General features: G+C 42.2%; 8 protein-coding genes across 11 annotated transcripts; 2 read left to right on the plus strand and 6 right to left on the minus strand.

Moving 5' to 3' along the window:
- Positions 1-11,324: 11,324 nt before the first annotated feature.
- On the minus strand, positions 11,325-17,088 carry LOC108938721 (eukaryotic translation initiation factor 4E-1A). The gene is made up of 7 exons (XM_018759567.2): positions 17,018-17,088; positions 15,684-15,787; positions 15,059-15,154; positions 14,159-14,222; positions 13,387-13,500; positions 13,160-13,299; positions 11,325-12,491 (listed from the first exon to the last, which is right to left on the minus strand). Exons 1-7 carry the CDS (start codon positions 17,033-17,035, stop codon positions 12,377-12,379), a joined length of 651 nt encoding a protein of 216 aa, XP_018615083.1. The 5' UTR covers positions 17,036-17,088; the 3' UTR covers positions 11,325-12,376.
- A 365-nt stretch (positions 17,089-17,453) lies between these two features.
- metap1 (methionyl aminopeptidase 1) lies at positions 17,454-25,618 on the plus strand. Its single transcript, XM_018759501.2, has 11 exons — positions 17,454-17,691; positions 20,965-21,016; positions 21,443-21,552; positions 21,989-22,049; positions 22,352-22,443; positions 22,637-22,720; positions 22,836-22,974; positions 23,091-23,222; positions 23,611-23,754; positions 23,851-23,916; positions 24,191-25,618. Exons 1-11 carry the CDS (start codon positions 17,578-17,580, stop codon positions 24,355-24,357), a joined length of 1,161 nt encoding a protein of 386 aa, XP_018615017.1. The 5' UTR covers positions 17,454-17,577; the 3' UTR covers positions 24,358-25,618.
- Positions 25,619-26,198: 580 nt separating this feature from the next.
- LOC108938679 (alcohol dehydrogenase class-3) lies at positions 26,199-31,280 on the minus strand. Its single transcript, XM_018759502.2, has 9 exons — positions 31,137-31,280; positions 30,090-30,191; positions 28,494-28,635; positions 28,186-28,273; positions 27,723-27,942; positions 27,317-27,577; positions 26,985-27,120; positions 26,712-26,850; positions 26,199-26,607 (listed from the first exon to the last, which is right to left on the minus strand). The coding sequence occupies exons 1-9, from the start codon at positions 31,152-31,154 to the stop codon at positions 26,583-26,585; spliced, it is 1,131 nt and encodes a 376-aa protein (XP_018615018.2). The 5' UTR covers positions 31,155-31,280; the 3' UTR covers positions 26,199-26,582.
- Positions 31,281-32,287: 1,007 nt separating this feature from the next.
- On the minus strand, positions 32,288-37,132 carry LOC108938823 (alcohol dehydrogenase 1-like). The gene is made up of 10 exons (XM_018759766.2): positions 36,923-37,132; positions 35,846-35,947; positions 35,616-35,757; positions 35,433-35,520; positions 34,595-34,606; positions 33,985-34,204; positions 33,414-33,674; positions 33,162-33,294; positions 32,623-32,761; positions 32,288-32,424 (listed from the first exon to the last, which is right to left on the minus strand). Exons 1-10 carry the CDS (start codon positions 36,938-36,940, stop codon positions 32,388-32,390), a joined length of 1,152 nt encoding a protein of 383 aa, XP_018615282.2. The 5' UTR covers positions 36,941-37,132; the 3' UTR covers positions 32,288-32,387.
- A 2,480-nt stretch (positions 37,133-39,612) lies between these two features.
- Positions 39,613-46,993, minus strand: LOC108938824 (alcohol dehydrogenase 1-like). Its single transcript, XM_018759767.2, has 9 exons — positions 46,972-46,993; positions 43,500-43,601; positions 43,244-43,385; positions 42,819-42,906; positions 42,498-42,717; positions 40,771-41,031; positions 40,519-40,651; positions 39,977-40,115; positions 39,613-39,800 (listed from the first exon to the last, which is right to left on the minus strand). Exons 1-9 carry the CDS (start codon positions 46,987-46,989, stop codon positions 39,764-39,766), a joined length of 1,140 nt encoding a protein of 379 aa, XP_018615283.1. The 5' UTR covers positions 46,990-46,993; the 3' UTR covers positions 39,613-39,763.
- A 1,235-nt stretch (positions 46,994-48,228) lies between these two features.
- On the minus strand, positions 48,229-53,549 carry LOC108938817 (alcohol dehydrogenase class-3-like). Of its 2 annotated transcripts, XM_018759752.2 has the most exons (10): positions 53,445-53,549; positions 52,090-52,154; positions 51,673-51,774; positions 51,122-51,272; positions 50,686-50,773; positions 49,959-50,178; positions 49,435-49,695; positions 48,913-49,045; positions 48,593-48,731; positions 48,229-48,465 (listed from the first exon to the last, which is right to left on the minus strand). In XM_018759752.2, exons 2-10 carry the CDS (start codon positions 52,105-52,107, stop codon positions 48,435-48,437), a joined length of 1,143 nt encoding a protein of 380 aa, XP_018615268.2. In that variant the 5' UTR covers positions 52,108-52,154; positions 53,445-53,549; the 3' UTR covers positions 48,229-48,434. The 2 variants fall into 2 exon arrangements, with proteins under 2 accessions (XP_018615268.2, XP_018615269.2); XM_018759753.2 differs by lacking the exon at positions 48,229-48,465 and having other exon boundaries at positions 48,621-48,731; positions 48,899-49,045.
- Positions 53,550-53,557: 8 nt separating this feature from the next.
- On the plus strand, positions 53,558-60,556 carry LOC108938818 (AP-1 complex-associated regulatory protein-like). Of its 3 annotated transcripts, none has more exons than XM_018759754.2 (10): positions 53,558-53,750; positions 54,066-54,114; positions 54,288-54,314; positions 54,455-54,480; positions 55,109-55,205; positions 56,064-56,162; positions 57,178-57,239; positions 57,735-57,808; positions 58,277-58,393; positions 59,239-60,556. In XM_018759754.2, exons 1-10 carry the CDS (start codon positions 53,680-53,682, stop codon positions 59,487-59,489), a joined length of 873 nt encoding a protein of 290 aa, XP_018615270.1. In that variant the 5' UTR covers positions 53,558-53,679; the 3' UTR covers positions 59,490-60,556. The 3 variants fall into 3 exon arrangements, with proteins under 3 accessions (XP_018615270.1, XP_018615271.1, XP_018615272.1); XM_018759755.2 differs by having other exon boundaries at positions 57,181-57,239; XM_018759756.2 differs by lacking the exon at positions 58,277-58,393.
- Positions 60,557-64,703: 4,147 nt separating this feature from the next.
- On the minus strand, positions 64,704-66,999 carry LOC108938742 (uncharacterized protein FAM241A-like). The gene is made up of 2 exons (XM_018759590.2): positions 66,711-66,999; positions 64,704-66,024 (listed from the first exon to the last, which is right to left on the minus strand). The coding sequence occupies exons 1-2, from the start codon at positions 66,840-66,842 to the stop codon at positions 65,785-65,787; spliced, it is 372 nt and encodes a 123-aa protein (XP_018615106.2). The 5' UTR covers positions 66,843-66,999; the 3' UTR covers positions 64,704-65,784.
- Between the last annotated feature and the right edge of the window lie 1,887 nt (positions 67,000-68,886).

Below are 68,886 nucleotides of genomic sequence, written 5' to 3' on the forward strand. Positions count from 1 at the left end.
CCCCACCACCTCTGCACCTTCACTTTCCCTCCCTTGGAAATCTGAAACTGCTGTTTTCTTCCTTGAGCCGTCCACGAAAACTCCCATGCTGAGAGAGACCCCCTCCCCCCCAAGCCCAGGCTAGGAGAGCTGAGGCACATTTACACACAAGTGGCCCGGCACTGCTGTAAACGCTGCCTGAAAAATGCATGAAGAAAAGAGGTGTCCTCAGAGGGCCAGCGAGAGTGGAGATCGGGACCCAGACTGGGACGCAGCTGGCCTCTGGCCACGCTGAACATCCCATTTCCCTGGTTTACTCTGTGTTGTAGTGATGCAGTTGGGCTTGGAATCTCTTAGCCTTGACCAGCGGCCTGAGGATCAAGCTGTGCCTGTAGGCCAGAGGTTCTTATCCTGGGGCCCATACACCCCTTTGGGATAGAGTTTGGGCTGGTGTTACAGAGTTAGCACTGTAACTACATACACATTAAAAACAAAATTAAATTATTTCTATACCCATTTAGCCCAAGATCTCTCCAGCTCATGTACTGTGCAAATGTTCATGCACCGTAACTTCATGAGCAGCCCCAGAAAAAGCCTTTATTCAGCCACTGCTCCCGCATTGTATTTCCTTGTTTGTGTATCTTACAATATTTAAAAAAAAAAAAAAAAAAAAATTGGTAGGAGGGTATCAGGATTTGTCTATCCTTTGTTTTATGCACCTTCTTGAACGATGAATATCGATGCAGCAAGTGGTAGGTAACAAACTAGGTTTACTTGAGTTACATGTCTGCAGCTATGTCTCTTTCTCTTAATGTAATGTATAAATTGTACTTTTGCTGAGATGTACAACGTTTTGGACAAAAGCGTCTGCTAAATGAATAAATGTAAATGTATACTATTACTGTCTTAGATGACTTTGTGTGAAGGGTAATCAGTTTTAATTGCAATAAACTGAGTGAATTATTTTGTCTCAACACATTTTTCTAGTACTCCTAAGCTTTCATCTTAAAGAGGTCCTCGGTCTAGAACAAGAGTCAAGGCCCAAGACACAATACCTTTTATTTCACTGTTCTGACCTTCATATCTATACAACCCACAGATCGATCCTCAAGCTGGGCTACCGATGATTTTCTCGTAGATGGCAGAAGTGGCGGGATTGAATTATTTATGGCCCCCAACAGAGCGTTGCATTTTGTATGCACACACATTATTGCAGAGTTGGCCAAATCCATAAATTAATCCAGAGCTAAAGCAAAGTTCAGAGGCCCCTGTGGAGATTTGTTTTCTTTCATTGTTTGCTCATGATCTTCCCGCATGTTTATGCTAAAAAGCTCCTGGGAAATTTCTGTGTGGATCTCTAGGTACAACCTATATAAATACATTTGCTTTTAAAAGACATGTTATGGGATTAACTTTGTGTTCTGCATGGTTCATGCATGGTCAGTTTTAAACTTTTTATTCCCCACTTAGAGACTTTGAAAACATCCTACTGGGCAGTAGGGAATGTCCTACTAAAGCAGGTACCTTGCCGTCTGAAGGCTTGGGGGGCTTCAATCCCTGATCTTGCTGTAATGCCCATGAGAACAGCAATTACCCTGAATTGATGAGTAAGAACACCCTGCTTGCTACATAAATGGGTAAATCATAGTGCTTTGCTTTTGAAACACTGTAAAGCACCTTGGGAAAAGGTGTCAACTAAATAAAAAATGAATAAGTAGTTATAAGCCACAAAGGAAATATCAAGAAGTGGTGGATACCTTTTGCTTTTCCTAACGAGACACAATCATAACTAAATTAACCCCATCCACTCGAAAACAAAATTAGCTAAATAAAAGCTTCCGGACTCATAGCAGTGCAGGATTATCACGGTTAATTATATAAACGTAAAGCCAGGAAACAGAAGCACACAGCTGTTTTACAGGTCCAAAGATCACAACGCGACGACAAGGTGCTGCATGCAAATTTACACCGAGCATCTCGTGTTTCTTCCCTCTGCTTCTAACAAAGACCCATGACTCCTTGACAAGTGTTTTTTTTTTTTTTATTTCTTTTATTTATATAGATGAGGAAACTGGTGATGAGAATAAATATCTGTTACTGCTCTCCCACAAATTACCATGCGCTGTACACCTATAAATAACTGACAGTGCACTTTTGGCATTATTATGTACATGCTTTATATTTCCTTTATTTTATAGCATTCATTCATTCATGCAAGCTCTTTTGCTCAGGAGCACAAACAAAGCCTCGGCATCCACATCCACACGTCCTGAACAGGAGTAGATAGCCTTAAGTGTCACACACGAGTCGAACCCACTGTGCGTGTATGTGTCGTGTGTGTATGTGTTGAGCTCAGATATGGACGGCCCCCCGGGGCTTACTGGAGACAAGCGGGGCGAGTGATAAGAAACACGCGCGATGTGTAATAGAAAAGCAGCGGGGAGAGAAACGATCACCTCCATGAAAGTTAGCGCACTGGAGAAGCTGAAAAAGGTGTTCGGTCAGGGAGAGACACATGTGGGCTAACAGCTGGAAGAGGCTGGGCCAGCGGAGAGGCAAAGTGCGATGGTGGAAGGCTGAGGATTGTCTGAGAAACGGGGGTCTGGAAGTCGTCCCTCGTGCATTCCAAGCGACGTGTGATGACGGGGCACTCAGTGGGGCGCTTGGGTGTCCGTGGCAGTGGTGCAGCTCTTTACTCATGAAGGGTCACTGACCTTTTACCCCGAGGGCGTGATATTTAACCCAGCCAACCTCACCGAGGCCACGAAGCAGAGCGGAAAGCCTGCCCACGAATGGACTCGTATCTCGAATTGACATCTAAAAATAATAGAGCACTGGATGGCAGAAGGATCAGAGAGGAGGACCAGAGCGAAGTGAGTGAAAAAGCGGGTTAGGAAGCAAGCCAGGTCAAAGGCTACTTAAAAGAGGGCTTTTCCAGGTGGGAGTGGGGTCTGATATCGACCTTGCGTTTATTGATGAACTCAGCTGGGGCCAGCAGGTGGCGAGTGGGTTCAAATCCCACATCCTGCTGCAGCAGCCCTAGTCAAGGTGCCTACCCTGGTTTGAAATTTTTCCCAGGGAGGTGTCAAAAGCCAGCTGGCCTAGCTTATTTATGGCTGGTTAGTGTTCCAGTTTACTAGCCCACCCCTCACAAAAAGAGTTTATTTCCTGTAGTTTGAGGTCAGTGCAGAGATTTTGTTTTCCTCTCCTCTGTTGGTTGCTGGCCACTTCATCATCACATTATTATCATTAATGTACACTTTTGATGATGGTACTTCTGGTATTCATTTATGTTCTTCTTACCTTAACTCTACTTCTGTAATACATTATCTATTTATAACATTATGTATTATACAATTTTATAAATATGTATCATACGGAAAGGTCTGCAGTTTTTTTATACTTGTAACCTTGTGAACAGGCTCAGAGTCTGTCCTTGAAATAGAGCTCTATGTAAGAATAAACTATATTTTACTGTATAGATTAAAAGTTACCCAGCTGTATTAAGGGATGAAACACTGTAAGTAGCTCAACATCAGTCAAGTCTCAAGTCAGTCTGAAGAAAAGGATCAGCAAAATGAAAAGATAACTAAATAAATAGGGATCAATTAGAGGATGAGGCCTCAGAATGGCATTGTTCGGAAACTGACTAGATGAAGGTGTTCAGGGAGTCATGTACAGCTAAATGAAACAAATGCTTTTCTGGGGAGCATTTACAAGGAGAATTTTGTCATTTTCACATCGAAACTGGAATGAAGGCATGCATACAGGGACCTTGGAACACAGGTGATCAGATGAATGCTCTGAGATCAAAGTGCCCATTTTTTGGCGGGGCTATTTCAGCACATCATCGCATTAGGCTGGATGGAAATGCTGAGAGGCGGCGATTCTATTATACCGCAATCTAGGCAGGCAAAAGTGTCTTTTGTTTGGCAAAACAGAAACAGGGCTTGCAAGGGCGCCGTTACGACCGAGAGTCGTTCCGTTTGGGCGCCGGGGACACTTTTTATGTGTTCTTGCGGTGTAATAAGAAGACATCACCGCTGATGAAGGCAAAGCACCATGGAAGCACATACTAGAAGCATTAATTGACAAAATTCACAGTGATTTTAAGATAAATACGAAATAAAAGCGTGACGTGATGAGCGCTGATCTAGAATGACAGGAGCACCAAGGTATATATGTGTAAGAGCTAAGTTAACAGATGACATATGACAGCATCCCAACTTACCGCAGCAGCATGGAGACTTGGCATCTACGGCTTTCTATAAACTCGGTAACATAAGGGCTAACGCTTTATTGATTATTATGCTCCCAACCTGGGGAGAAGAGCAATCTTTCAACAGCCTCGGCACGCACTTATACGCGAGCATATATACGTGGCAATATGTGTGCTTGTGTGTGTGAAATTGTTATTTTCAGCCACCCGAGGTTCCATTTATTACCTCTTTTTTGCTCCCTTCAAATGTCGCTCTGAATAAATGCAGACAGGGACTGTAAAAGAGTAGTCCGCTATGTGTAAGCACACTGGTCTCTGAGTCTAAATGAAATGTCAAGTTTTTTTTCGTTTGTTTTGTTTTTGAGAGGCATGTGATTTGTATATTTTCGCACCGTTGTTTCTCGCTATTTCTGTTTCAGGATTTCTCTTGATCGGGTGCGGCTCATGATCAGTCTGGTAGTACCACATCGCCGTGCCTTTCTCTCCCTCCGCTTGCTTTCTCTCACATAGATTGATAGTCCTGGGGAGCGATGTGAACGTCCATTCACATGAGAGATTTGTTCCAATCTGAGGTTACGGCAATTACTTATTCACTCTCGTACTCCTTGTCTCCAGGTAGACGCCTATCGGCCGAAATTGCAAGTGAACGTCTGAAGTAAACCGACAGCGGTGAGCTCGCGGGTGTCACCCGTACAACGTATATAGCGGAAAACGTTTGTATAGTAGCATAGCTAAGCATAAAATGTGTGGCTGAAATAAGAAAATGAAAGCTGCACTTGAAATGGATTAAGTTGTATAAATGCACACCTTCTCCTCCTCAAATTGTAATGGTGATAAATTTAGAGAAATTTAGAAAACATACCCAACTTCAAAGTACTGACTGAACAGTCATGTACAGCAAGACTCAGCTACATATAATCGAATTTTTATATATATATATATATATATATATACACAGTATATATTTATATATACACACACATACAGTAGATATAATAGAACTGTATATACACACACAGTATATAAAAAATTCCCTTTCAATGTCTTCCGTATCTCTATTTATTTTGTTACCACTATCTAAAGACAATGTTTTTTCCTCATATAATACAGGCCTCCTCTGACAGGATCGTAATTGGTCTTCCTGTATAAAAAAAAGTACACTTTCCCTGCTTTTAAGAGGAATCTAAGAAGTATGCAAAGACTCGCTATCCAGCGAAGCTTAATAGATAGCCAGTACTATTGTGTTGTACTTTGTTTATACCTTATTTCAAATACAAGCCAACTTTCTGTAGGAGGAAGGGAAAAAAATCAATAGGCGGCATAATGATGTGGATTCTTCCGCCACGGTGTCTGTTCTGTTCTTGGCATCATTTTTTTTAACGATATCTTTTTACCGGCAATTTTATTTACTTGTTCTCTTATTGCTGTTGACAACCGCTAAATAATGAGGGGTATGGGTGAGACAGAGGGCGAGCGAAGAAACGTACACGGAGCGGCGCAGCGGCACAGCAGGTAGCGCTGGTGCCTCACGGTGCTTGGATTGGATCTGGCTCTGCTTATGTGGAGTTTGCATGTTCTCCCCGTGTTCCTGTGGGTTTCCTCCCGCGGTCCAAAGTCGTCTTTCAGGTGAGCGGCGACTCTAAATTGCCCACGGTGTGCGTATGTTACGTTGCTCTATAAAATATGGCCTATTGCTCTGTAACATACATATATAAACACACTTGTTTCTTAGTTCAGTTCATGTACTGCATGTTCATGTATTACACAGGGGAGGGAAAATAAAGCTTCGACCACCTTTAAAGTCTCTCTATGGTCTAGGAATTTGTTAAGCTTTCAAGATTGATAAACTGCACATATGATGAAGTGTACACACTTGACTCTTGAAATTTATAGAATTAATATGTCAATATTTACGTTACGCTTCCCTTTTCTGCATATTACATTCCTCTCTTTCAAGCTCTCAAAAAGCATTACCATGAAAAAAGCAGTGATGGCAGCAATACGCATCAGTTATTGTTTTAGGCAACCAAATATGTATCTGTCCAGGACACGCCTTCGGCACGACTCGCTGCTGAGAGGAAATGTTCTTGCAGGGAGAAGATAAAACGATTTGTAAGGTTATGTAAGTACAGGAGAGGAGTAGAAAAGCGATCAATAATTAATTTACTTTGAGCAGTCAGGGACAATTAACATCCTTTTCTCATTACCACCCTAAAAGGCCAGATGCTGCACTTACCCCTAATTTATACCGACCTCTGTCACAAATAAGGACTACAAAACAGGGCCGTACCAACACCCTTACCGCCCTCTGCTAGAGATACATGATCTGCATATGTGTGTGTGAGTGTGTGTATGTTTTGTAAGATCATGAATATCATGAATGGGCCTGAACTCAATTTATACCCAATCCAAATCCATTCTATACTTCAGTTCCTTTGCGTCACAGTCATAAAGTGAGCAGATTGCGGTTTTCAATCACAGGAATGGAATATTTAAAGATCACAGCGGTCCACCACAGCTCTGCCTACTGTTTCTCCTTTACAGGAGGAAGAAGCACCATGTTCTACATGTCAAATGGGGAGAAGGAGCAGGGTAATGCATTTTTATTGCTTTGCGTTTTTACTTAATGAAAGGTTATGGAAAGCAGTCGTATATGTACCTCCAAATATCTGCAAATATTTTGCAGGCATCTTGCATTATAGAGTCTTGTTTAGGAAATACTGTTGGCATGACATCAATTTCGGAATATAAAATTAGCTTTTAAATTGGAGAGAATGTGACTTGTGAACACATACGAGAACAGGTCTGCAATTCATACCCAGCTGCACCGAAACGGTATCTTTTATCCATTTAATTTAACCAACGTGTGAAAAGCTGCAGGAACTGCTTGCTGAGAAGCTTCAGCCTGAGACATCTTAAACGTAATAATAAACAGAAATTATTATTAATTAGTTTGTTCATCTGAGACATCATTGTATGTCATTAGTACATGTCCACATAGCTCTCAGGTCTCGCCGGAATCAGTACATTTTGAGCACCTACGGTTTCCTGTTTTAATTTGGCAAACAAAAAGTTTATATTTCAACATCAGAAAGAGATGCAAAAGCCTGATTGTGTCACTTTTTTTCAATCTTGTGTAACAAGACATGATAGGAGAATTTGTCGGCTAATTTTACACTATACTTCTGTTGAACATAAGCATGAATATTTTCCAGCGGTTTTCAAGTATGATGTTTTTATGATTATTCCCACTTATCAGCTGCTGAAATTAATATTATTTTTTTTATTTATTTATTTTTTTTTAACTATATGGGTACATTTACATTTATTTATTCAGCAGACGCTTTTATCCAAAGTGACTTCCAATGAACTCTATGTAGTGTTATGAGCCCACACACCTTATTCACCGTGGTGACTTACACTGCTAGATACACTACTTACAATGGGTCACTCATCCCTACATCGGTGAAACACACTCTGTCACTCACACACTATAGCTGAACCTGCACAGCATGTCTTTGGACTGTGGGAGGAAACCAGAGCACCCGGAGGAAACCCATGCAGATACAGAGTGAACTTGCAAACTCCACACAGACTGAGTGGGGATCGAACCCACATCTTCTCGCACCACCCAGGTGCTGTGAGATAGCAGCTCTACTGTACCTGATATCCGGTACCGTGATAGGGAATCTGATATCTTTTTCATCATCGCAACATTACATGATTTTTATCTTCAGAAATTTCCTTTTTCCGAGCCAGGTTGCAGAGAGTTTGAGCAGGAAGCACTTGGGCCTCACAACTCCTGGGCTGCGGGTTTGGCTGGTGGTTTGAATCAACCTCAGCATGTTCTCCCTGTCTTCTTGTGGGTGTCCTCCAAATGCTCTGGTTTCCACAGTGCAAAGACTCATGTGTCAAGTGGATGAGTGACTCTAAATTGCCTGTACTGCATTTGTCTGTGTGTGTGTGTTATATTGCTCAGTAACATAGGTGAAACCTTGTTAGGTATTGCAGCATCTGGAAATATTAGCAATATTTCCCAGCAAGGTTGTACACAAATATTGTGGGGATACAACAGGTTTGTACAAACATTGGCGAGACCTCCTATCAAGCCTATGGTTTGCGATTACAGCACCGCAGCAGATCCATACAGTATGTCATTGTTTCTTAATTGTGTCAATTAATATCCTGTTGTTTAAATTTTCTTTTACTAGAGCTCATATCAATGCATGGTGCAATTTTAATAAGCATCAAATTGCCCGATTATTAGTTTTATTTAGTTATTAGTTCTTAAAAAGTTTTTAAGAAGTTATAAGAAGAATTAATAAATTATTATCCTTTGTTTTATTTAGTTACTAACTACTAGTTAATAACTATATTTATTATTAATTATTGTTATTAGTTTTATTAGCCTTATGACTTTTGAATGTACTTTACATGTTTCCTTTGTCCTTCTAGCAATCATGACAAAGACTAAGACGCAACTGAAATCTGTTATCAAAGTTTTGCCACCAATCAAGCTGTAAAGGATCATCAAATATCTCCAGATATGAATATAGAAATACATAGACGGAGAGGAATTATTGAAAAGTGGGCCATTAATGGAGAAAGTCAAATGTAGGTTTCCTCCAACTCTCGGGTGGTGAAGGAAGAGGGACAGCTGCAGTTTTCAGATGTAACGACAGATCATACAAACGGTCCCGAAACGCTTCGTTCAGGTGCGCCGAGCACCTAACGAATGCAAAACTCATCATTGATGACTGTCATGAACTTCCAGCACAAAGTAAATGTACAGTTTAGTACAGTGAGCTCTGCATGAGGACACGTGCAACAATGAGATGCAAACTCGGTGCTTGGCTCATCAGGCAACAAGAAACTGTTTAATTGCCATTGTTTTATAGGACTGGAATCCCATCTACGGTTACTCTGCCTTGTGCCCCGTGCTTCCTTCATAGACTCTGGACCACCATGACCCTGCCTTTGAATAAGCAGTGATGGCGAGTGAGTGAGTGAGAGTTTTATTGTCCTTTACTGACCATCTATCCTGCTTTCATTTTCATGAACATTTTTCAACTAAATTTGCATAATATAAAGAATACAAAGAGTTATTTATTATTGTTGCTGCTGTTATTTATTTAGCAGTCTTTTTCCAAGTCAGCTTACAGTTTTATATTTGTACAGTATATTAAATTGCGCAATCATGCAGAAGGGTTATTTTTACCGTGACAGTTGAGAGAGGGTACCTCGATCAAGGGTACAACGGCTGGAGAAGGGATTCAAATGCATGTTGTTTTATTGCGAGGTGAGGACTTTAACCGCTACACCACCTGCTGCCCCAGTTGCTGCCGCCGCTGCTGTCCTCGCTGCCCCAGACCCCGGCCCCAGCTGACGAAATGCTGGTTTAACTAAAGAAATGGACTCAAATCACCATCTCCTCACATTTAAGAGGTCAAGGATGTGCACGCTGAGGCTCGCCGTGTGCTGGGGGGTTTCACTCTCACTAACAACAGGACCAGGTAAATCAGGGTTACACCAGTGGCAGGCAGCCTTTGCGAACGATCCCAAAAGCGATCCTCCCTGCTCCACCCCACTGTTATTCATATTCCTTCCTGCAGATGCAGGTCATATCATCTGGCTCTCCTAACTATTAAGTGTTAGCAGAGTAATAAACAGAATCTGTCAGTGGTAGCTCAGCAGGAATAATACATGCTTTGCTCTGATTATCTCTCTCCCTTCTCGAAGGAGTCTGGAGAGGAAACTGGGGTAGCGCAGATTACTTTCATACCCGTCCAGAACATCTCTCTACTGTGTGCATCCATCTGCGCTTTGAGACTCTTCTGGCCTCCAGTTGTAGTAAAGTGAAACACTCCAGAAATATCAGCTATTTACAGATGTCATCCATAGAAAAAGAAAAAATAATAAAATATATATATATATAAAAACTGAACGGCTCTTACAACCTGATCTCAATTCTCATCTTCTTTTCTGGTGCTTTCATCTGCGCTTCTCCTGCAGTCAATAACAGCATCGCTCTGTTCCGTGGAGTTTAAATGGGCTCACGGTGCCATCTAGCGCAGGGCCTGCATTCGGCAGGGAGCCACACACCCAGCCACGGAAAAACACACTGGCATATCTCCACGTCCTCTTCTTTCCACACTTTTGCTCGTACTGATAACACCAAAAAGAAATGTGATATTACCCATTATTCAGATAACCTAAGGTCAGAAATGGAATAGGCTGCTAGTCTTAAATAATTGCATTCTTTTAAGACAAGCTGTTAAAGAGCTGTAAAATTAATAAAGTATTATTTGAAATTATTGAAGTGGGGCCCAAAAGCACAATCCTGGTTTTATAACTCCCAGTTTAATTTTCATATCGTTCCTGTTTAAATTAGGATGTGTCACCATTACGATAACGGCATCAGAACAATAGCTGTCATCTCTCTCACACTGATAACGGCTGGCAGGTCGACTTGGAGCGTATCGAACGCATACCGCCATATGCAATACCCAATTATAACAGGAATGAAATCTGTCAGGTGTCAACAAAGGAGCATATTGCTGCCATTGTTTGTGACCCTGGGAGGTGTCAGATATGGAAACCTGCTAATCCTCACCAGCCGCCGTGTTGTGGCACACTAGCAGACAAACCTCAGCTTCTGAGATTGGCTGCCGTCACATGATCAGATGGCTCGTTCAGGAAGCAAGTCGTCACCAGAGGACCATAGCAAGAAACACAGAATACATTTTGTGAATATGCAAGAATTACATTTACATTTATTCATTTAGCTGATGCCTTTCTCCAAATCGACTTACAATGTTAAGGTTACAATTATTTACCCATTTATACAGCGGGGTAATTTTTTCTTGAACAATTTAAGATCAGTACTTCGCTCAAGAGTACTACAGCCATAGGTGGGATTCAAACCTGCGACCCCTGGTTTGCAAAGGGAGCAGCTCTAACCACTATGCTACCAGCTGTCCCCTATTATTTATCTTTTGTCCAAAGCAACTTCCAACATTAGGGTTGTACATTAAGCCACTTACAATTACTTGTATGTAATTTAGACATGGCAGTCACTTTTACTGGAATAATTCAGGGTAAGTACCTTCATCAATAAGACTACAGCAACAGAAAGAATTGTAATTTGGGGCCTTCGAAAGATGACAGCTGTGAATACTATGCTATGTGCTCCTGCAGTACCCCTTTGATGAAAACAAAGATATGACTATCATACATTTGTATGTATGTGATTACTTTGAGAAATAAGATGCTGGACTACACAATAAGGACAATTCACTGTACACGTTTATTTACAGTCTTTTTTACAATATGCTGAATTATTGAGAAGGACTGCAACAAGTCATTTCATGAAAGTAAAGCTGGATCTATTGAATACACCTCATAACAGAAGAGCACAAAACAAAAGGTTTTGTGGATACATCTCCTCATGTCAAGCAGGGAATGTAACAAAACATTACATAAAAAATAAACTGTTTAAACACTTTATGCTGAAAAGCAAAACTAATGATTTAATCGTTTTAATTGTAACCAAAGTATTACTTGAGGAAAAAGAAAAATGACACTGACTACCCCTACAAACTCCAAGCCCCCATAAAATACACAAACAAAAACAAAGAAAAATATCCTATTAGCTTTTGTAGCTATGAAAATTAAGGATATTTCAACAGTGTGGGCAAATCAAAATAAAATAAATTAGAGCGTGAAACATCAGGGATTACACCAGAAGAGCTCTGCTGTATACCATAAAAAAAAAAGACCAAACTAATTAGAAAAGCTTCAGAACAAACAATTGTCATCTGGCACTAAATGAATAAACATCAAAAAAAGAACATGGTTCTTAAACTGAATACTGTTGCACCAACATTTCATTTGAATTTGACACAAGTTTGGTTGCACAAGTCATGAAATGCAAATTGAGTGTGTGTGGGATAAAGGTTTGCCCCTCTGCGCTGGAGGAAAGGGGATACCGCAGAGCAACGGGAACGGAGGCCTGTCTAATGCCACACTGTATACAACACACATTCTTGGCGGTAACTTTGGTATAAACTGAGATGCGGATTGCTTGACGCAGTCATAGTGGAAAGCGCAACGAATGACAAAAAAACTGAACGTAAAAATGAAACGGGTGCAAATCCTTGAAATGTTTTCTGAGGCCTCTCAAACGACAAACTTGTTCTTGGTGGTAGAGCCACTTTTCGTAGCCGTGTCAGCGTGGGACTGGTAGCCGATGATCATTTTCTGTGGCACTCCAAGTCTCTCCTTGTACACTCGCCTGCATAACCAAATGCATGTCATTATCAACACAACTTAAGGCTACAGTTTGACAGATTTTAATAAGATCTTAAGCCATTGACATACAATGGGTCCCTTTCACCTGACAGCCCTTTCTCAATTTTAAAAATATCCAACGGATTCACTTTTCAGCCAATGGAAAAATCACGAGCACAATCGAAAGTGGTTTAAAGCAGCTGAAAGTGTACGACTACTGGGGAGGCAGCATCGAGCAGCATGAGCGACAGCAGCAGTACCTTAGCTCTCTTTGCAAACACGACTTTGAAATTGTTCAGCATGTTCGCTCACGTTTGGAGTATAGAACCCATATCATTACTACAGAGTTACACCAACAAATGACCAAAGTAGGCCATGTTATTGAGTTCAGTATGGTGCATTTTTTGGCAGAATAGTTCACAGTGAGGTCATAAGTTTTACTGTATTGTGTTACTAATGCAATTTAAAAAAAAAAAAAAAAAACTATAATACCACCATGCTATACTGACCATAATGGTATATGGTACCTTTAGGACCCCATCATCAGTCAGATGCGTTGCATATGTTGTCCAACTTCGTCACAGGAATAGGTGCTTGTTTTATAAATCTACGCATTTTTAAAACCATTTATTTTACACTTTACACCTGTGACGATATCATTTTGGAACTCACCCTATATGTGTCACAGCCTCTTTGTTTTCATAGTTGGTCGTCCATATTGATATTTTGTCTCCTTTTGCTCTGACGTTGACCACAGCACCACACACGTCATCACTGTGATCGTCAAAGGCCTCACCGACCAGACAAAGGAGCTGCAAGGAAGGTGGCGACCCCAGTTAGGCTCCCCTACTCACAGTCAACACGAGGAAAGAAGCCATTCGCACATGTGCTCAACTTACCGTCTCCAGCCAGAAGCGGTCCAGATCAACCCTGCGCTGCTGCTTCGACAGGGTGATGAGCCAGCGCCCTCCTCGTTTGTTCCTCTCATCCTCCCACATGGGTTCAATGCCGTCCTGGAGAGGGGTAATGCATGCGTAAATCAGTGCTCTGTGTTACAGTTCGACACTGATAAACAGTTTGTGAATAGCACTTTCAAATGCAGAGAGATGGAGGAGGGAATTTCTGCTGACAGATATATAACAAGTTGAGTATTGCATTTTTAGACGTTCTTCAATCTGAGATTAGACTCACATTTTGAAAACAAAAAATTTCTTTATGACTAAGCCCAAACAGTTTCAAACAGGTAATGACTAGAACAGGCTCATTCTTTTCGAAGGGCACAGATCTGTGTGTGGAAGTAGCCACAACAGGTCACTGCGAGACCTTGGGGAGATACATTGACCTGGTACTTATTCAAGACACACTGCAGCAGAAATGAAACAGGAAAGTACTGGACCAGGAGAGGGCATCGCCTGAATAAAACATCACTGCTTCCTCCCGGGCATGTAATGAAGGACCTTGTAATTATAATAATTATTAAAAATTATTTTTCCAAAATCATGGTAAGCTCTTCCCTGAATACATAAAGTACAGGAACATTAACCACAACAACTTGACCAGTTCAGTCTCGCTCTGTTAGACCATGCTTTTAGCTCACACATAAAATGAGCTCTGGGGTGTCCAGTCTTTTTTATACTTGAATTGAAAGCTTTGCAGCAATCTGCTTCCTACCTTGAAGAGGCAGTAGTCACAGCCAGACATCAAGTTGCTTGATAGCTGAATGTGATTATAGAGACTGAGGGGGGAGAAGCGTGTTAGTGAAGTACACTGACCATTTTAGGTTACAATTGCAAATAATTTCTATTTAAACGAAGGGGGCCGGATGTCTCACATTAAGCCGTTGTCAAGATTTTCATCAATAAGGTACCAAACAAGTTACCTGTCTTTAACATCACAACCACATTCTTAAATCCAACATAGGAAAAGAGAAATGAAAAATGACACCACTTCAGCAAAATCTTTTTGCACTATGCAATGGCTTGACAGCAACTATAGGGAATGGGAGAGTGAGAAAGGCATTTTCCATTAAATTCCTGTCCCACCTGTTCCCCCGGTGATGCACCCACTCAAATCGTTTATACCTCTGTGTTGACAAACTGATAGCCAAGTAGGAATGTTGTAATAGTTTGTTATTTACTTTGTTACACTTAGACAAATGGTCAGAAGCAGATGCTTTGCAGAGGGTTCAGTGTAAAATCACATTTGGCATTTCAACTATTTATACAATAAGACCTGGTGGTCCAATTTAAAAGCAACATTGCATTTTTGCCTTGATTTGGTTTAAAAGTTCCTTTGTGTGTTCATTGTAATACAGCCATTTTGAACATTTTAAACATACTGGAATAATTACTGGTCATACAAAAAGCAATTGACGTTAGTGACAATTTCCAGGTGTACTTACACAGGACAAAAAAAAATGGCACCTCTTCACCATTTTTGTTCTGAACATTGTTCATACCTCCAGCTGGTACCATGACATGAACACACATTTTTTTTTTCCCCCCCACACACAAATTGTCTGAAATCGCATATAATAAAATATTATATATCGAAATATGATCAAATACTTACGCCCAGAAATCCTCAACTGTGTCAAATTTGGAGATGAGACGTAGGTTGGCTTGCCAAGTTTTGCTTTTGTCATTTTTAAAAAACCAAAGAGCCCATCTGTTTCAAAGGAAAAACAATTGGCATAAATTGTGCGGTCACTCCACAGATAATCAGCGATGGCTTGGTATTACAAATACACACGTTATAAAAGCACTTTTTATCAAAAACATAGAAAACAGGGCACCGTTTTGTGCGTAACCATGACGGCATCTTCACAAATTGCTTCACCCCCACTCAAACGTTTGAATAAATTTATTTTGTACAAAAATACAGTCATAAATACACTGAGCTCAAACAAAAAATTTACAAACAAACTGAACAAGTCTCAAGAATTAATGCAGGCTTGTTTGATTCAAATCAACTGAATTGGATACCGTCTGACCAGTCTAACAAAAAGAGCACGTGATACCATTTTATAATAACTTGTGTTACAGTACATGCTGTGTCAGCGCTCTGTCACTTAAGAGAACAGTGCTTTATAAAATAAATTGAACTTTGACAACGCCCACCACCTTACGGCACAAAGTACGTACGTAGACTATATGACTGAAAAGGCTATTGGATGTAAGAGGCAGGACCACTTCACCTGTTCTGCAGTGGATGCTTAATGTATTCTTCGGGACTCACAACCTCCTGACCAGACCCTTCTTGCTTTTCTTCTTCAGAATTTGGGGAATTTGAAGAGATTTCCTTTCACAAAAAAGGCAGAGGAGTCTATTAAAGTTTGTACACTTTAAATGGATACCATGACTTTGACTTGTCATGGCACTGATACTGCTGTCAAATTATCGAAGGCAAAACTAGACTTGTGGCAAAACACCAACATTAATGAGCTGTTGTTTCGCTTTCAAATGTGAATTTATACAGACACTATTAAACTGGAAATTAAACTCTGAACATTTAATACCACGTGAAAAGTCAGTATTTTATTTGTTTTTTTTTTTTTTTTTTTTTTTTAAGAAATGTGTGTTTTGCTGTGACAGTAATTTGTGTTTGGGCTTTCTTGCCACCACTGCAATAAAAAGCCAAATTAAGCACAGAAAAAAAAAAAACTGGCATCCAGTTGCAACAATAAATAACATGAGAACTACTGTACTGTATACATCCCCATTATCAACAGGTGAGCTTAAACAAGGGTTCTTTCTCCCAAACTTTAAACACTGTCCCGGTTCAAGTAAGCCTTACAACACCATAGTACAAATGTAAAAAAGAGGAATGTGCATTTCCTACATTTTTTAAATCCTTCCCTGAAAAACCAAAGCAGCCTACACATCAGGCTGTACATTAAACTTAAAATGCAATCACAATGAGTTCAGAAAGTAGCTGTTCGTGGAATTAGTGGACAAAACAAGATTTTTCAGAAAGTAAATTTTAAAAAGCCAGCATTAGCCCTTCACACAGAAAAGTGTAGGTCCAAGTCTTAAGTAGCACATAAAACTACTCATTTACAGTATTGTATGGGAATATTAAAAAAAAAAAAAAAATAGCTGAGAACAGACAGAAATTGAATCAATTGGTCGACGTGGGCAGTAACAGTCATGCCATGGGTTAACAGTTATGCACAACTGCGTGTATCTTCTCGTGTAACTCACCACGGTTGTGTTTATTTACATTACATCTTTGTTGACATGTTCTTGTGTTTTGCTGTACTGTGTTTTATTCAGTACGGCCAAGGCCCCCAACCCAGCCGGCGACGCTCCAGCGCAGCGACCCGCTCGTCAGACAGTCACACACACACACACACGCCCCTCTCCCTCCCGCAGTAGCTCGGTATCCCCCAAAAACACACTTCTAGCTCCAATTTCCACCCGAAAACCACTTCAAACCCTCGCTCGTGTACCCCCATTCACAAAAGAGATGCCTGCGCTGGAAAAGGCGACACAAAGTTAACTCATTCCAGATACTGACACGAACACTCACCGGCTCCGCCGACGCCATTTTACACACTACTACGTTGCACAAGCCTTTGGCGTGAACGAGAAAGCTGATTGGCTGAGGTTAACCAATGGGACACGAGAAAACGCGGACTCCTATCTGTGCGTGAAAGTCAGTTGGTCTAGACCTCCCAATGGAATATGAATAAATAAAGACTACGTTTTACAGTCCCCTCTCAGCCAATATGTGAACGTGAAAGTAGATTGGCTGAGAAGGCCAACCAATGAACTGTAACTGCGCATGCGCTGGTAAACTGGTTCACGCTCCTCTTAAAGGTACCATGTGTACGGTAAATCACCTTAGTATTAACGCCTCGGGGTGCGGGTGGGTTCCGGATTTGTGCGATTCAATTGTAATGGCAGTAAAATACACTTCTTATGAATGATACAGAAAATTAATGCTGTTTTGCTGTCACTGTTAGTGCGATAGACGGCAGCCTTCCCACCTCACAAGGCCATCCCCACGTGGGCGCGTCTCCATGCGGAGGTACTCGGCTCCTCCCCTTCCCCTTCCCTTCCCCTTCCCCACCGCGGCGGAGCGTCAGCATGGCGGCTGTGGAGGCCAGGCAGTGTGAGACGGAGGGCTGCGGTAGTGAAGCCAAGCTGCAGTGTCCCACCTGCATCAAACTCGGCATCCAGGGCTCCTACTTCTGCTCCCAGGTAGGCGCGCTGCGCGATCCCGACACCGACCGATGTGCGCACCGCCTCCCTTCCCTTCCTTGTTGTCTCCGGCGTGCACGCGGACATCACTCTGGGTTTTCAATTCGTGGAGCAACATAAGTCATAACGGATGGACCAAAAAAAAAAAAAAATCGTGTGTTCAGCGACGGACGCGTGCTCTTGTTGGAAATCAATCTTGGTGACGTTTATTAATAACCTGCAGTGGAGTGCTGTGCCCCGCGTGGAGGCGGGGAGCGCGAGCGACGAGGCCTTGGCTTGGGACGGGCGCCTCTCAGCTGGACGCTGCTCACTTCGCTCGACCGCTGGCAGCGCTGCCAGAGACATCAGCCGCCTTTTCTTCCAGCCAATATTTTCCATTTAGCTCACCTCAAACGTGACTATTCGTGTAGCTTAGAGGTTAGAACTGAAGCCTTCAGAACCAAAGGCTGCTGGTTCGAATCCCACGACGATTCGAACCCGTGCGGAGTCCAGCTGAGGTACTTTTTTAGCTACTTCTCTCGCGTTTTAAATCATACAGTACTGCCGTGTAAATAGGCAAACCGCCGTTCGTCGATCAACAGTGTTACTCAGGAAAAGACTCGTCAGCTGTGTTTTTCTATGCAAAACTGTTCGGCACACCAACTACTTCTCTACTATAGCTATTACATGATGTGATGTACTCAGTAGAACATTTTTCTTCAATCAAACTGCTTCTCTAAACCCATAATTTTACTAGCAGCTACTTTGCAGTAAGTGTTTCTACACCATCAGCCTTTAAATAGCAACCAGTCCTGTGTGCCGACCATTTTACGCCAGTTATTCCTCTGCCCCGACCGTCTGTCTGCGCAGCCTTTCTAGTTCTACACTTCTTGGTAAAAGACGTAACAGATGAAGAATGACTTTCTGCATGTTAGTCTTTTCTTACTTTTCCTCTTTGTTTTCTACACTGCTGTGGGCCAACTAGTTCTTTACGTGACACGCTGTCCACGCTAAGTACTTCCTTACAGCGGCAGTCCAAACGCCGACACACCTTTTCTTTCCTCTCGATTGCCGGGTTAGGCTCCGGTTCACCGCGACCCTGTATGGGACAAGCTGTTTCAGACGGTGTTTGTTTACTTGTACCTTGAACTTCACTATGCTTCTCTGTGTGGTCACTCATTCATTCTGTTTCATCCATCCATCCATCTTCCTCTGCTTATCCGGGACCGGGTCGCGGGGGCAGTAGTCCAAGCAGAGCCCCCCAGACTTCCCTCTCCCCGCACACCTCCTCCAGCTCCTCTGGGGGAACCCCAAGGCGTTCCCAGGCCAGCCGGGAGACGTAGTCTCTCCAACGTGTCCCGGGTCTGCCCCGAGGCCTCCTCCCAGTGGGACGTGCCCGGAACACCTCACCAGGGAGGCGTCCGGGAGGCATCCGGAACAGGTGCCCGAGCCACCTCAGCCGGCTCCTCTCGATGCGGAGGAGCAGCGGCCCTACTACGAGCTCCTCCCGGGTGACCGAGCTCCTCACCCTATCCCTAAGGGTGCGCCCAGCCACTCCGCGGAGGAAACTCATTTCCGCCGCTTGTATCCGCGATCTCATTCTTTCGGTCGTGATCCCAAGTTCATGACCGTAGGTGAGGGTAGGAACGTAGATCGACCGGTAAATTGAGAGCTTCGCCTTACGACTCAGCTCCCTCTTCACCACAACAGACCGGTACAATGACCGCATTACTGCGGATGCCGCACCGATCCGTCCGTCAACCTGCCGCTCCATTTTTCCCTCACTCGTGAACAAGACCCCGAGATACTTAAACTCCTCCACTTGAGGGAACAACTCCCCCCTAACCCGGAGGGGGCAATCTACCTTTTTCCGACTGAGAACCATGGCCTCGGATTTGGAGGTGCTGATTCTCATCTCCGCCGCTTCGCACTCGGCTGCAAACCTCTCCAGTGCAGCACGCTGTAAGTCTTGATTCGATGAAGCCAACTGTTTCCTTACTTCACAATAGAGACACTGGCCACTTCTGTCATCCAAACTGCTTGTAATATTAATGTGAAGATATTTTTAAAAAATTGACACCGGTGGATAAAGCAAAAAATTTTGTGGGTGTTTTTTGTTTAAATCAGCCTTTCACTCACTTTGCCATGTTTCAGTATACCCTGGGGTATATTATAGTGCTTATTACTCACAGCTTGTGTATCTTCTCAAAGCGATGGTAACTGGAAAACTGAATATAAATAAATAAATATTGCAACAATGTGAAACTCAGTGCTGGTCTCTCAGTTGTTCCTATGAAAATGGCTCATTGCTGAATAACAGCTGGGGGGCGCGGTGGCGCAGTGGGTTGGCCAGGGCCCGCTGTGTGGTGGGTCTGGGGTTCAAGTCCTGCTTGGGGTGCCTTGTGATGGACTGGCGTCCCGTCCTGGGTGTGTCTCCTCCCCCTCCAGCCTTACGCCCTGTGTTGCCGGGTTAGGCTCCGGCTCCCTGCGACCCTGTATGGGACAAGCGGTTCAGAAAGTGTGTGTGTGTGTGTGTGTGTGAATAACAGCTTGCATTACGAAAGCTGGTAAGAGCTTGACTGCATGGCCGGCCTCGCGATGGGAATGTGCCTGGAGGGGCTGTGGCGACTCCCAGTTTCCTCAAGCAGGACCGCAAATCCAGGAAGTATTTCTGCACCTCTCTGAAACTTCGCTGGAACCCTGTATAATTCTGTATCGAGTTCCTTCTGCCCCTCGGAACTGCTTAATTCGTTCCACAAATGTTTGTATCAAAAGCTCATCTGTTTTTCAGTTACTCTTGTTTACTGCCAGTTGCACGTCACGTTGGAGAAAAAGCGTCTGCTGAATGAAATTCTACTGTGAGTTGTGTCTTACTGGTATGTGCCTCTCTCTCCCCTCATGTCTGGTCCAAGGCCCGGCCCATTTATGTAGCCACCTTACGCCGTGGCACCTTTGACAGAACGTTGAGTGCTGTTTGAAATGAGTGAGTGAAAAGCTGTCATGGACTACTCTAGCTTTCTCCGGTAGCGAACACTAGTATTTAGCGAAGCGCTGCTTTACAAGGAGCCCCCTTTGTTGCATGTAGGTCTGCACTGCTACAGCCGCTCTTATCAGCCTCCAGCATTCATTTGCTTTGACATTACTGGTGAATGCAATATGGATAATGCAATAAGATACGTACAACTTGATGGTCTGATCTTGTGCAGTTACTGCAGATCACGCAGTATGAGTCTCATTGCCCTCAGTAATCAAAGAACTCAAACACTTGTGTGTATCTGCATTTCTCTGTTTCAGGAATGCTTCAAAGGGAGCTGGGCCACCCACAAATTGCTGCATAAGAAAGCAAGTATGTTTTCTTTCTTTCTTTCTACCCCCCCCCCAAAGTATTTTTATGTCAATATCATTGAAGAATTCAAACAGTATCCCATAAGTGGATTGTGGATGTGGCTTGATTTTTTTTTTTTTTTTTTTTTAAATTTATTATAAATTGAGAACAGGGAAGTTTGGGGGAGGCACTCTCCTTTTCCATGAATCCAGAATTCCTGAATTCTATTGAACATTTTCAGGATGCTTAGTTGTGAATGTGCTGTAGGGTGATTGCTCTCGCTTGTATTTTTGATTCACAAAAAATAACTGTCTTAAATAATCCAGTTATACTCTTCATAAAGTGATGGATTTTAGCTGAAATTCACTTGCAGGTTTGTTACCAGTGCTGTCTCTGAATGGGCCAACTCGTGATCCAAGTAAAAAGATTACTTGTTTGTGTTTGCAGAGGAAGACAAGACCAAAAGTGATACAAAGAAAAACATAGAGAATGACACAAATACAGACCCATGGCCAGGGTACCGATACACAGGCAAGCTGCGGCCACACTACCCCCTGGTATGTCATCTGTGCTGTCATCGCCCTTGCAAGACAGCCAGCCACAAAGGCAGTTATGCTACTCAAACGAAACAATGTGCCTTAATCTAGAGACCATGTAGCTCAAGGCTATTCAGTAGGTGCCCTTGAAGGCCAAAAGGATGGGTAGCTTGGGGAATTGATGGTCTGTTGAGTGCCAAGCCCACCTGGTTTTATTACTCTCCTTAAAGCAACTGAAACTCATAAAGGTAGATGCATGTGTTCTAAGAAAAAGTTCAGTTGGGCAGTTTTCTGTCTGCCTGTAACAACAACCTTGTGAATCAGTCAGTCAGGACTATAATTAAATTATCCAAATATAGGTATAGACTCCAGTCATAATGGGACAAAAGTCACATAATACAAGGCTTTTTGTCCGTTCCTCTGCTCTGTACTGAAGCCTTTCTCTTGTCCCCGACAGACCCCGATGAGACCTGTGCCAGGCAACATCCAGAGACCAGATTATGCTGATCACCCACTAGGTAACTGGTTCATGTTCTCTTGATGTGGACTCATACTGGTTATGACAGCCTGACAGTAGGCTCATTATATCCGAAAACAATGTAACAAAATATGCATATAAAATTAGGCTCTTATCTTCAGTAGCTTTAATTGTTGAGGCTGTACAGACTGGCTGAATTGCCTGGGGCATCAGCACTCTTTATTATCCATTAATATAGTGAGAAATGGCCTCTGTCAAACAGACTCAATTCTCACCTTAGATTCTGTTGACTCTTTCCAGTAGCTGATGTTTATAACGTGGAATAATCTTGATCTGTTGTAGGGATGTCTGAACTGGAGCAGTCATTGAAGGGCACCTCCCAGATAAAGATTCTCACTCCTGAAGACATTGAAGGCATGAGAGTGGTGTGCAAAGTATGGCCTGCTACATCTGAGTAAAAATAAACTTACATAATTACATGTATCATCTTTGCAGTAATGTTTCCCTTTTTGTAACCATTGTTAAAGGACACGTTCTTTAAGTATCTCCCAAACTGCAGTTGCTACACTGAGTCCTAATGTACCTTATAAAGTTTCAAATTATGGCGCTTGGTTGTCATTCATACAGCTTGCCAGAGAAGTGCTCGACGTTGCTGCTCTGATGGTGAAGCCAGGTGTGACGACGGAAGAGATAGACCATGCCGTGCATTTGGTGAGCTATTCTGACTCCTTGTGAGACACAATGGAATTACAAGACCATTTTTCACAACCTGATGCTGCTACCATCTGTCTGTGACCCAGCTGACTATATGCTCCACATCCCCCAGGCTTGCACTGCCAGGAACTGCTACCCATCACCACTCAACTACTATAACTTCCCTAAGTCCTGCTGCACATCAGTCAATGAGGTCATCTGCCATGGGATCCCAGACAGGAGACCGCTCCAGGAAGGAGACATTATCAATGGTAGGTTGCCCCATAGCATTTCATTTCAAGGCTTCATTAAAACTGAAAAGTAAGATACAATATTGTCCAGTGCACTGATGCTGACAGAAGCACTGCTTCTTGTGTTTCCTATCAAGTGGACATCACCGTATACCGTAATGGTTATCATGGAGATCTCAATGAGACCTTCTTTGTTGGGGAAGTGGATGAAGGAGCCAAGAAGCTGGTCCAGACAACATTTGAATGCCTTATGCAAGCCATCGACTCAGGTAAATGTCTTTTTGTTGCCATGGTTAAAAAGAAGAAACAGTATGGGTAATCTTATATTCTCGCCGACAGGTCAGGAAATGACTGGTCCTTTATATTATTTTTCTGGCAGTGCTCAGTCCGATACTGACATAACTTTGAAAAAGAAAAGGAAGCTTCTCCTCAGTAAATGGAAGCAAGGAAGAAATGAGCAGCCCTTTTCACTTGTTGAATGTTATCTAACTAGAGCATGGATTAGATGGGATTGGCTGGTATTCAGCCTGTTGCTAAAGAGCACGGCTGCCTCGCAATGCCTTTCAGCCTGTATCTCCCGCTGCTGTCAGTGTTCTTGACATCATCCCTGCCCATGGCAATTGGTGACTTTTCCCGTAACCTCTTCTTGCTTTGCAGTCAAGCCAGGAGTGCGGTACAGAGAGCTAGGCAACATCATCCAGAAGCACGCGCAGGCTAACGGGTTCTCTGTAGTGCGAAGTTACTGTGGTCATGGAATCCACAAACTCTTCCACACAGCGCCCAATGTGCCACATTATGCCAGTGAGTGACCGTCAGTCTTGTATACAAACATACACATTAACACAGACTTGTAGATGTTGGCTGTTTCTAATGGCATTTCCTATCTCTTTTCTGAAGAAAACAAGGCTGTGGGTGTGATGAAGCCAGGTCATGTTTTCACCATTGAGCCCATGATTTGTGAAGGTAAGATCATGTTGACCTCAGTTATTACCATGCCCAAAGAAACCTGCATGGACAGATTTTTGCTGTACATAAGTTTTTATATTGCTTTTCTCCCTTTTTACTTTCTGAAGCACCTGTAGATCACTTAAATTTTGTGTCCCAAAAACTTTGTCACTTAACAGGAATAAAACTCTTTTATATCTGTATTTCCATGTTCATCTAAGCAAACATACTAATCCAACTGTATGTCCATCTTGCTGTGCATCCACACTGTTACATGCTTACCTCCTTCCAGGTGGCTGGCAAGACGAGACGTGGCCAGACAGCTGGACGGCAGTGACACGGGACGGCAAGCGGTCGGCCCAGTTCGAACACACCCTTCTGGTGACGGAAACGGGCTGCGAGATCCTTACGCGCCGGCATGAGGACAATGGGCGCCCCCACTTTATAAGCCAGATGTAGAGCGAAGCAAAGCTGTCCCCCTTCCTCTCTCTCACACAACCACACACATGCACTGGACTCAGGGTGCTTGTATCACTGCATTCCAGCAAGCAAGTTATTCCTCAGATTGGTCACCTTCCTTCCACATTTGAGATTTTTGTTCTGCTACTTAAAGAATTTGGAATCACATTTGTTAAAATGAGCTACTGAGGGGTCAGTCTGAGAGATACAAAGTTGGATTGGGATGCAACATAAAGGAGGTGGCTGTTTGAGGAGATTGAGGGAAAGATAAATTGGTGGTCATGCCATATGGCCTAAACCTGTCTCTGTGTATAACACATTTACTTGCCACAAAGCTGGGATTCTGAAGCAGTGTTACTGTGCAGATATGCTAAGTGTAGAATGTATTGCTTAAATATGGTGACCTGTAATAACCCCATTTACTCTCAGACCCAAGTAAGGCTGTACAAGGACTGAATAGTGAGAAATGCTGTTGGGTTGCCCCATATTCATGGTTGGCTACGGACAAAGAATAGATTAATTGCACGGCTTAAGTACTGTTTATTTTTCATGTTGAAACACTTAAGGCCAAATTCAACTATTTAGTTTAAGCAGGTTGAGTATGGTTGCTTGCTGACTGACTCGAGAAAGGTACTGAAGATATACTATGTGGTTTTAAACAATTGTTTGCTGTGTTTTTGCTGGTACCTGTACATTTGATTCTTAAGTTTTATTGGAAACTAAGCCACCTTTTTTTCCCTAGTTTACTCTTGTATGTCCTAAGTGGATTTATCACAGTGTTTATTCCAAAGACGGCATAAAAAATGTTAGTTGTCTAATAACTGTCCTCTTCAAGAGTGCCTTGCTTCTTCATGTCATTCAGATAACCTTTTTCAAGACATGTCTGGCCTTCTGTTGTGGTCCAGTTCCATTTGATCCACTACAGACCAGTCTGATAACTGCAGAGTTGTGGGATTCATAAAATGCACTAGACTATTGCCCAGTACGGAGAGTTGCTTTCGGGGAATAATTTTGCAGGAAATAAGATTGCCAGAACATTGAAGTGGAGCAGTTTTACGCTGTATGCTACATTCTATTGAGGAAGTACTATTTTAAACGTTTCCTTTTAATGCATAACTTTAAAGTAATGTGAATGCGGATCAGTGCTATCAGTTCTGTGTAAATGTGTTAGTGAGAGGGGTTGGGGAGGTTCTCTTCCACTCACTTCACTGTGACTGGCTGAGCCCAGTAGCTCAATCATTAAAATTATTTGTTCAAGTGCCACGTGTGCAGTGTTTAAATATCAGCCCCATCGTTTGACTAGCTCATGCTGAATTTTAAGGATACTAATCCCTTTTAATAGCCAACTGAAATGTAGAGGTTCACTTACTTTTATATTATGTAAAAAGTTTAAAAATATATGATAAATTACATTCACATACATGGACAGCTGGTAGCATAGTGGTTAGAGTTGCTGCCTTTGGGCCAAAAGATCATGGTTTCAAGTCATACCTCCAGATGTAGTACCCACCCTACATTGCTCCAGTAAAAATTACCCACCTCTATAAATGGCGGTAGATTAACAGTGTAAGTCGCTATGGAAAAAAAGCATCAGGTAAATGGTAAATGCTGGTGTTTATGTACATACATACCATCCTCAACACAAATTAGACTTTACTTGCAAAGCTACCGTTTTCATCAAGAAAAACTTCCATCTTCATTGGACCCATTAGGTTATATTGATATTTTACTCAACTGGGGGAATTTAAGGTAAGGAAGAGTTACATTATGTGTAAAGAATGAAGAAAACACTGCACTTCAGCCACACAACTTAAATTTTCAAAAAACTTCTACCATAGTAGTTTGTTGCACAATCACAGCATGCTGTTTATTATCCCTGCTGGCTCCCAGATTGCATGTCAGCTAAAGATACTGATTTAAGCCCATTAAATTTCAGTACAATAATCCCCAAACACCTTTCCCTATGAAATTTTAAGAAGCATGTGTTGAAGGCCAAACTTACATGTAAGTCAAATATAACCAAAGTTAACAATTACAACATTTGTCCAGTTGCATTGAAAAGTGAAATGTGAGTTTAATGTATTCTAGGTAAACTGCTCAGTGTACATACACGTACCAGTCGTTAAAGTAAGATAACACTGGCTTAGGGGGTTCTTGGACGGTGAACTTCTAAGGTTGTTGAATAAGGTTCCCACCCAGCAAAAGGCCGCTTACTGGAAGGCACTTCAGAACTTGAGCACTGTTCGAAGACTGGAGAAATAAATAAATTAGTGCTACTCAGACTACTGATTTGTTCAAAACAAGGATCCTTTTATACAGTAAATTCATGTATGGTGGAGAAGTGAGTTTTGTACCTTTCACCAGCATGCATAAGGTCAAAGCTTTCGTTGATCTGATCAAAGGCTAAAGTGTGGGTCACAAACTCATCCACTTTCATCTTCTTGGCCATGTAGTCTTCCACAAGCTTGGGTACACTGTCAACACTCTTCCACCCTAGGAGAACAAGCCAAGATTCCACCTTCCAGTGCATAAATCCTAAGACTCAACAGACTGTAGTCAGTGATCTCCATTAGCGATTTTTTCTTTTCTTTTCAAAAATGTCCTGCAAGGCTACGTTAAAGGCTTACCACCAAAAGCCGTGCCCTTCCAGGTACGACCCGTGACCAGCTGAAAGGGCCGGGTGGATATCTCCTGGCCTGCCCCAGCCACGCCAATGATAACGCTGGTCCCCCAGCCCTTGTGACAAGCTTCCAGAGCAGCTCTCTGGAATGCATGAAGTGTTCAAAGCATCAATGTCAAGTACATACAAGCTAAGGTGAAACAAAAGCTAAATACTGCACTCCTACTTTTTGCAATGATGTTCTGTTTTCAACTGTTATGCATTTTACCTGTTGTCACTTTCTAAAGACTGACATTTGTACAATGCTTTAAGGAGATTACAGCAACTCTAAAAACTCACCATGATCTGCACATTGCCAATGCACTCAAAGGAGTAATCCACTCCTCCATCAGTCATCTCCACCAATACCTCCTGAATAGGTTTGCTGTGGTCCTTGGGGTTCACGAAGTCTGTAGCACCAAACTCCTTTGCTATCTCAAACTTGTCCTTGTTGATGTCGATGCCAATGATCCTGGCAGCTCCAGCGGCCTTGCAGCCCATGATGACAGCAAGACCAACAGCCCCCAAGCCGAACACCGCACATGTGGAGCCTGGTTCAACCTGCAGGAGACAAGAAGTTCAGGGCAAAACACTACAGGCCATTGTGGGATTTGAACTGGTAATTTCCAACTTAGAACCAAAACAAGATTGGCTCTTGGGCAAATACAGAAGAGATGCAAGTTCTGCAGGTTAGTTCTAGCCTCACCTTGGCAGTGTTGAGCGCTGCACCATAGCCCGTAGACACGCCGCAACCAAGCAAACACACTTTATCCAGGGGAGCTTTTTCATTCACCTTGGCCAGAGAGATGTCAGCCACAACCGTGTACTCAGAGAAGGTGCTAGTACCCATGAAATGAAAGATTTGCTTGCCCTTGCAGGTGAACCTGGATGTCTTGTCTGGCATCAGACCCTGACCCTGTGTTACCCTGTTAAACAAAAAGTTCTGAGTAGGAAGGTGGCTCAAATGAACTGGTATTCATATACTGCCCAGCAAACTTGAAAGCCATGTAATGAAGATCATTATGGGTGTGGAATGTGTTCATTCTTAGCATTGTGAATAATGAATCATTTTTAATTAGGCCTTGAGATGCATTTGGGAATCACCTGCATGTTGGAGATAACATTTCAAAAAGCAGACGTGAAATACATTGTGATCAGTGTGTGGTTACCTGATCTTCTGACAAAGGTTGGTCTTGGGGTTTTTACAGAACTTGCATTCCCCACACTGTGGCACATATAGTGGTATAACCGTATCCCCTTTAAAATAAATTTTAAAAAAGTATATCATCAATATTACCATATTCTCATTACATTCAAATTATGACTTCCTTTGCAAACTCTGTTCTCATTCACACAATTGGATATTTCCACTGTAGCAAAGTACATAGGGAGTCTCAGTGACCTTGAGGTCTAAAATCAACAGCCAACACCCAAGTCAAGGCCTCCAAGTTCAGACTCTTGACTCCAGTTGCCTCACCTGGTTTGAACTTGGTGACACCCTCTCCAACACTCTCAACAGTCCCTGCACCTTCATGGCCCAGGATGACCGGGAAGAGACCTTCTGGGTCAGCCCCACTCAAGGTATAGGCATCCGTGTGGCACACGCCGGTGGCAAAAAGCTGCAGGATGCCACCATTCCATCATTCTCAATCCAAAATGAAAACGTCACATCACCATGTCTAAAACCATTCTTGGAAATAAGTCAACATTAACTACAGTCAACTTAGCAATTATTGCCATGAAAGAAAATTTTTAATTATAATATTAGTCCAGCTGTGCAAGAAAAATTATATAAACCAATGCAGCACAGGGTGAAAGTGATAAACAGGAAAAGCTCATGTCGTCCTGGTGCTGAAATACAGCGTTTATCACAAGTAACACATTTTCTGTAAACGGACACAAAGTTTTTTGAAGAATACGCTGCAGGTGTTTGATAAAATCTTCACCAGAAGGTACAGACCAGAAAATCTAAATATCAATGGGTGGACACTGCATGCCAAGTCCTTCCCATACTGGTTACAAGCTGCAGTGTTTCTGAACCTTAAGTTTTTCTTACACAGGTTACACACAACAACTCACATACAGTATACAACAGAAGTGAGTACACCCCTGTGCAATATTACTTAAATGTCAAATGATTCAAAATTGTATCACCTCTCAATAATTGCATTACTTCCAAGTTGACAAATAGGGTATTTGCTCTTATGTAAAAAATTTAAAGTTTAGATTTACTTTCATTACTGAGATTCAGGAGGGGGGCGCGGTGGCGCAGTGGGTTGGACCAGGGTCCTGCTCTCCAGTGGGTCTGGGGTTCGAGTCCTGCTTGGGGTGCCTTGCGACGGACTGGCGTCCCGTCCTGGGTGTGTCCCCTCCCCCTCTGGCCTTACGCCCTGTGTTGCCGGGTAGGCTCCGGTTCCCCGTGACCCCGTATGGGACGAGCGGTTCCGAAGATGTGTGTGTGTGTGTGTACTGAGATTCAAATCTTTTATTTGTTCAATACTTTGTATGTCCACCTTTATTTTTGATGACAGACTCAATCCTCCTCGCATGGAGGATGCCAGTGTTGCACAAGTTTCTGGAGACATGTTCTGCCATTCTTCAGAGACTATTTTTTTGGCTACTCTTTGCTGGAGGGGTTGTGTTGCTCTACCTTTCTCTTTAAAGGTATTGAAAAAATAAAAGATTTGAATCTCAATAATGAAAGGTGTGCTGACTTTTGCTGCACTGAGCTCCTAATGTGGGGCCTGAATTTTAAATATAGTAAATCTAAACTCTTAGTTTTTACTTTTACATAACAGCAAATACCCAACTGTTCAACTTAGAAGTAACACAATTACTGTAAGGTGATACAATTTTGAATCATTTGACATTTAACTGATATTGCACAGGGGTGTACTCACTTCTGTTGTATACCGTATGGTCTGCAGGTAAGAGATCGAGAGCACAAAAAATACTTGATAAGTCAAATTCATCACACATTATCAAACGGGGAACATCTCATCTTCTTAGTTATGCTTCAGGTCCAGTGATATTAGAACACTAATGATCATTTATATCCTTTAGAGACAGTTACCTTGATACGGACTTCATGGGCCTTGGGTGGGGCCACCTCCACCTCCTCGATGGACAGTGGCTTCCCTGCTTCCCAGGCCACGGCCGCCTTGCATTTGATCACCTGGAGAACGAGTAGAGCTACATTCATTGTCGCATCCACATCTGGATAACGCGTTACTGAAAACACACTGACATCTATCCCATCCTCCCACAACTAAGCAAGAACATAAAAGGATGACGGATTGACAGATCTGTTTAAATGACCTCACAAACTAGGAATTTACAACGATCTATTAGATAGAGAGTATGCTGCTTTACTTAAAGAGTTAGCTCAAGAACTTTGGCCTGCCTTGTGATTTCAACACTGCTGGGAGCCAATGTCTACTACTACAAGTAGTATGACTTGAATGTCCAGCACCAGCTATGCGGGCTAAGCACAAGAGCGAATTCCCTTTGCTAAAGACCATGTTGTGGGCTGTCATTTTAATTCCCAATGGGAGAACATGTGGGCACAGGGGATCAGGCAGCTCAGTTAAAAGCCAAAGGCCCCAGTTTTTACATGCCAGGGCCCAGGCATGTTCATTTATAGCAGATGATACACATCATCGTGCAAGGTACTTTCACTCATGAACTTCTTTCCACTAGCAATGTGCATATATATATAAAATATATAATATAGCTAAAATAATTAAAATGTAAAACACTGAGTTGCTCATCTACTTCCATCCAAACCGTTTTAAACACTGACTTATGCAATAATAATAATGCCTTAATGTTGAAAAAGTTTTGGATGCAGAAGTAGGTATCAGTATTGGCCAGTTAAGACAGAAAAGACTGAAAACACGTCATACTCTCTCAGAGTCTCTGACAAATTTGGCACGATGCAGATTTCGCACAGTAGTTTCTTTGTTTGTACAAAACTGCACCAGCCAGTGTGAGACGACGTGAGCACAAACCGAAAAAGGTACTGGTGTTCCAAAGCACTGAGAAACCCACTTATACACGTAGTAAAATAATAATCCGTTTAAATTTCGGGTTCCGTTTTAAAAGACGGGTTTATACTTACTTTACCAGCTGTCTCCATGTTCGACGACGAGAGCACCAAAGAGCCCCGAAATGTGAATAATGAACCTCATCGGAGTCTCCATTGGCGGCCCGGGAACATGAGTAAAAGTGCTTTCCCGACCGCCTCCAAATGCAATGCCGGAATATGAATTACCATCTCTTCCAGGCGTAACCAAATATTCCCCGGACTATGAATAAGGGACTATCCCAGGCGTAACCAAATATTCCTCGGACTATGAATAAGGGACTATCCCAGCCGTCTTCATATGGCACAAGGGTTAGGGAACTTTTAACCAATCAGATTCTTTCTTTCATTTCCTACTCTGTATTTTCATCATTCCTTTCTTTGCTATTACTTAGTCTTCACTTAATGATGAAGGCAGTTTGGCAACTTCTGCTTTAACTTTTAGCTTTTTACACCAATTATTACAGTTAACTTGTTTCTCTCTTTTAAGTAACCTTTTTTTTCTGCAGTGTTTGATCTATTTCTGAAGTGGATATTTTGTGAATGGAATTGATTTGAAGCATTCAGCATGCATGATTCACAATGACTCAGGTTATAAATTCACATTCTGACCCAGTTCACCACCTGAGGTATCCAAATTTCTGTATTTCAGCTAGCTAGTCCTGTTGCACATGTCAAACTACAGCTATATAGCAAATAGAGTGAAAGCTGAAAACAAAACACAATTTTGAGTGGATTTTTACTGATTTCTTTTTCATACTCAAATTTTAGATGAAGCCAATACATTTAGCACACACTTGTTCGGGGGTTTGAATCCTGCTTGGGGTCCGTTGCGATGGACTGGCATCCCATCCTGGGTGTGTCCCCTCCCTCCGAGCCTTGCGCCCGTGTTGCCGAGTTAGGCTCCGGCTCGCCGCAAGCCCGCTGGGGCAAGTGGTTTCAGACTCTGTGTGTGTGTATGTGTATTATTCATTTTCAGTTACGTGACTATTCTCCATGAACATTTCTGAGGTGTACATTGCTTTGGAGAAAAAGTGTCTGCTAAATGAATAAATATAAATGTAGTGACAAACACACATAATATTACATTATTAAGAATCCCAATGAAAAATACAGTATTGTAGGATTGTTCAGCTTTAATAGTTTTCAGGGAAGAACACAGTCCCAGTCAACAAAGTCTGACAATTTATTGGTTTACGTTGTTTAAAAGTTTTTATGATTTATTTGTCAAAAACCTTTATGAAACAGAAATTGAGAATCCTCAAATAATGAAAAACGACTTTTCCGTCACTGTTGTTTGCCGATTTCCAAAACTGTTCGTAGGCTGTAACATAAAATTCAAGGAAAACACAGTGTTATTTTAAAAGATAAACATAAAAACGTCAGTAACCATCATGACTGTTGCTGTGCCAGTAATTTCTTAACATCCTCTGATCTTTGGATTCTCTGACAATCATTAACAAGATGTTATCCAAGTGCTTTAGGGACTGTAAATACAGTTTGAGGAAAGCTAAAAAAATACCTTTTCCCTTGGATCAAGAGGTCAAAGCCTTCATTTATTCTGTCCAGGGGCAGAGTGTGACTCACTAACTCATCCAGCTTCAATTTTTTAGCCATATATTCATTGAGCAGCTTGGGGACACCTTCCACACTCTTATAGCCTGTTGGATGCAAAAAACTGCTTGCTATCAGTCCATCTTATATAGTATTTAAAATAATTAACTGATGATGATCACTGTACCCTTGAGAAAAGTTAAGTGATAATAAAGGTGTACAGCACAATTCCTCAAAACTTTCTTTGCATGTGACATTTTGAAAGAGATGAGCCCGAAACTAATTTACTGTGATGTAGCTGTTAACTGAACGCATGCACGGTTCAAAATTGTACTGAATCAATTACGGCAGTGGACTCAGCCTCTGAAAATGATTTAGTGTTGGTTAAAATGTTGCTGGAAGCATATTTTTCCCATGATGTATGTGTTTTTTTTCCCCCTTTAAAATATGATAAATGTGACTCTATGTTCTCTTTCTTTTTTTAAAAAAATGATTTAAACATTTTACCTCCAAATAAGCATCCTTTCCAGGTGCGCCCAGCCAGGAACTGAACTGGCCGAGTGCACACATCATCTTTGTCATTGTATCCCACGACCACACTGACTCCCCAGCCCTTCACACAGGACTCAAAGGCACTTCTCTGGAGAGGAGGGTAAAAACGTGGTACAAAATGGACCACATACCAAGGTAACGATTAGGAGGCAAAGATAAAATCATATTTTCTGGAGACGCACCTCAAATAAAGACAAGCGACCTTACCATAACATCCACATTTCCAACACACTCCAGAGAAAAGTCCACACCTCCATTGGTCATCTCTACCAGCACCTCCTGAATGGGCCTGGCATGGTCCTTGGGGTTCACAAAGTCCGTGGCCCCAAACACCTTTGCCTTCTCAAACTTGTCCTTGTTGATGTCAATAACGATGATCCTGGTCGCACCTGCAGCCTTGCATCCCATGACTGCCGCCAGACCCACTGCCCCGAGGCCAAAGACAGCGCACGTGGAGCCTGGCTTCACCTGTGGGTGCAAGTAGAAGGCACCTCATTTCACGATCACTTCCAAATAATCAAATGACAGAACTCCCAACTTTATTTCAAATTGTTAGTTATCAGATGAATGGTGCTTTGCATGAAATTAATCAACACAAACATATGATTCGGGGAAGGAGTCATCATACATAAATTCAGCATCAGCTTGATATAGTAGAGACAAGCTACAATGGAATTTCACACACCAAAGTGAAAACACTGTATCCTGGACTGTTACAGAGGATGTTGCCTTAGAGAATTACATCCCACAGCTTCCATTCCTGCAAAGCATGGGTCACCTTGGCGGTGTTGACAGCTGCACCGTAACCTGTCGGGATGCAACAGCCCAGCAGACACACTTTGTTCAGAGGGGCAGAGTCGTCGATCTTGGCCAGGGCGACCTCACTGACCACGGTGTACTCCGAGAAGGTGCTGGTGCCCAAGAACTGTAGCAAGGTCTGTCCCTTACACTTCATCCGTGAAGTGGTGTCTGACGCTACCTCATACCTCTTTCCAGGTCTGTTGGAAAGAGATGTTTTTTAGGACTGGTGCACTGTGTGAGTTATTCCCAAGAGTCATGGTGGCCTCAAAGCTCCAGGATGTTTACTTTCCTCTTAAATGACTTCAATACTTAAAATATAGTGTCTTCTTCAAATGTCTGCTTTTTGTGAAACTTTGTCCTTTGTTTTGTCTGTAACCTTGTGAATGTGTCACGAGTCTGACTTCAGAATAGAGCACTATGCAGGAATACACTGCATTTTAAATAACCCTACTTTCCTTTAATAAAACTGACCGGAATTGCAATGAACATCAGAAGTAATGTTTTCTTTATGTGATAATCTGTAAGCAACATATTGTGAAAGAGCACTTCAAAGCTCGTGGTATAAGCCGAAAGGAAAACATTCTTACCTCTGGGATGACCTGTAAAGAAGTGAAAAAGGCTTTTTCATTATTACTTTCTTGTTATTTATTACTACTTATTAATTTAGCTAATATTTCTTCCAAAGCAAGTTACAATATTATACTTGTACACTTAGCTTCTTACAATTATTTATCCATTTATATAGCTGGGTAGATTTTACTGAATCAGGTCAGGGTAAATACTTTGCCCAAGAGCATTATTGCAGGAGGTTGGGTTCAACTTACGGTCTTTCAAACTCAGGCAACAGCTGTAGCCACTACACCACCTTCTGCCCCCTTTCTTACATTTGCAAGTGCAGCCCAGTGTAAAAATGCAATAACATCACAAGTAAAAGGTTAAACCCCAAGTATATAATGTGCAGTGGTTCCAGTTGCATCATGGGATATGAATTTACAGCGATAACAATATTTTCCTGTTCATTTACTTAGTTTTCATTGTAATTTGCACAAACTTAGGAGATGAATCTGTCAACAGTCAGGATACTGAGCTTGCAAAGGCTCTGTATTTTTATTTTTAGTGATTTTAAAGTGATTTTAATTTTACTGTATTTTGCAGTCAATTAAAATATTTCAAAGGTTTTATAAAGCATATTTAACATTTATTATAGTAATTTTCATGGTTTTTACTGTTTCTAACCATTGATTAAATGAGAGGAAATCACTATTATTAAACAGATTGTGATAGATTGTGACCTTTGGCCAAAAAGGACTATGGAGATGAGTGAAAATGTTATAAACAGACTTTCAGTTCTACCTGTGCTTGTCATTTGAGGAGCCAGAGCTTATTTGTAGTTTTTAAGAGAGTCGTCACAGTTCTGCTCCTTACCAGTTCTTCACACAATGGTTACTTTCAGGATGGAGGCAGAAGCGACATTCACCACACTGGGAAATAAAGATAGGTATGACCTTATCCCCTGGAACAGAAATAAGGTAGAAGGAGTCATGGGTCCAGCAGTGGAGAGTAGGGAAGGCCTCACAAAAATACCATGGACAGGACTGGGCAGCAAACCTGGTTTGAACTTGGTCACCCCGGGGCCAGTACTTTCCACAATCCCAGCCGCCTCATGTCCCAGTACGGCCGGGAATCCCAAGTAAACGCTTTGCTCACGAAAAAAGTACAGGTCACTGTGGCATATTGAAGTTGCAATGATCTGGCCAGAAGACAAGTGGAAAAAATTTATTCTTCATGCTGCTCGTCTTTGCATCAGCGTTTCCCAAGGTACAGCATGCTACCATTACCTTGATGCGGACTTCATGGTCTAGGGGTGGAAACACCTCAATCTCCTCGATGACCAATGGCTGGTTGTGATCCCAGGCTACAGCAGCCCTGCACTTGATCACCTGTGATTCAGGACAATCTTGGAAGTTTGTCTCCAATACAGCCTTTGGTCAAAATAACTATTACACATTTTAAAGTTAATACAGAGTAATTCTCTCAATAAGGTCTAAAAAGAGTTCTGTTGAGGACAGAGGATTTACAGAGATGATACTGAAGAGCTTGAAATCCCGGGTTTTGTTTTTTTCCTTTTTGTTCAATAAAATCTCAACAGCATAATTACTAGATAACTGTTAAATTGCAGTATACAACAGAAGTGAGTACACTCCTGTGCAATATCACTTAAATGTCAAATGATTCAAAATTGTATCACCTTACAGTAATTCCATTACTTAAATTGAACAGTCGGGTAGTTGCTGTTATGTAAAAGTAAAAACAAAGAGTTTAGATATACTATATTAAAAATACAGGCCTCACAGTAGGAACTCAATGCAGCAAAAGTCAGTGCAGCTTTCATTACTGAGATTCAAATCTTTTATTTTTTTAGTACTTTGTTTGTTCACCTTGCGTGCGTGCGTGCGTTACATTTGCTTGTGACTGGGATAATCTAACAGCGAGAAAAAACAAGTAACATGAAAAAAACTATCGAAATTTGCACTTTTTTCTTTGCTTACTCAAGAAACAGTTTGTCTGGAGCATAACCTGAAGAAAATTTTAAACTATCAGCTGGTCCTTTAAGAAATTTTAGTCTGTGGAAGAACATGCTAGTAAAACCAGTTTGGCTGTCATAGTATCACATCAGCCGTTTTCTTTTGTTCTTGAATTTACTTGTATTGATAATGACTATGAGGTAAATTAAAAAGCTGTGTCAAAAGAAAAAAATAAAATGAGCACTTCTTGCTTTGTTACTTGCATCATGATTTTATGCACAAATAGAATATCTACAAATCATGAAGTTATTCAAACATGAAATAAATCTGCATAGGCTACAGTAACTGAAAAAGGAAGAAGTAAGTTATAGAACTGGACAGAACACTTACCTTTCCTGATGTTGACATGACAGTGGATCAATAGATAGTAAACAGAAAAAGTAGTGAAAAAAGGTTTGCGTTTGACTTTTGCCTATTGAAATTTTTTTTAAAAGACAACTGCTTTTTAAAAACCAGATAATTAGTTCCTAAAAAATTGATTTATGGAACCTGTGAAGTATGAAGCACAGTGTTCTGAGAGTCACTGATACTTGCAGGGGTGTCTTGCCACAAAAGCAGTTTGCCGCATGGCACCAAATATATATATACCCAATGTGTCAGGTGATCATGGGAGGTCTAAAATAATAATAAGTTTGTCTCTGAATTCCTCTTTTAAAAAAGTAGAGGATGCAGGAAAATTTGTATTTATTAAAGAATATAACCCTTCTTGACTGAGGACATTTGCATATACAAGGGATGTTGAAGTAGCGCATACTCATTCAGTAACATTTAACAAAAACAAGCATTAACAAAGTTTGAAAATAATGCAATAAAAGCAAAACAAAGTACAATTTTTATTAGGACGTGGGGGTGTGGTGGCGCAGTGGGTTGGACGACAGTCTTGCTCTCCAGTGGCTCTGGGGTTCGAGTCCCGCTTGGGGTGCCTTCTGACAGACTGGCGTCCTGTCCTGGGTGTGTCCCCTCCCCCTCTGGCCTTACGCCCTGTGTTACCGGGTAGGCTCCGGTTCCCCGCGACCCCGTATGGAACAAGCGGTTCAGAAAATGTGTGTGTGTGAGTGACAGAGAGAGTGTGTTTCACTGATGTATGGATGAGTGACCCATTGTAAGTAGCGTATCTAGCAGTGTAAGTCAAATACCACTGCGATGCTGATGATACCAAGCTCTTCCTCTCCTTTCCACCTGGAGCATCAGACATTTCTGCACGTATTGCTGCCTGCCTGTCAGACATCTCTGCATGGATGTCTGATCATCACCTCAACCTCTCCAAAATAGAGATTGTTCACCTCCCAGCTAGCCTGTCCTCCTGTGACGATCTATCGATCAAACTGGACAACTCTCATTTTGCCTACCTCCTTGGCTAAGAGTCTGGTTAGTGATGATTGACTGAAGTCTATCTTTCTCTCAGCACATCGAAGCCACAACCCAGACCTACAGATACATCCTGCATAAGATCCGCAGGATCCGTCCATTACCTCACTATTGACTCTGCCCACTACTTGTCCAGGCTTATGGTGACATCCCGTCTGGACTACTGCAACTCTCTCATGTGGCCTTCCCGCAACTGCCAGCAAACCTCTGCAGCTGATACAGAATGCTGCTGCACGAGTTGTGTTTGACTTGCCAAAGCATTCCCATGCATCTCCTCTACTTGTTTCTTTTCACTGCCTCCCTATAGCTGCCCGGATCAGATTTAAGGCCCTGATTATTGCCTACATCAATAGAACTGCTCCTAGCTATTTACAAGACTTGATCAACCGCTACACCCTATCCAGATCGCTTCGCTCATCTACTTCTGCCCGCTTCGTGGTCCCGCACATGAAAGGTGAAGCATGGAGGTTCTCAGTTCTGGCTCCGCTGTGGTGGAATGACCTCCCCCTCTCACTCAGAACTGTTGAAACTCTGTCCACATTTAAGAAGGGTCTGAAAACTCACCTCTTTGCCCATGAACTCTCAGGTTCATGTAAGGTGTAAATGTTTGGGCACCGTAACTTTATGATCGCCCCCAGATGAGCCTTTACAGAGCCACTACTCCTGCATCGTATGTAAATGTTTGTGTACCTTAAAAAAAAAAAAAATTGTAGGAAGGTTGTCAGGATTCATCTATTCTGCGTTTTATGCACCTACTCGAGTGATGAACATCGGTGCCTCAAGTGGAAGGTGACAAACTAGGTTTACTTAAGAATCACATGTCTGCAGCCGTGTCTCTTTCTCTTAACGTAATGCACAAATTGTATTTTCGCTGAGATGTACGTTGCTTTGGAGAAAAGTGTCTGCTAAATTAATAAATGTAAATGGAAATGGAAATGCAAGTCACCTTGGTGAATAAGATGTGTGGGCTGATAACACTACACAGAGTTCACTGGAAGTTGCTTTGGAGAAAAACGTCTGCTAAATAAATAAATGAAATGTAAAAAAATGTAATGTAAAACATAAATAATTTTGTATTTGATCTGGAAAAAAGTAACTTTGCAGTTTTAAAACTAGTTATTTGCAACTTTTCAGGCTAACTGTAACACCATCAGAAAAAAGTACGAGAGAAAGGAATGAGACAAATTAGAACCATTGCTGAATTTAGAGTAATGTTTATATTCATATGACTGTGAGAAAAATGTTTATCTCAGAATGTATGTTTATTGTTCCTGTCTTAAACAAATTGACTATTATATATATATATATATATATATATATATATAGGTGTATGTATATAGAGGGGGCACAGTGGCGCAGTGGGTTGAACTGGGTCCTGCTCTCTGGTGGGCCTGGGGTTCGAGTCCCCCCTGGGGTGCCTTGCGATGGACTGGCGTCCCATCCTGGGTGTGTCTCCTCCGCCTCCAGCCTTACACCCTGTGTTGCCGGGTAGTCTCCGGTTCCCCGTGACCCCATATGGGTCACATGGTGTGTGTGTGTGTGTGTTATTATATACAATATATATATTCTTCTACACACACAAATAACATCATTACATTGTTGAAGATCAGAGTACAGTGGTAGAGTATTGATCAACTTTAATTGTTGCCATTATTACACTAGGGGAAGAACACAGGCTCAGTCAAAAAGCATGATTTCGTTACTTTGATTATTCTTACACTGTTACAAGGAGCAAACAACTCATTTCCCAAATCCTCTTCTGAAGCAGAAATCCTGAATCCTCAAATAATGAAAGGTGACTTGTCACTGTACTTGAGAAATTTCCAGAACTGTTCGAATGCTGTAATATCAAAATCCAAGGGAAACACTGATTTGTATGAGAAAATAAACATTGACATTAGAAGCCACTATGATTCTATCTGGGTTTGCGGTATTTGTCTTTACCAATCATTAACCAGCTGTAAGCAAAGGGCTTCTGGGACCGTGACGGCAGTGAGAGGAGATGTGACACATTACCTCTTCCCTTGGACCAGAAGATCTACGGCTTCATTAATTCTGTCCAGGGGTAGCCTGTGACTCACAAACTCGTCCACCTTCAGTTTTTTAGCCATATATTCATCGACCAGCTTGGGGACACTTTCCACACTCTTGTAGCCTGTTGGAAGGAATGCAGTTCATACTACGGGGTTTTCTAAAACATTTTTTAGAGCACTTCCCAATGGTTAGGTAAGTTTATGCTTGAGAACTCCAAGCTGATACATCAGGAGTTCACAGCCCTATCCCTGGAAACTCCCTTTCTCACTGTTTTTGCTAAAGTTGTGATTTTAAAACTGCTATTAACAACATGAAATTAACTGTATAAACAGTTAGGACTGACTATGCCTTTCAACCATGAAAAACTGAAAAGATCTTGCTCAGAAAGCTTTTGTAGGTGTTTTTACACTATGGAAGAATCATTACTATCTAAACTGAACGAATCTGGTATACAGGTATGTTTTTCCCAGGAAAAACATGATTCATTCATTGTCTCATTTTCTTAGAGGACCTAAATATCTTACCTCCAAAGAAGCATCCTTTCCAGGTGCGCCCAGCAAGAAGCTGCATTGGCAGAGTGGACACTTCACCGCTCTCAGTGTATCCCACAACCACACTGACTCCCCAGCCCTTCACACAGGACTCAAAGGCACTTCTCTGAAGAGGAGGGTAAAAATGTGGTACAAAATGGACCACGTACCAAAGTAATGATTAGGAGGCAAAGACAAAATCATATTTTCTGAAGACGCACCTCAAATAAAGACAAGCGACCTTACCATAACATCCACATTTCCGACACACTCCAGAGAGAAGTCCACACCTCCATTGGTCATCTCCACCAGCACCTCCTGAATGGGCCTGGCATGGTCCTTGGGGTTCACAAAGTCCGTGGCCCCAAACACCTTTGCCTTCTCAAACTTGTCCTTGTTGGTGTCGATAACGATGATCCTGGTCGCACCTGCAGCCTTGCATCCCATGACTGCCGCCAGACCCACTGCCCCGAGGCCAAAGACAGCGCACGTGGAGCCTGGTTTCACCTGTGGGTGCAAGTAGAGGATGTCTCATTTCAAGGCTGTTCTTAAATAATATGGTAAAGACACTCACAGTTTTTCATAAGAATCCGGTTCAGGATGTTCTGGACTGATATCCCTCTTTAAATAGGAATAAACTAATTTTCAGACCATCATCGCAGAACAGTCTTTGGAGTGGAACTCCTCAGTGTATGTCAACTTTATCGATTATGAGAAAGCGTTCAACAGCATGGACAGAGATATCCTGTGGAAACTGCTACGACATTATGGTGTGCCCATCAAGCTGGTCAACATGATTAAGAACAGCTGCAATGGAATGAGCTGCAGGGTCATCCATGCTGGTCAGTTCACCCGACAGTACCAGGTCAAGACTGGCATCAGGCAAGGATGTCTGCTGTCTCTGTTCCTCTTTCTACTAGCCTTTGACTAGATAATGAAGATGCCCACAGAGTGGAGAAGAAACGGAGTCCAGTGGACACTATGGATACAACTGAATGACCTGGACTTCGAGGATGAACTGGCACTGCTGTCTCACAACAGCCAACAGATGCAAGAAAAGTCCACTGTGCTTGCGAATATCTCTTCACAAGTAGGCTTCAACATCAACAAAGAGAAGACCAAGATCGTGAAATTGAATGCAACCAGTCCTGAATCAATCAGTCACACTCAAAGATAGTGCACTGGAAGAGGTGAAGCCCTGTACCTATTTGGAAACATCACCAATAAGCACAGTGACAGATGTAGGCATTAAAGCAAGAATTGGCAAGGCCAGAGCAGCCTTTCTACAGCTCAAGAACATCTGGAGCTCCAGAGAACTATCACAACGCACAAAAATCTGACTGTTTAACTCCAACATGAAGTGAGTGCTGCTTTATGGAGCCGAGACGTGGAGGATAACAAAAACGACCATCAACAAAGTGCAGACGTTCATTAACATTTATCTGAGAAGAATCCTCCAGACCCATTAGTCAGACAAGATCAGCAATGTCCATCTGTGGCAGAAGACACAGCGATTAAAGGCAGGAACCGAAATCGGAAGTAAAAGATGGAGATGGATTGGGCACACGCCAAGAAAACCAGCGTCCATCACCACCAGACAGGCCCTTACGTGGGAGAAGGGAAGCGAAAAAGAGGTCGCCCAAGAAACACCTGGCGACGGGACCTCCAGTCAGACATGAAGATGATGGGCCTTACCTGGAGGCAGCTAGAAGAAAAGGCAGAGGAGAGGGTATTCTGGAGGTCTCTTGTTGATGACCTATACCCCAGGAGTGCTGAAGGGGTGTAACCAACTAAGAATTTTCAGCTGCATTGTTTCATAGGGCCTTAACAGAATCCTTCATTTCATTAAAGAGCACAGTGTAACTCGGGAAGGACCCACCATACTTTAATTTATTGGCCACATTTAAGAAGAATCACTAGAAAGTTACATACACTAAAGCTGAAATGCGCAGTATCTATAAAATGGGAGTTACCTTGGCGATGTTGATAGCTGCACCATAACCTGTCGGGATGCCACAGCCCAGAAGACACACTGTCTCCAGAGGAGCAGAGTCATTGATCTTGGCCAGGGCGACCTCACTGACCACAGTGTACTCTGAGAAGGTGCTGATGCCCGCGAACTGTACCAAGGTCTGTCCCTTGCACTTCAGCCGTGAAGTGATGTGTGACACCTCCTCATGCTTGATTAAAGGCCTGTCAGAAAAACACACAAATTGCATGTACTGTGTGAGACAGCCCAGGAACCTCTACTGAGACCTTTGCAAAAGATGTCTTTTTGTGTTTCTGCTCCTTACCAGCCCTTCACACAGAGATTGCTTTCAGGATTGAGGCAGAAGCGACATTCCCCGCATTGGGTGATGGGCACAGGTATGACCTTGTCCCCTGAAACAGCAGTAAGGCAGCAGGATTGTTATGGAACTCTACATAGTACATGCAGATGATAAAAAAAGGAAGTGGATAGAAGGAAATACATGAGAAAAGATGCTGAAATGGGAAGCACTGTCAGTTCTTTACCAATATAAGCTACTAGAACAATGACTGTGTATCTTGTTTGCTGATATCCACACATATGCTTCAGAAGCAAAAACACGTTACGCTGTTAGCTCTTGAAAGACCGTTAAGTTGAATTTTCCATGAGAGATGACAGGTAAGGGTATGGTAACTTTCAAGAGTATGGTAAGTTTCACAGGAATTATCAGGAGTGCACTGTGCAGCAAACCTGGTCTGAACTTGGTCACATGGGGCCCAACACTTTCCACAATGCCGGCTCCTTCATGCCCCAGTACGGCTGGAAATCCCGACCAACCTTCGCAATCAACCAGGAAGTATAGATCACTGTGACACATACCAGTGGCGACAACCTGACATGACACAGATAGGGAAAGGTGTCCTTCTCCAAGTTTCTTTGTGTATTTCAGCCTCAAGATCTGCAAATTCTACATTATATTTCCTAGACGACAGAATCTGACCCTCACCTTGATGCGGATTTCATGGTCTCGGGGTGGAAACACCTCAATCTCTTCCACGACCAATGGCTGCTTGTGACCCCAAGCTACAGCAGCCCTGCACTTGATCACCTGTGATTTAGAACAACCTTTGAACTTTGTCTCCAATACACCCACACGTTAAAGTTTAAACATATGTATACACTCAGTTTTTACTGAGGTTGGGTTAATGACTTATACACGTTAAACATTAGCTGCTGTAGAAAAGGTCATGCGTGAATACAGCACTGGAGTTTGGGCTTTTGGGAGTGTTAAGAATTAATCTGATGCCCCTTAGACTACTATTTCTGAATTAATGAAGGTACACATACATACTGTATATCTGCAAAAAATTATATAGCTGCATTCATTTTTTATAACACATGTCAACATTACATATGCAAATTACATACATTACATACAGAAATGTATATTTTAACAACTGAAAATGGACTGAAAACTGAACGTATTTTCGAGAATGAAGTTAATTAAGGGAACAATTAGAAATAATACTATTTTTTGACTGACTGATTCATTAAAAATGCAACCCAGAAGGTTGCAGCATTTCCAAGACACGTGACAGTTATGTGTCATATGATATCTATATAACATACAGGGCAATAGACTTTCAATTTTCTCATAAAACTGTTTATTATGTTTAAAGTTTAATTTTTTTCCACAATTACAGTTTATTTTTTGATATCCATATCTCCTAAATTTTACTGCATCAAAGCAATAGCCTAGGTTTGCTTAACTGAAAACTGACCTTGAATAAATAACAATAGCATGTTGTGAGAACATCTGAAAAGATCATCAGAGTCCCTCTACCCACCATCGACACCTCATACAAAAACTGCTGCATCTGCAAAGCCCTCAGCATTGTGGACGACCCTTCTCACCCCTCTCATGGATTCTTCACCCTTTTGCCATCTTGGCAGAAGGTACAGGAGCATCCGTGCCACCACCAGCAGACTCCGCAACAGTTTCTTCCCTGAGGCAGTCAGACTACTCTGCTGCCTCCCAACGCTCAGCTGGCACAGTCAAACAGCTAACCCAGCACTACACCACAACTGCCTATAGCTCACAGCCCATGTCCACATCCTGTCCTGTGTATTTATGTATTGTCTTCTACTCCTGCTCTGTGTTGCACCATGGTGTCTGGAGAAACGACTTTTCGTTCCACTGCATACAAGCTATATAGAGGAATGATGATTAAAAAAGATGAAGCTGAACTACACTCACTTCTGGGGTGCGGTGGCGCAGTGGGTTGGACAAGCGGTTCAGAAAATGTGTGTGTGTGTGTGTACACTCACTTCTGCCACACATATACCTGTACATTTACTTCAATTTACATTATCTTCTACAGCATATAAACATATTGCAGCATATCTGTAAAAAACATTTGAGTGAGAACACACACTGTCTGAACTACTTGTCCCATACGGGGTCGCAGGGAGCTGGAGCCTAACCCAGCAGTACAGGGCGCAAGGCTGGAGGGGAAGGGGATACACCCAGGACAGGACACCACTTCATTGCAAAGCACCCCAAGCAGGACTTGAACCCCAGACCCCCCAGAGAGCAGGACCTCATCCAACCCATTGCACCACTGCACCACCATTCTCCCCTCAGTGAGAACGCGTCTACTGGAAATGTCACATTAACATCAGTGAAATTTATATATATAATTAAAAAGGTTAAATATGAACAGTTTTTCAGGCATTATAGACAGAACAATAAGTGTTAATGGGGCTAATGACAATGACTGATTTACTGAGCAAAGGCAAGTCATTTTATAAGCATCTGAACACTTTTGAAGAACTGCACAATCACTTATGCCATTGTCTTGGAAAAGCTGGTCATGTAGTGGTTAACACGACTGCCTTTAGACCCAAAGGTTGTAGATTCAATTCCCACCTCCAGCTGTAGTATCCTCGAGCAAGGTACTTGGCCTAAAATTCACACTTCACATTTTCAGAACCGCTTGTCCCATACGGATTTGCGGGGAACCGGAGCCTACCCGGTAACACAGGGCGTAGGGCCGGAAGGGGAGGGGACACACCCCGGACGGGACGCCAGTCCATCGCAAGGCACCCCAAGCAGGACTCGAACCCCAGACCCACGGGAGAGCAGGACTGTGGTCCAACCCACCACGCCACTGCGCCCCCCTGGCCTAAAATTGCTCCAGTAAATTTACCCAGCTGTATAAATGGGGAGGGGGTGTGCAGGGGCGCAGTGGGTTGGACGACAGTCTTGCTCTCCAGTGGGTCTGGGGTTCGAGTCCCGCTTGGGGTGCCTTGCGACGGACTGGCGTCCCGTCCTGGGTGTGTCCCCTCCCCCTCCGGCCTTACGCCCTGTGTTGCCGGGTTAGGCTCCGGTTCCCCGCAACCCCGTATGGGACAAGCGGTTCAGAAAGTGTGTGTGTGTGGATAAATGGGTAAAACATTGTAAGCTGCTTTGGAGAAAAGCATCAGCTACATGAATAAATGTAATATACAGTACTGTGCAAATGTTTTAGGCACTTGGGGAAAAAAGCTGTAAAGTGAGAGTGATTCCAGAAATAAAGCTCTTAATTAATATACTTCCTACAAAGCTCAGTAACCATCCATTGTCAACAACTGCGTGTCCTGAGGATGACCACCTTGTATCTTGTTGCTATACCCATTCTTTCCGTGGCATAAGACCTGAGAGCTAAACTGCCACATCTGAGAAAATCTCACATTTTCAATATGGTTGTCCTTCGACCAGTTTTATTGCCTCTACACAGCTGTTTCTGTTTCAGTTAATCGGTTTGCCATACAAAGACCTCAAGTTCTTTATTCGGAAAGTGGTTTATTACTATTTTGCTTTCTTTAATGACATTCAAAACCCTTACTGTAATACTGTAACTTTTTGCAAAAGGAATGCTTGGAAATATAAAATATGTCCTTTCCCATTGACACTAACACAGCGGACATTAAATAACCATGGCAAATTTTTTTGTGAAACATCTTAGTGCTTAAGACTTCTGCACAGTACTGTAAATGTAGAAGTCTTGGCAAAAAAAGCAAAACCAGTCACATGGGGTAATACTGATCATGACCTTAAAATGAGCAGTATTTTATTTTTTTTTTCGCTAAGCCACCTTGTAAAGACTTTTAGTTTTTCTTGCATATAGAGGGTAAAGTACTACTGATCAACTGAGAAATGAAAGAACCTTTTAAATATTTCATCAGAACTACTTTAGTTAACTAACTAGTGGATCAGTACTTATTTATTTGAATGTAATTGCATCAATGGCAATTTAGAAGAAAGTTCTCAACCTGCAAAAAGAGATTTTGATATAAGGAGTAGTTTTTGCTTTCATGCATATTTATTGTTTTTTATATACACTATGTAATAACAATTAAAATTTGAAATCTTTCTGCATTGGTTTGGGTAATATGAGGATGGATAAAACAATGTAGATTTAAAAGAGGCTACGTACCTTTCCTGATGTTGCCATGATGGTAGATAAAGGTTCTGCATGATACCTATTTGGAGCCACCCTTTTGAAAATTGACCTGTGTCCCCTACTGTATAAACACTGGTTTCATTCAACAAGAGAATAAGTAACATATAATTAAGATAAACATATTCTAGAGGGGTAAGGTGGCGCAGCGGGTTTGACTGGGTCCTGCTCTCCGGTGGGTCTGGGGGTCAAGTCCCAATTGGGGTGCCCTGTGACAGACTGCTGTCTTGTCCTGGGTGTGTCCCCTCCCCCTCCAGCCTTGCGCCCTGTGTTGCCTGGCTACTTCTGTACCGGACCCATTCTGGTGTGAAGGACAGTATGCGTCATAAAAATTGCGCTAATTACAAAAGAAGCTGTAGAATTTTAATAGATAGGATTTTTTGTTTCTTAGCCTACTCCCAAATAGGGATCCCTTCCAGGTGCATCCAATGTGCAACTTAACTAACTTAAAACTGAAAAGATCTTGCTCACCTTTTGAAAAACAGAGGGGAAGAAAAAAAAAAAAAAAAAACACATGAAAACCATTAGCAGTAATCTCAGCTGCAAATTTCCTTCCAGCTGCAGATTTCACAGGTGCAACAGTTCCCTTGGTTTGAATGATAAACATTCATTATTAGTACAGCTGTTCAAAAATCGTATTTAATTGTTGCAGCAAGTGAATCCCAGGCAGGTGGTGGAAGAGCAATAGGTCTTCAACAGAGGTACTGCAGAAAATATTTTTCCATCTAAAAGTTGTTTCTGCTTGAATTATGACCCAAGGCTTTATTTCCATTATTGAAAGATAGAGCTAAATAATGAGTTTCCACACACCTTTGCCTCTCAAACACTTTCCAAATTGTATTAGTAAAGCCTCAGACCAAGATACTGAACTGTAACCTTAATGTTCTAGTGTATTTCTGAACCCGTACAGTCACCTCTTTTAAAGTGAAAAAGGTTATCAATGAAATCTATACCAACAGAGCACAAAACTGTAGAGAATGTAATAATGTGGCAGTTTATTTTTTTATTTATTTTTTTTTTTTAACATGCATAATACCAGCAACACAGAAAATAATGAAATAGAAAACAATATTCAAATGAGATGGGGGTGCAGTGGCGCAGTGGGTTGGACCGGGTCCTCCTCTCTGGTGGGTCTGGGTTTCGAGTCCCGCTTGGGGTGCCTTGCGGCGGACTGGCGTCCCGTCCTGGGTGTGTCCCCTCCTCCTCTGGCCTTCAGCCTTGTGTTGCCGGGTAGGCTCCGGTTCCCCGCGACCCCGTTTGGGACAAGCGGTTCAGAAAATATGTGTGTGTGTATTCAAATGAATAACTTTAAAATACCTGCATGGCCTAAAACAAAATTAACATTAATCAACATTATCTAAAAAGTGAAAACTGCAGACATACTCACACTTCTAAGAGGGTAAATTGTCTTCTGCTTTTTTAGAAAGTGGCTGTGTTCTTTACTCCGTCACTGCTATTACTGTTTTAATGCTGAAGGGGGAAAAAAAAAAAAAGTTACTCAAATATATAAAACTTTTACACACACACACACACACACACACACACACACACACACACACACACTCTACATATGCATGCGTTTTAAAGTTTACAATACCTCTCTCCTTTTTTCATGAGGTCAAAGGCCACATTGAGTTTATTTAGAGGAAGGGTGTTGCTCACAAACTCATCAAGCTTCAGTCTCCCGTTCATGTAATCATTGACAAGCCTGGATACACCCTCAACACTCTTCCAACCTGTAGGACAACACACAGCACATAAACAAAAGGCGTCTAGTACGTGTGTCCAAATGATCAACCTAGCCACACTTCTCACAGAAGCCTGATGATGCAGCAGAGAAACATTCTTGCAGAAACAGGAACTCATGGATTTGTCAAAAAAAAGTGGACAGGGAAAAAAATACATGGAGAATCTCCCCTCCAAAGTAGGTGCCCTTCAAGGTTCGCCCCATCAGGAGGTCATAGGGTGCCACGGTGAGCTGCTCCAGCTCGGTCCAGCCCACAATGACGCAAGTTCCCCAAGCGGAGCGGCACGACTCGAGGGCTGCCCTCTGCAAGAAAGAGCACACCAGATTACCACAATGTCCCTGGTGACGCGCCACAAACCCTGCCTCCCAAAGTGCATCACTATAATCCATTATTGTGACACAATAAGTGCACAGCTCCTTGTATTTTTGCTTCCATGTGGAATCTGTAATATTCACTAATACACACTATACATAAATATTCAACAAGACACATATGTACTTAATTTGCCTATATAAGCAAGTATTTTCAATAATAAGCTTAAATTTGGTATAGACCTTGAGTTCTGAAGTTCTGGTTCATCCCCTGCAAACTTTGGGACTTTTAAGGATCTCAACAATCAAGTCATAACAAAGGTGAAATAATAGGTACTCAAGAAGTCAGCAGGGTGAGAAGCTACTCCTGAAGGATGTACCATCACTGTAACATCACCAACACACTCCAGAGAGAAGTCCACTCCTCCGTTGGTCATCTCCACCAGCACCTCCTGAATGGGCCTGGTGTGGTCCTTGGGGTTCACAAAATCTGTGGCTCCAAACTCCTTTGCCTTCTCAAACTTGTCCTTGTTGATGTCAACGGCGATGATCCTGGCTGCACCTGAATCCTTGCAGCCCATCACCGCCGCCAGACCCACTGCCCCGAGACCAAACACGGCACATGTGGAACCCGGCTCAACCTGGTAAAGACAGGAAGGAGTCAAAAATTAGCCAAGAAAAGGTTAACGGTGAGGTATAAAAAGGTAGCGGTTGTGGGTGCTAGTCAATTTCAAATCATCATTAGGAACTTTGCAGTTTTCAGCTTAGTCTGTAGCTGCAATCTAGATGAACTGTTAAAAAGATTAAATTGTGTGTGTGTATTTTTTTTAAAAGGTAGAGACAAACAGCATACAGAAGTAATCTGCACTCTTTGTGTGAGACACTATGAAAGACTTGCAGTCACCTTGGCGGCATTGAGGGCAGCCCCATATCCCGTGGAAACGCCACAGCCCAGCAAACAGACTTTATCCAAGGGGGAGTCATTCCGAATCCTGGCCAGCGAGGTCTCCAAGATGACCGTGTACTCAGAGAAGGAGCCAATTCCCAGGAACTGGTAGACCTGCTTCCCTCTGCAAGAGATCCTGCTTGTTCCATCAGCCAGGACCCCCTGCTGTGTGTTCTTCCTACCAGAGTCAAGTCCTCTTCCAGTAAGTTAGAGTTCTGGATGAACAGCTATAGCTCTAGATAATGAGGATAAGGGCCAACGGGTGCCATACACTGACAACTGACAGTAGCATGCACATAAACCCCAAATCAGGTAATTTACTCAACATATCCACATTTATTTATTTAGCTGACATTTTTCTTCAAAGTGATTTATTATTTTAAGCTACTTATAATGATTGACCCATTTATACTGCTGAGTCCCTATGAAAGGGTAGTACAACAGGATGTGGGATTCAAACCTGCAACCTTTGTGTTTAAAGCAAGGTTCTGACCAGGACGCCACTTGTTGCCCAATATATGTACAGTACCATTGTCTTACATTACATACTAAGTATATTGCTTTTTATTATATTATATTCTATGCTGGCCAGGTGACCGAGATAATATTCTATGCCTTAAATAAATGTGTTATGGCAGTGAAATTTTATGAAAAGTGGGGAAGGGAAAAAAAAAATACAACTTACCAGTCTTTCCTACATAAATTAGTCTTTGGACTAAGGCAGCATTCACATTCTCCACACTGGGGCAAAAAAAGAGGAATAACTTTATCTCCTGGGGAGAAAAAGAAAAAGAAAAAAAAACCACAATAGCTGTAAGTAAACTTGGACCGTAGGCCCATTAGCCTGTGAGATCCCAGCAGAGGAAATGTTTAAAAGCAGTGCAAGCTGTTACATATTTACATTTACTCATTCAGCAGATGCTTTTCTCCAAAGCGAGGTACATCTCATAGAAAATACAATCTGTGCATTACCTTAGGAGAGACATAGTTGCAGACGTGTGGTTCTTAAGTACAGTTAGTTTGTTTCTTTCCACCATATGCACCAATGTTGATCACACAAGTAACTGCACAAAACTCAGAATATCGACGATGACCAGCTCACCTGGATATTTTCAGCTCACCTGGTGAGAATTTGGTCACTCCAGGGCCCACGCTTTCCACAATACCAGCCCCTTCATGGCCCAACACAAGGGGGAAGGGGCGCAGCTGCATGCCCTTTCCAGCCCCAAACAGGTAAGCCCAGTCCGTGTGGCATACCCCGCTAGCCACTATCTGATGATTTGCACAGAATAGCAGGGAACATCCTTACAAAGTTGCACTTGAACACGAAATACCATCAACAAATGGCTAGCAAATTCTGGACAAGATCAATGTTGAACATGTATTCCATAGCACACACTGAGTTATGAAACAAGTACCCTGTTATAAGGAGCATTACTAATACTGATACTGGTGTGTAATATCTATGAATAATAGAGCTGATATGATTTTGTGTGTGTATTTTTTTACCCTCCCAGAAAGACCTTTCTTCAAAACCAAGAGTTCAAGGCACAGCAAAGCCTTATCATGTCTATTTCCACACCTGGTCTACTTACAGATGGTCATTAAAAAACAGAATTCATCCTACAAGAAGCAACGGGGGGGGGGGGGGGATCTGCTACAGCGTCTTAACCTTGATGCGGATTTCATGGGCCTTCGGTGGGGACACATCCACCTCTTCTATGCAAAGGGGCTTCCCTGCTTCCCAGGCCACAGCTGCCCTGCACTTGATCACCTGGAAGACATAATGTAGGAATTCTTCTGCATTAACACCATGTCACATTTCTGACCAAAGTACAATACAAGAGTCCTATGGGTGCACATAACCAGCATAATTTGATTTAAAAATAAAAAAAAAAAAACCTTTGATTTCATACAGTGCATTTAAATCAGGTTCCACTGAACCACTTTTAAACAAACAAACTAATTACGTGATCTTGCATCCGGCCACAGTAATTTCTGTTCATTAGGTTCCTGCTTCAAATATGCATAAAATCAGTGTGAACATAAATAAGTGATTATTTGCATCCAATGACTATATATATCATACCTGGTCCATTGTTGTCATGGTTCCTTAGTTGCTTGATGCTCCTGATACAATAACCTAAATGAACACTTATGATAGATAGATAGATAGATAGATAGATAGATAGATAGATAGATAGATAGATAGATAGAGCCACATCAGTGCTTGCATTGCTAACAGTCACATTTTGCAACACATTTATTCCTTTTCATGGTTTATTATAGATAGATGCACGGGCCCCGTGACGGGGTGCGGACAGCTCCAGGTGACATCATCAGAGGGGCTCAGGGGGAGTGACACCAAAATGACTGTGTAGAAATTTTTTGTGCAGTGTTTCGGCACAAATTTGTTATTTTTTATTAAAAAATATCCCTGTAATTAGTTATAACAAAAACATTTTTCGTAAGCCCGGCGCCCACGTACCAACATAGCTACAAGGCAAAAACTCTATGGTAACTTCCTTTTGGAGCCTACTAATGCGCTCCGCTCAGAACTCCCATTAGCCAATTACAATGACGCTTCGAATCACGTGGTTTCGTCTGGACGCGTTACAAGCACGCGCTGTTGCAGCTTTGTAGACGCTGATTTTGTCAAATTTTCTGGTGTTTTAGCTACAATATTAATAATTAGTATTTTTGAACCTGTTAATAACGTTAAGATAAACACAATTTAATGTAGTTCTTAAACGTTTTCATCTCGAATTCTGTTTTCTTACCGAATTTTCACTAACCAAACTATGTGCAAATTTAGCCCTGTGCCACCCACAGCGTATGATTATTGTAATTTAAAGGTGTCATTTTAACTTTAACTTTACTAGGTGCTTATGTCACAACTATTGCAATTACATTCAGTGACACACGGGAATTACGGTTTACAAGTAACTTAGACTTGTACATGGCAGGGGGTGACACGATGAGTCGACCGCAGTGACGGCAATGAATGAGTTCGATTACTACAAACTTCCATAACATGAGACTAGTACTAGAAAGAAATCCCAGACCCTAGACAAGTCTCAGGTTGCTAATTGCGACCAGCATAGACCCCACCCACTGTGTTGATCAGCTCAGGGTAGAATTAGAACTAGTTCAAGACAAGAGTTTGGCAAGAAGACTAGATTTCGCCAGAGCCGAATTCTGAAATTTTTCTTATCTTCTGCAAACGAGGCTTGTCTAAAGTTTGAACACGACACTTTTGCAGGTATTAAAACGAATGTAGTTATGTACGGTTCTACCCGTACTTCGAATCCTCCTGTTCCGTCCTCCCCGGTCTAGACTAGAGAGTCCGACTCCGAGAATCCCGTTTTGACAGTTGCATTGTATGTACAATCTCTGCGGGAAAACGGTGAGTTCAACCTTCTCTGTATCGGCACGGCAGGTTACCGGGTTTAACGTGGTAAACGAGCTCCGACAACAACACTGCGCTCCAGTTCCACTGCTATTCCTCGCAGCACATTTTCCGCATTCGCCCATCTCGACCCTCGCGGGCCGCCGTACTTCACGACCCGTCACGTATTTTCGATGCGGAAGTGATGGTTGTGACTGACACTAAAACAGCAATTATGAATTATTAAACCCGCAACACTGCCAACAGTGGCCGTATGTACATGTCGTGAAGATGGGGAACTGCTGGGTCCTGTGTGCTGGGCTCATCCGACGCGGAACCGGCAGGATCCAGAAAGGAGGCGGGTGGGTGGCACTGCTGCACTTGCAGGACAGTGGTGGTTTGATGAGGAAGAAGGACTACTTCTTACACAGATAATATTCTTTTGTACTGGTGGTGGGTCATTTTTACCATGTCAGTTAGAGTGAGTACGTTGTTCAAGCATACAGCAGGAATGGGATTCGAACCTGTGACCTCCAGGCCAGAGACTGCAGCTGTAACCTGATCTATCCATTTATCAATCAGTCAGTCCAGATCATGGTAACAATTTAAAATTTTCCCTGTGGATATGTAAGTAATAGATTACAAAAAAGTCTTCATATCAGTGTTTTAAATTACAGGTCGAAGTATTTCAGGAGCAGAAATGCAGGGGGACATTACACCATTGAGGTATCTGCTTTTACTCTTGTTTGGGAAGGCTTATTTTTAATATTCTCATGCAAGTGTGTGCTTTTTTTTTTGATTTTGGGTTACTAGACACTTGAATTGTCTCTTTAAAAACTTGTTTTTGACATTTTATGTATACAGTTCACTTGATAATGCATTCCTGTTTCTTTTCCCAGTTTGAGAACCTCGTGGAGAGCGATGAGGTGAGGATGTTGTCCACGCACCGTCGAATATGTGTGTTATAATCGGAGTTTAAAGACAGAACGCAAGTGTTCGTGGCATCTCGTCTGCTGCGTGTTGCTCACTGTGGTTCCTCTTTATTTCCGCTGTGTCTCGTCTACAGGAGGAAATCCCACAAAACTGTCCCAGGTAAACTCAGTTCGCTTGTCTTCCTTATAAACAAGTAAAAAATACTTTCAGCATTGGCAATAAACACTAAGTGATGTATTTTACAAATGCTCAAACACAGATCTCATCATCGCAGTGACATTTGTTCCTTGTCCTCATGTACAGATTGTCATGTTTACTCATGTATTAAAAGTAAAATCCTCCGAGTGAAAAATGAGAACAGATCTAGAGGGGTTCTTAACAAGGGCACAATTTCTGCCAGGGAGATGACGGGGATTTTTAGCTTTTTGCTAAAAAAGCTGAATGGATTTTAAATCCACAGCTGGTAGCATAGTGGTTAGCGCTACTGCTTTTTGACCCAAAGGTTACAGGTTTGATTCCCAACTCCAGCTGTAATACCCTTGAGTAATGTACTTACTCGAAATTGCCCCGGTAAAATTACGCAGCTGTATAAATGAATAAATAATTGTAAGTAGCTTAACACTGTAAGCTGCTTTTGAGAAAAGCATCAGAGAAATTAATGAATGAAAAAAGGAAGCATAAGATGCAGTTGCAGTAAATTTACAGTACTAGAAAAGATTTCGGGATGTTACTGGAATGCGACTGCTATGCAGTCCAGCTTTGTCTGACTTTTGAGTTGGTGCCACAGAGCGATCAGCGAGGAGGAGTTGGGACACCTGAGGGCGCAGCAGTACACAGCCATCAGCGATAAACAGACCCTGATTGATGAGCGCCTGCAGGCTGAGGTACCACAGCACACTGGACGTTGACTCTGGCCACCCTGGGCAGTGCTGCGTGTGTCAGTGCATCCATGTTGTTTAATCATGGGACCAGGATAGACTGAGTAGTAACATGCTCTTACTCTGGGCTTCAGATGGACCTTGGATTTTCTCTTCTCCCCATGTTCTTAGGGTTTTCTCCCACACTCCAGAGACATCTGTCTCAAATTAACTGATGAATCTCAGCTGTTCTCACTGTGAGAATGTGTCCGTGGATGTTCCTCCATGAGTTGCTTATGTTGGACAGCCACACAAGGATTATTGCTACATCATTTGACCTCATTGTGGTTTCTGGAAATGAATGAAGATGATTATGTATTTTATCATCCTATTTTCACTCATTTCCTGAACGTGGGTGTTAACTGCCATGTTTTACAGAAAATGTTAGCATGGCACATTCAGTTGATTTGAAGAACTTTGCAAGTAAAATATGCAGTGGTATGAAAAAAGGGAATCTATGATCTGCTTTGGATAAAGGTGTCAGCCAAGAAACAGAACAGCAGTGGTTTAGGACCAGGTCCTGGCTTCAGCGGGTCAGCCATAAAGGAGACTGGCTTCAGTGGCTGCAACTGCTTCTGTGCTTCAAGAAGAACCATGTTTTCAGGACACTCAGTAGTTCACCTGTAGCTGCTTTTACGCTGTGATTAAATCCATCCATTATTAATTACTGCTTGTCCAGTGCAGGAAACTGGAAGTGCAAGGTAAATCCAGGACAGGATGCAAATTCATCACAGGACAAACACACATTCACTGACTTATTTGGAGGGTTTTTTGTGCTGTCCGCATTAGCTGAAACGCTGCTCGGTGCTCATCCCTTTTCTCCAGCTAGCAGAGCAAGAGGAAAAGCTGAGGCTGGAAGAAGAGGCTCAGTGCGCAGCCCAGCGTGAGGCAGCAAGGCTCGCGCGTGCCAGACGGCAGCAGGAGGTGAGCGGCCGCTGAATGGCCCTGTCCCAAGTTCATGCGAGGATGCCCACCAACATGCCTGAGTTTAAGCTGTTCTGTAAGGAGGAATGGGTTAAAAGTCCTACAAGCCGATGTGCAGGACTGGTTTACGTTTACTGGAAACGTTTAGTTGCAGTTATTGCTACACAAAGGGCCCAGACCAGTTATTAAAAGCAAAGGTTCACATATTTCTTCCACACACAGACATATAACATTGGATCATTTTCCTCAATAAATAAATAAATGAACAAGTATAATGTTATTTTGTTTAATCAGGTTCATTTCATCTTATTTTAGGACTTGCGTGGAAATCTGATCATGTTTTAGGTTATAGTTATACAGAAATTGAGAATTTTCTGAAGGGTTCACAAACTTCTAAGCACCACTGTGCTTTATCTGCCTCTTCCACACCCAGTCTAAGCTGGCCTGAATTAGCAAATATGCAGAAGTTCTCAGACAGTGAATAAACATTTGAAGACTTTCCTGTCAGGGTGATGAGCTTAATTTAACAGTTGTTATATTTTTCTCATTGCTCATTTCCCCAAAATTTCACGACATTGTTGATACTGAACAGTGCTAAACATTAACGGTACAAATCATTTGAATTTGACTTGAATGCACCTTTTATCTCATGACATAGTGCAGCCAGTCTCACTGTCAGGGTGTTTTTTTGCTGTTCTTTACCACCTGGTATATTAACAAAAGCTCAATATGAATATGAATACATATTTTATTGTACAGTTTTTTCAGTTTTTATTTAAATGGCTTTAATCTTTTTAAATATGGAAAAATGTTTAATCCTTATGGGATGGATCGTCATCTCTAATCTTCAACAAATTGCTATTTTCGTGCCAGTAATAGATTGCCATCTTTAAGGCTTTGCTGTGCCGCAGATGTGAGGGAAATCAATTGTGCTCTGAGAATGTGGCTTTGGAAATGTAAAATGGCATTCGATAACTTGTGTTGGTGCTTCCTGAGGGATCTGTGTGTTTCGCAGCAGCAGGAACAAAGGGAGAAAATCGACACAGACATCAGTAGCCAGAGGGGTCATCAGAATGCGTGAGTAGACTATCAAACAACGTACTTCTGATTGCTTTGAAATGGATTTCTGAAAAAGTCAGTGTTTAGTCAGCAACAATACCTCACTGAATTGTGCACACAGATTTCTCAGCGTTGCAGGTTATAATGACTATAACATTTATTTCACTGGCTTTATTTTGTTGTGAAGTATGTTGTTTAAGACATTTGTTAGAAGCAGCTGTTATAGAAGTAACCTGCAGCTATTGGAAGAGAAATATTTATACAGAGAAGTATCACACAGTACAGGGAATTTCTGACAGTGCATCTAACTTTTGTCATTTTAGTATCTGTAGTTTGTGTTCTAGCCGTTAGTGCACTTTCAGTGAGATGGTTTCCTTTTATTTTTCCGAAAAGGAAAATCGCCTTTTGAAGGGGAAGACACTTAGCATTAAAACTGGTGATAATACAATTTGGCATCGGGAACACTTGACATTTTACAAGGTACTCACAGTTAAGGTGTTGCTTCTCCTCCAGGATGATGATGGAGAGCAACCCCGGGGCTCAGCTGCAGAGCATGAAGGGTCAGGAGGAAGTGATGAGGAGCAGAAGTGAGTCTCATACAACCTCAGATGTGTTGGGATGATTTGGGGGAGGGGCAGAGAGGAATGGAGCCCTCTTGAACTCTCGGGACAGTTCGTGGTTTCACTTAACCAATGTTGCTGATGTCCTGATGACTATATCTAGACAAAAGTTGCTTAAGAAATAATTGCCTGTATGCTAGGGATGGTAGCATGTAGTCCTGAGGAGTTGGAGGGGGAGTGTTTGGTGGTGCTAGGATTTGCTTCAACTTGTTGCTTACATTTAATAATTACTGAGAAACCTCATGGCACTGTAGCTGTTGACTTATGGAATTTGCTGTACCACCATACACTGATATGATGTTGGTGACCTCTTATTAACCTGTGAGGATAGCTGCTGTTCTTAAAGACCTTTGTGGTCCTAATTCTACGAGGTACATAATACAGAATGGAGTAGTATAAGTTCCTGTATGATATTTGCTGATGTTCATGTGCCAGGGCTGCCCTCAGACATGGCCACTGTCATGCCCAAAGTGAAGAACAACAGTGAGTTCACCAGCCAGACCTCCTCCACTAATAACGAAGACCTGGACCTGGAGTGGGACAGTGAGGATGGTGGGCGTCTACCACTGTAGTTTTCCAGGGCATAGCTGAGGAAGTAGGGGGGGGAAAAAAAAACACTCCCTTTTAATCATTTAGCTCATCCTCTTATCCAGGATGACCTAAATGGCTGTTGTGGTGAAACAGACCACATGAAATTTAAATTACACTAAATGTTCCTGACATAGTGATGTGGTTCATCCAAAACAATGAATTTTGTTGCATTATTTATTGCTAGAGTTGAGTCATTCTACTCCATTTTAAGAAGTTATTTTTTGCATCTCATGCCTGCTTTTGCCATAACATTTAAACTGAATTTATTTATATACTGTATATCTGAATGAAAAAGTGGTTGATAACTAGCTCTAGAAGGGGTTACTTTATCACCGTTAGGGCTGGAAAGGCAATAAGCACACAGATGGGAGTCATACTGTCAGACAGATGTTATAAAATATAAATGCAGGTTTGCTGTTCTTTTTCATTTTCCGGTAAAAGGTATTTCTAATGTATTCCCTCTTATTGTTCCTTTCATTCTCTGAATTATTATAATGGAAGTATAGTCCACTGGTGCCTCACTCTAAATTGCTCGTAGAGTGTGACTGTGTGAGTGAGTGAATGAATGTTTGTCTGTGATGGACTCGTGTCCGCAGGTGTACCCTGCTTCAGACCATTTGCTTCAAGAAATGGCTCTGGACTGCCGTGATCCTGCATTATTGATCACAAATGAATTAACTTTAAATCCTATGCATTAAGCCTATGTATAGAGATTTCAGTCAGTGATTTTTTTTTTTTTTTTTTTTGCATTTATGAATTCGTAGATGTGTTCAGTAACCTTGTATTGCTCTCTATGGCGCATGAAGGCTTAAGCCGAGCTCTGCCAGACCAGGACAATTCTGGAACTGAGGACACGCAACAAGCTCTGGTGGTCCAGCCAGGGGATCATTTGGATGGCAGACCAGCTTCCACCGCCCTTGAGTGGGAGAATGACTTCGTGAGCGCCCATGGCGAGGACTCCGCCGACTCGGAGTACGATGGCTTTGTGAATCCCGTCCTGGACTCCACTTCCTCCGAGCCCTCAAGCAGGTCCACCACTGACCAGCAGGACAGATAGTACCACGATGACCAAATGCTAACTAATTAATGAGTCAAATGTTCTTCCAGCTGGTGCACTTCTAGTACCAGTGCAAACTACAGTGTAAGTAAAATGTTTGAGTTCACATGCTGGAAATCAAACTTTCTTGGGCCAGAACATACAAACAGGAAATTTGAAAATTAGTCAGTTTTATAGACTGAGTCAAAATGTGAAATATGAATCCACCTGCCAAGTGCTTGTACAAAAAAGAAGGTGAGCACATGAGTTATACCTATGTGGTTCTCACTGTTCAGCATGGCGGTGGGAGTGTGATGGTGTGGGGTTGCTTTGCTGGTCATGCAGTTGATCTTTAAAAGGTCCAAGGCAATCTCAACCAGCATAGACATCATAGCATACTTCAGAAGCAGGCCATTCCATGGGGGTTATAGCTAGTTGGACAGTCATTCTACAAAGAAGTAAACTCCTCTAAGCAATTTGGTTTACTTTGTCTGGACAAAATCCCCCCCCCAAGTGTACTCAAACATTTGACTGGTCCTGTACAGCTGAATGAAATCCTTTGCACAGCTAATAAGATACAGCACTGCACCTTCAAGCTATTGCTTCACCTTTTGACAGACTGCTGACTCAATCTGCTGTTTGCACAGTGTATTTCCTGTCAGCATGTTGGCCAAGGGTTCAGCTGCATGTGCTCAACTGTAGTTTGCGTGACTTTCAACCTCTTATTTCAGCACCTGGCAGCACAAAGCCATGATGATCAGTTTTTTTTTTTTTTTTCTTTTTCATCCTCTCAAGTTTAGTTTTTCTTATCCTTTAACATCTCTTCCTGTCCTCTTTCAGACATTGTTTTATTTAGCCTGTACTGTATTCAAATGAATAAACCAGAAGCCTATCTGTAAGCATGTTTAAGTTAAGGTCCTGTTACTTTTATATTATTAATTATTAAAACATGGGGGCAGCAGGTTGAGTATTGGTTAGAGCTACTGCCTTTCAAGTTTGGTGCAATTTACCTTACTGTACAACTGGGTGAATCATTTTAAGTAGTTTAGTGTACAAACCTAGCAGTTCCTTTGGAGAAACATGTCCGATTACATTTATATTTACTTAGCAGATACTTTTCTCCAAAGCGACTTCCAATGAACTCTATGTAATGTTATCAGCCCACACCTTATTCACCAAGGTGACTTACACTGCTGGATACACTACTTACACTGGGTCACTCATCCATACACCAGTGGAACACACTTTCTGTCTCTCTCTCTCTCACTCACACACACACATATATATATATTATGGGGGAACCTGAACAGCATGCCTTTGGACTGTGGGAGGAAACCGGAGCACCCGGAGGAAACATGTAAGCTCCACCCAGGCACTGTGGGACAGCAGCGCTACTTGCTGTGCCACCGCGATGCCCATTATTAATAACGTGGTGTCTCCGATAATGTGTGCATGTTTGATGTTATTCAAATGTGTATACCTTCGAATTTGGACGTGGATAGATGTCAGCAGCAAACATTTGAACGCTAGGTCTAATTTTCCACTCTACACTATCTACCTCCAACATATTCTGTAAGGAGTATTTTTAGTGTCTATATTTTGACACCACCAGTTGAATTTTGTTCTAAAATGTCACTTAATCTGGTGACTAATAGTAGAGAGTAATTTGAAGCAATAACACGTTCACAATTCTGATCAGAAGAAGGGATTTTCTCTAAAAGTGCCTCCAGTTCTCTTCCTCGCTGCCCCGTGAACTAGTTTTTCTGCACCATCCTGTGCCCAACTCCTTCACCTCACAAGATGTTGTAGAGGATGTCTGTAGGAGGGACAGCTAGGCAATCACTGGAAGTTGAAATGTGTCTTTACTCCTCTGCTCCCTATATAACCAGTTATGGGATTTAGACAAATATAAATTCTGTTTTTATATATGGGCCTTCCGTCAATTTGGGCACAGTTTCACCTAAATAACACCGCAAATAGTGTAGAGACAATGGCAAGAGACATATCCCAGAGTTTTCTAGAAGAAACTTCTAAAATGTTGAAGTATGTAGGACATGTCACAGATGTACAGCCATCTGGTCATTTAGCATTAATAATAGCAACCTAGCAGTCTTTTTCAGCAAACTTAAACCTCTGCACTTGGCTTCCAGTTATTTAAATGCAATCTAATGGGTGACGTGGGAATGGTTGAGGATGTAGAAGCTGCTGTTTATAGAACATTACAAGAATATGTATCACTCACAGAAAAATGCCTCAATCTACATGTGCTTGCTCGACACTTTCCTCTCTGCTCTTTCAGCTTATTCATTCTCTCACCCTGGTGGTGTTCCTCTTTAAATGCTTCCTTCCTCATTTTATGATGCAGTTCTGAATCAGACAATCCATGTTTCTGTGATTTTTCTTTCTTTACCACACGTTTTGGTGTTTTCATTTTTCATCTGGGATGAAGTAATACTTTACTGTAACACAACCAGCTTTTTACTGGTGCTCAAAGCCTGTCACAGCATATTGATCAAATCTGTAAATCATTATCAGCTGTGATGAATACTAATATTCTTTTAATGTTCAGTAAATTAAAACTTTGTTGTATCAGGCAGTTTGCTTAAGAACTCATAACAATGTTGCTTTTAGATCCAAATGGTAAGAACCCTTTGTGTCATTAATAACCATGCAGTGCAATTAAAAATCCTGTATGCACAACCGCTGCAGTGATTTATTATTATTATTGTTTTTTTCTGCTAACAGCAAAAAGGACTTACTGTGTTGTTTAAAACAATTTACCCATTTGTACAGCAGGGTGATTTGGATTTTATCAGTTCAGAGTAAGTACCTTGATGAAGGCTACTATAGCAGGTGTGGGAATCTGAACCCAGGATGTTTGACTGCAAGATGACCTTTGTAAACCACTATGCCACCTGCTAGTTAACTTGTACCTTATAGCCACGAGTTAAGAGCCATATTTGAATTCCTTCTGATCTTCTTGATCATTCCCTCAAAGTGTTTTCTCCTCTAGGATAAACACACTTGTACACTGAATGTCCCCCTCAGAAGGAAACAACACTTTTGTACATCACATGCTGATGTTTTGTGTTAATACATTTTAATAATTGCTTGTCCTTAGTAGGGTTAGGGTGATCTGGAGCCTATCCTGGAAACATGGGGGGGGTAACACATTCCAGTCCACCATAGCAGGGTTGTTTTGTGTTAATTCCACACCTAATAAAATGGCAAAATACCTTACTTCAAGTAGGTTGCAAAATTGTCTTTGACGTTCAACTTCCATTTCCACATGCAACCAGTTTAACAGGAAAAAATAATTCCCTATAATTCATAAAAACAATTTATTATACATTTAAAGGTCACTCAGTATCGTATTTCAGTCTTGTAGGCATTTAAATCAATGCTTCGCTGTCCAAAATAATTCAGAAAAAGAAAATAATCTTTAAGTCTACTTTAATGACTCACCCCATCTCCTGTATGCGTGTATAAAATTTTTATTTTTTTTTTTTTACAGAGCATATACATCTCTTCAAATGAAGATATTTTCAGCATCTCATGACACATTTACAGTGAAAATAAACTGCTATTCATGTAAACTGGGCTTCCATCCTCTTTGTGAGGAACTTGAAACAGATGAAACTCATCTATGTGCATGTCAACAAGACACAGCAATTTACACCCTGGGCTTGTTTGGATTCAGAAGCTGTCTACTGATAAAAAACAAAGTTTGTGTCCAGCACGTACATCTTTCACTTAAATGTGCATCATTCTTGAAGTCCAGGTTAAATTACCTTAACTCCCTAGAGAAAAATTTTGCCTGACTCATGGATTATCTTTACTCAGGCAGCCCTTCTTCTGAAGTAATCATTAGGAATCAATCATTAAGCATGTTTTCTAAAGGTGTCTTGTGTTCGATTTTGAATTAATATCTATGCTATGCAAGTCATTTAAGGAGCAAACATCCCCCGTGACTGATACAAATAGAATTTGGTCACCTGCTTCATCTCCACATGTAATCCATTTTCTATAGTGTGTAACCCGGTTACAGGCAGTCCCCAAGTTATCAACGTCCGACTTACATACAACCCGTAGTTACGAACCACCCCCTTACTGACCTGAAGTTGATTTTGTCACCCTTCAATAACAATCAAATGAAAACTTCATAATTAAGCCTACTATATTAAAAATGTGAGTTACATACAATAATCCGTAATAAACAGGCGCTACTTTGCGATGCACATCAAAACATTGTGCGTCTACAGCGGTTTGTGGGCACGAGGTAGGTCAAACTTCATTCTTTTCAGTCAGACCACGTTGCTGTTAAGTGTCTTGTGGGTTACTGTATTTGACTTTATTTTTTTGTTTTTACCCTTCTAATCATGGCCCCAAAGCATAAATGCGATGCAGGTGATGAACCCAAGAAAAGGAAAACGATCACAAATGAAACTAAAGTGGAAATAATAAAGCAAAAGGTGAAATGTCACCAAACACTGGAAATGCAAACATTAAAGTCCCGCTCTCTCTCTGAGAGCCATCGGCTACAAAAGACATTTCTCGACCTCTTCCCAGTTGCGGAATGTCACTCGAGACACCCTCCCCCCGCGTTCTCAAACCTACCTCACTTTGCTCTTCCAAGTCCTGTCCCTCATTGTTCCCCAGTCCCGTTCCACGTCTCTTTGATAACGACAGCCCGCCTTGTCCCTCGACCGCGATTTTGGATCCTCGCTTCTGTTCAGTTCGTCGATCGACCGACCACTCGCCCATCCCCGACCACGAGAACACGTCTAGTCCTTTGATTCTGAATAAACGATCCTGCGCTTGGGTCCAGCCTCCTCAGTGTCCTTTGTTCATCATAACAGTAGTAACATTTCTTATATCTTTCTACGTTTCTCTATTATAAATACTGTAGTTACATTTCTTATTTTTGCCATCATTACATTGTATTATTACTGTATTGTTATATTAAAGATGTTTTAGTGTATCCGAAGTGTTTAATGTTTTTGTTATGCATACAAAGGTACACTATATACTAAGACAAACATTTGACAAACTGACAGATACCCACCATACCTAACTGTTCCGACTTACGTCGGAATCCGACAAAGACGGACCGAGGACACGGAACTCGTTCGTAACCAGGGGACTGCCTGTACTTAAACATATGTCAGTTACAAGTGCAAACACTCAAGTCAATAGGAGGTATACCACTTAAAAATAAACAAACAAACAAAAAAAAAAAAATTAAAGCACTTCTAGGAGTGTAAAGGTTGACAGCAATCTCATATCTGCATTATAAGACAATACATTCTAATATTCTGTATCAGGTCAATACATTCACTGCGATATTATTCCCACTCATTGTACCTTTTTAAAATGTCCCCAAGTCAAACACAAAGTCTTCATAAAGTACAGCAGTATCTCTTTCTAGGCAACATCAAGTTTATGTAGTACTCTACTGATCCACTTTTAAACTAAACAAAACCATATATATGTATATATATTTTTATTACCAGAGCTCTTCTACAGACAGTGATGCTTCCTCATGTCTTTCTTAATTTATACTCTGACATCATCACAATGTCTCTGTAGCAAATGACAGCAATGTTCAGTCTCTCCCTGCAAATAAGAGCTTCTCTCCAACTACTACTAGTGTTAAAGACACCATTGCTGATAAAGCCCGTGCCTGTAAACGGTATTTTGTGCATCAGTTCACCAGCCCCACTGGAGACTAAAGAAAGTTTTATGAAGGCACCTCAAAATGTGCACTTTGACCAGGCCGGCAAGTTTCTTTCTTGTGCAAAGCCAGATTACGAATCTCCGTCACATTCTCTCACACACACACACACACACTTTCTCTAAGTTGGTATGGAAAAGTCGCACAGTACTCAAACTTTGTAAGAAGTCCTGGTTAAATCATTAGCCCTTGAGTTAAGTGGTACCAGATTTAATTTCTGTTAACTAGAGCATGAAACATAATCCTTAAAGAAGCTCATGCTTCACAAAAGCTCTTTGACAAGAATATATCCCTCGCTACAAAAGTGCAGCCGAGTCCAACCTCCACGGGGCTATTTGCAAGAGCAAAGATGCAGCATTTTTATTCACGCTTCAATTAGTTTAAAAAACACCCAAGGAATTAATGAACCGCCAACTGAAGGATGCTCACAATTAATTTGAAATTCAACTTTATGTTGCAGGCTGTTAAGCAAATCAAATCCCTGATGCAGCCGGCCAGGAAGCGTCCATTAAAAAAACATTAAAACCAACGTAAGGATGTATGGAGAAGGACTGGTGCCTTCAGTTGACGGTCCCATTTGTCTTACTTCTGAATGAAGATGATGATGAGGCAGAGCATCCCCACCAGTCCCAGCGCCTGGAAGCCCAGGAACCACAGCATGAGCCAGAAGAAGAGGATCACCACCGGCTCCACGGTCTTCTCTCCGCAGACCACCTGAGTGAAGCCGGCCTTTCGAAGGCATTTGTTCAGCTCCCCAAAGAGGGTCCCCATCTTCTCACAGTCGTCCTTAGGGGAAAGCGGTGGGAGATCCAGTGGGGGATCCTAGAGGAAAAAAAGTCAATAATGCTTTTCTCTCTCTCTCTCTCCCCTAAATTCCATAAAGGTACAGATGGGCACTAAATGCGATGAGTATCAACATGTCAAATGTTCGCAGGTGTCTTTTACAGCCAAGGAACAGAAACCATGTCCACACGTCACAACTTCATTTGCTACTTCAGCGATAACATTACAATGTATCCCCAAAACAGAGATTTTCTAAAGCACCTTTTCTTTTGGAGAAAAATAAATACATAAATGAATAAATAAGTGAATGGACAAGAAAAAAGATTTTTTAAAAAACTGAACAACTTAGACACACAGTCTGGTCTGGACTAACACCGATTTCACACTGATTTTACACTCACTCACTGACTGCAGTGTTGCCCTAACTTTGCAACAGCAGCGGGTAAATACGTTTGGGCATCCGATTTAAACAAGATAATAGTGAAGTCTGTGAGGATTCAACATTATTACTGTCAGTCAGTCAATCAGTGTCACGTAGAACGAGCGCAGTCGCTTCATAGTTCATTACTCCGTTTCAATAATCGCGCAAACGGCGCCGTTCACGCAAATCAAACGACACACCTGGCTCGCAGACGAGCACGCGCCTCTCGCTCTCGCTCTCGCGCTGCGGCGCACTGCAGTGTACTTGTTGTTGTTGCTCTTGTCGTGCGTTGCGTGCGCCGTACCTGCACCACCACCTGTGCCGGCGGTGCGCTCCTCCCCCGAGCGCTGTACCTGCCGCACGCGCTCCTCCGCATGTCGCGCGCCTCCTCCTCTGAACAGAGCCGTTCCGCACCGGGCCGGACCGAGGAGCGCATGTCCCGAAACTAAGCGCACAGTCGCCGGCGGCAGTGTGTGACGAGCCCCCTCGGCAGCAGTACAACACACAGCTGTCTCTCACACACACGTTTCTGACGTTCTGGGAAATATAAGACAATATGAGCTTCCGGGCGACGAGCACGAACTATGCCCACCTCCTCCCTATCTGCCCCGACGTCACGGGGAGGGGAAGCAATGACATCACGTGGAGGCGCTGTGACGCCATGAAATGACGTCACGGGGAGCGTAAACGTTACGATAATATACGTAGCGCCTATAAGTATAAAAGCAGCAGCGTCTATGAGCGTTTCCCAATTAAACGTGATAAAAGAAGAAAACGTAATAAAATACACACACACACACACACACACACACACACACACACACACACACATTTTCAGAACCGCTCGTCCCATACGGGGTCACAGGGAACCGGAGCCAACCCGGTAACACAGAGCGTAAGGCCGGAGGGGGAGGGGACACACCCAGGACGGGACGCCAGTCCGTCGCAAGGCACCCCAAGCGGGACTCGAACCCCAGACCCACCGGAGAGCAGGACTGTGGTCCAACCCACTGCGCCACTGCACCCCCCTCTACGTAATAAAATAGCCATAAGAAATTTTTCATTTTCACGAATCACTTGTCCTGGACAGGATGGTCTCAGCATTTCCAACAAGGACGGGAGAGGATTGGGGGGAATTACACGTTCGCGCACTTGGCGAATTTACTAGCTGAACTACCTGTCTTCTGAATGTGGGAGGAAACCGGAGCACCTGAAGAAGACCCACCCAGACACTGGGAGAACTCCAATCTAGCTGTGTGGGATTCGAACCTTCGACCGAACATCACAGTGATATAAAGTGCTATAAGCTATAAAGTAATATCTGCTCAGATATTAAATGCAGTAGAAGTATATTCCTGGCACTGAACACCTTTTTGGATTTCACAGCTCATTTAAAGCGGTTTTTAATATTACACATTTTATAACACAGCTGAGCTACTATTTTTCTCTGTCTCAATCGCTCAAGACAGCAATATCGAGAGCGATGAACGAAAGTGCTGTGGGTGCCAATACTGTCCGGCAGGTGGCGATAGTTGCTGCATTTGTGTCTTAAAACCAGGAGCCAGTGGCTCAGAAGTGGTGGAAAAGGCCTGTTGTGTTGATGAGCCGGCTTATCCTCTATGTTTGTAATAGTGGGTAACTCACCATCAGTATTTCCCCATGTATAATTCATGTTCCTCTCAGTTCCTATGGGTGTCCTTAAGGAGATACGTTTCCATACACATTTATTCATTTAGCTGACACTTTTCTCCAAAACAGCTGACAGTGCAAAGATTTTAATTATTGCAAGCATACAATTATTTACCCATTTATACAGCTGGGTAATGTTACTAGAGCAATCTAAGGGTTAGTATCATGCTCAGGAGTGGGATCAAACCTGCAACTTTTAGACCCAAAGAGAATAGCTCTTACCACTGCACTACCAGCTGTCCCCATTTAATAATAAAAAGGATAAAGCATATAATAACACAACATTACCCAGCTCTACCAATGTTTAAAAATCATAAATAGCTTAGTGTATATGTCTAACTCTGTAAGTTGCTTTTGAGAAAAACGTTGGCTAAATTGATTTGCAAAATGGGAATATCATTATTTATTCATGAAGGCATGTAACCGCCGTTCCCCAAGGTGTCTGTGTCTCGTATGAACTGCCCAATTGCACAATGTCAAAAATACTCAAGGCTCTGTCAACCCAATTTCTTATTGGCCTCTAACAAACTTTTCACCTATGATTAGGGAAGATGGATAACAGTGCCTGATGATAAGCTGTCATCATTATTATCATTCTCATCATCATCATTTATTTTGCTCTTTTTTTTGAAGCCAAAAGATGCTTTTCCAGCTCTGCAGACTAGCACCTAAGGATCTGCAATTAGATCCTGACCTGAACCGCCTTCCACCCCTGTGTCATGCGACCTGTCTTGGCACACTTTCTGCTCTGCTCAGGCCTTGGTGGCTGTGACCCTTGGCATCAGCCAGAG

The sequence above is a fragment of the Scleropages formosus genome, chromosome 5, assembly GCF_900964775.1.
Source record: "Scleropages formosus chromosome 5, fSclFor1.1, whole genome shotgun sequence".
Taxonomy (NCBI): domain Eukaryota; kingdom Metazoa; phylum Chordata; class Actinopteri; order Osteoglossiformes; family Osteoglossidae; genus Scleropages; species Scleropages formosus.

Excerpts from the sequence above, each read along its gene's own strand:
- LOC108938818 (XM_018759754.2), top strand. The coding sequence starts at position 53,680 with ATGGGGAACTGCTGGGTCCTGTGTGCTGGGCTCATCCGACGCGGAACC. Across the intron at positions 56,163-57,177 it reads GTGCCAGACGGCAGCAGGAG|CAGCAGGAACAAAGGGAGAA; the intron begins GTGAGCGGCCGC and ends TGTGTTTCGCAG. Across the intron at positions 57,240-57,734 it reads CAGAGGGGTCATCAGAATGC|GATGATGATGGAGAGCAACC; the intron begins GTGAGTAGACTA and ends CTTCTCCTCCAG.
- LOC108938823 (XM_018759766.2), bottom strand. Across the intron at positions 35,758-35,845 it reads ACCATGAAGTCCGCATCAAG|ATCATTGCAACTTCAATATG; the intron begins GTAATGGTAGCA and ends TCTTCTGGCCAG. Across the intron at positions 33,295-33,413 it reads TTGGAAATGTGGATGTTATG|AGAAGTGCCTTTGAGTCCTG; the intron begins GTAAGGTCGCTT and ends CCTCCTCTCCAG.
- LOC108938721 (XM_018759567.2), bottom strand. Across the intron at positions 15,155-15,683 it reads AAGCATCCACTGCAGAACAG|ATGGGCTCTTTGGTTTTTTA; the intron begins GTGAAGTGGTCC and ends CCTTTGAAACAG. Across the intron at positions 14,223-15,058 it reads ACAGTTGAGGATTTCTGGGC|TCTCTATAATCACATTCAGC; the intron begins GTAAGTATTTGA and ends CTCCCCCCTCAG.
- metap1 (XM_018759501.2), top strand. The coding sequence starts at position 17,578 with ATGGCGGCTGTGGAGGCCAGGCAGTGTGAGACGGAGGGCTGCGGTAGT. Across the intron at positions 22,050-22,351 it reads TTATGCTGATCACCCACTAG|GGATGTCTGAACTGGAGCAG; the intron begins GTAACTGGTTCA and ends GATCTGTTGTAG. Across the intron at positions 23,755-23,850 it reads CAATGTGCCACATTATGCCA|AAAACAAGGCTGTGGGTGTG; the intron begins GTGAGTGACCGT and ends TCTTTTCTGAAG.
- LOC108938824 (XM_018759767.2), bottom strand. Across the intron at positions 42,907-43,243 it reads TGTGACCAAGTTCAGACCAG|GGGACAAGGTCATACCTGTG; the intron begins GTTTGCTGCACA and ends CTGCTGTTTCAG. Across the intron at positions 40,116-40,518 it reads GAAAGGATGCTTCTTTGGAG|GCTACAAGAGTGTGGAAAGT; the intron begins GTAAGATATTTA and ends TCCTTCCAACAG.
- LOC108938817 (XM_018759752.2), bottom strand. Across the intron at positions 50,179-50,685 it reads AATTTATGTAGGAAAGACTG|GAAGAACACACAGCAGGGGG; the intron begins GTAAGTTGTATT and ends TGACTCTGGTAG. Across the intron at positions 48,466-48,592 it reads CTCATGAAAAAAGGAGAGAG|CATTAAAACAGTAATAGCAG; the intron begins GTATTGTAAACT and ends TTCCCCCTTCAG.
- LOC108938742 (XM_018759590.2), bottom strand. The coding sequence starts at position 66,842 with ATGCGCTCCTCGGTCCGGCCCGGTGCGGAACGGCTCTGTTCAGAGGAG. Across the intron at positions 66,025-66,710 it reads CGGCACAGGTGGTGGTGCAG|GATCCCCCACTGGATCTCCC; the intron begins GTACGGCGCACG and ends TTTTTCCTCTAG.
- LOC108938679 (XM_018759502.2), bottom strand. Across the intron at positions 27,121-27,316 it reads TTGGCAATGTGCAGATCATG|AGAGCTGCTCTGGAAGCTTG; the intron begins GTGAGTTTTTAG and ends CATGCATTCCAG. Across the intron at positions 26,851-26,984 it reads GAAGGGCACGGCTTTTGGTG|GGTGGAAGAGTGTTGACAGT; the intron begins GTAAGCCTTTAA and ends TTGTTCTCCTAG.